We start from the raw sequence: 70,742 nt of genomic DNA on the forward strand, positions 1-70,742 counted from the left end.
TAATGGTTATTTTCGACACAAAACAGATCGATCGCAAGGCGTAACAAAACTAAATCGCATCACTGTGAGACTTTTTGTAAGTCTGCGTACGCAACGCAATTGCCACATCGATGGACTTAGGTGAGTTCACCTCGAAGAGCAATTGGAGCAACGCAAGACTGGTCATAAGTCTACGTCGTAACTCAATCGCAGTTTTGCTAGATCTATCTCGCAATCAAAATCACTCGATATATGGCTCGAAATCGCAATCGCATCTTGTGTTATCTCGCAATCTCTAACGCTGGTTATTGACTATTGTGTGAACCTCTATCATTTGGTGTGGATCACTTAGTGTGGATCGCTAGACGAGTATCGAAAATCACTCGCCGCTTTTCGCTTTAACGCATTTCGCGCCTATTTCATCAACTCGATACTCTCATCGCGTGTCACTATCACTCATCGATACTCGTGTTATCTGTGTTATGTTAGCACGCACGACCTTGTTTCACGAGACAAAACTAATAGGGTCGAAATATGGTGGTGTTTCAACCATATTAGCAGACTTTCGTGGAAAAAGGCCATGTGGGCTACCATTAGTTATTGTTTGTGGTGTATTCAACTCAATCGAATCGCATATCGCTCGCAACGCAACAATTGTTACGTATCTTTTACTTGGGGTCGAATTGCTTATCGCTATTCACATCATTGTTCATCGCTTGGAAGTCATCGCAGTTGTGTAAAATTAGGGTACCTGACATCGCTTCACGGGACAAAACTAATATGGGAAACGTGGTGTTTTCTGTATTAGCAACTCTCGTGGAAACATGCCATGTGGGTTTTTATGTGGGATCGAATCGAAGTCGCATCTAGTCGAATCAAAATCGCATCATTAGCAATCGAAATCGCATTAATCGAATCAAAAATCGTGTCATTCGCTATCGCTTATCAATCGTCATCTAACCCAGTGTACCATATCAATGTTTCGTATGATCGAACTACTCGCACTCGCTATCTATGCTTGATTTGCATCCAACTCACTTCTATTCAAGACTCGGTCTAGCACCCTATCGCTTGGACCGAGGGATCGAAATTCTATCCGTGTCTTATCGGCACGCGTGACACCGCCTCACGAAACAGAGGTAATATGGGTAATACATGGTGGATACGCCGCTGGTACTTCCTATATATAAGTGTTTTAATCATATTAACAAACTCTCGTGGGAAAGTGCCACGTGGGGCCCTATGTAAATTATTTTTCCATATTATTAAAGAAAACCAATTTTTATAAAATTTTATTAAAACCGTTGGACAAGTGAAATTTACTTACAACATGGAGAAAACATCGAATCAGTTTAGCCCCGTGCCCAATGGAAGTTTCATGAGCCCAGTTTTCCTTAAAAACTTTTGCAATGACAAAAAGAAATCTTCCCGAAAACGATGGTTCGACAATCGGGTTTCAGCTCGAACCCACGTTGTAGGAACATTTTCTTAAAGCTTATTTTGCCACCGAATTCTTTTAAAAGGTATAACTCAGAATCTGTTATCAAACTAGCAAAAACCCTTCCCATAGCGCGGGTGCGAACATCGATGCAGATAGCGCCGCGCCATGAGGGTATTTTCCTAAATATCTTCGAAGATTAATCGATTATCGGTAAGTTTAAAATGCTATGGAATCGCTTTTGTGTGTGTTATCGCTTTTGGTCATTCGAATCGTATCTTCTCACCGCTCTCGCTCGTCAAATCTTAATCGATCGCTCGCTTATCTAGACGCTTTTAACCGCTACTCTCATTCGCACCAACTCTTACGACCCTACTAATGGATTAATTTCGGGACGAAATTTCCTAAAGCAGGGGAGACTGTAACAGCCCGCACTTTCGTGCGTTGTTACTACTCGCTAAACTCGTTACGCCTAACACCAGAGATTCGGATCATAATGTAACAATATCAGGTACATCGCTATATCGAATAATTACGCATATTTGATCACTATTACAAAGCTATTTTCGCAAATAATAACGCTCACGATGACGTTGAGTGAGGACCTATTCTACCCTCCTCGATAGTCGTGAGGTGTCAAAACGTAAACAACCAACGCTAACAAGGACTATCGAGTGAGTACCATGCCTCCAGCCGTCATGACGATGATGGCAATGCGAGCAAGTAGTACCCCGATAATCACTGTGGCACATCACATCGAAGAACGCACTCGAAGGCACGCGTAACTCGAGCATCGCACTGAATATTAAATATATAGATACGTATATACGACCTTCTTTTGTGATTAATTATAATAAATAAATAAATAATAATATAAATATATGGAAATGTGGCCCAAACTATCGCAACGCACCAAAAACGAGGATCGAAAGGCCTCCGTACGGATGGGCCAGCCGAACGGCTGGGCCAACCGATCGGACGGGCCAGCCGAACGGCTGGGCCAACCGATCGGACAGGCCAGCCGAACGACAGGACAGGCCAGCCTATCGGACAGGACATGCCAGCCTATCGGACAGGACAGGCCAGTCTATCGGACAGGACAGGCCAGCCTATCGAACAGGCCAGCCTATCGGACAGGACAGGCCAGCCTACCCTCCTTTCCTTCCTCCTTGCCTATAAATACCCTTCATTCACCTCCAACACACTTGTTGTCACTGTTGCTGCTCGACCAGAAGTTCCAACCCCTTTATCTCTCGATTTCTCGCGATTCTTGTAAGTTTTCAACTCAAATCTTGTACTTCCTTGATCTTTATGCATTCCTCCACCTTTCTATCTTTCAAATTCCAACTTTTAACCGTGAAATCAACGGATTTGAGGTGTTCTAGGGTGATGTCATCATGGAGTTCTTATGAACTTCAAGTGTTGGTCTCATTCCACCAAGAACAACTCAGATCTAAAGGATTTCCACAAGAATAAACAAGATTTTCACATCAGATCTACACCTAAACGCGAATAAAAGGATTGAAGGATGGTTTTCCAACTTCCTTTCAACTCTTTTACTCTCAAAGTATTCAAAAACGATGGAATTGGAGCTTAAACCGACCTTCTACTCATTCTTAGTGTCGTGTTGGTCAAAGATCCGATCCCTAGCGATGAAACAACCAATTTCGGGTTAAACAAGGGAAAACCGCCAAGAACGGCGAGTTCTGATGGAACGGGGTGATTCCCGGCCGATAGAACAAGACGGTTTTGGTGGAATTTCAGTTGTTTAACGCATCCCAGCAAACGTCTCGACCAAAACCACCGAAAAACTTGCAAAATTGTCGAATACAGCAGGACAGGCCAGCCTATCGAACAGGCCAGCCTATCGAACAGGCCAGCCTATCGGACAGGACAGGCCAGCCTATCGGACAGGCCAGCCTATCGACCAGGCCAGCCTATCAGACAGGACAGGCCAGCCTATCGAACAGGTCAGCCCATCGGACAGGACAGGCCAGCCTATCGAACAGGCCAGCCTATCGGACAGGACAGGCCAACCTATCGGACAGGACAGGCCAACCTATCGGACAGGACAGGCCAACCTATCGGACAGGCTAGCCGATCGGACAGGACAGGCCAACCTATCGGACAGGCTAGCCGATCGGACAGTCTCTTCGAACGGGCCAGCCTTGATCTAATTACCATCTGTTTTCGTGTATTCCGTTATCATTTGACGCGTTATCCAATACTCATGAAATTAGTCTGAAATCAGGGCATTCTCAGGCATTATCCCGTCAATCCAACCAAATACGCACTGTGAGTATACTTGACCCCTTTTTATCGAATTTTGGGTGTAACATACGTTCCTTATAAACCGAACTCATCAAACGAATAATTCAATCAGTCAATTTATCACTTGCGAATAACTGTTTGCATAGATAAACGTAAATGCTAGTTACATATGTGCTAGGACTTATACTCGTGACGTCCCACCACGACTAGTATAGTACTATTGCGCCCGACAGGGTCTAGTTATGCCATCGAAGAATCGAGCATCGAGGACTTAGCTGGTAGTATCAGTTTTGTGAGTATACATGTCGTGTATTACGCTTATGCATGTGGAAATTCGCAGCACTTTTAATCTACTATACTATTACATATCAAACCTGTATACTCGCCAATACTTTCGTATTGACAATATTTTAACGTATGTTGCAGGTTTAGTTGAAGTCTTCATCAAACCAAGCTAGGAAGTCTAGAAACTCACCTAAAATCTAGGTTGTCGGATTTGAATTGTTCGAGAGGACAAGAAATCTGTGATGACTTATGTGATTGTATTATTTGTTAGTATGGGATAACGAATGTAATAAATATTATCGCAATATAGTTGTTATGGATTCTCTTGAGCAATCTGATTCGCCTAGTGCCGCGCCCCGATGATTCTGGCATCGGTTGGGGTGTGACACCGTGTATGTTGACCTCGCCATGCGGTTGGACAATTATACCAACGCCATTGACGACAATCCAAGCTACCAATCATGCCGGGTATTCCATGCTTTTCTAGATGCACCTCATATATTTGTTGAAGGTCGTTCCAAGTGGGATGTCTCAAATAACGTTTTCCATATAACTGACATATACCTAAAATATAATTTAATATATAAAAGTTTTAATATTAAGCTACTAAAAAATAAATATATAAAAGTAAATAAATAAAAGACAATAAAAATTGCCATAGCAAAAATGTTCCAAGCAATCTCGGGTTGTTTTCTCCGCCATCTTCAAGTACTCGTCGTTGATGTCGTACGTGTTTCCGTATGATAATATGCGTAAGGCGGATGTGACCTTTTGAATTGAGGTGAAGCCTAGATATCCTCGCGCGTCCATTCTTTGCTTAAAGAAATCATACCTATTTTCCAAATCATTATTAATGCGCAAAAATAACCTTTGGCTCATCCGAAAACGCCGTCTAAAAACATTCGGTCCGTGAACCGGTGTCGCATCAAAATAGTCTTTCATCAAACGCTCGTTCGCGGCTTCACGATCTCGCAAGATATAGGTGCGCCGCAAGATGGGTCGTGGAGGGGGAGTAGGCCGAACGTGCTCAAATGCTTGTATCACAAAAGTACATGCACTCGTAACCGCTTCTTCCTCTGCCGCGTCTTCTTCGGGCGAAAAAAATTTTCGGTAAATATCGGTGAAAGAGTCTTCCGACAGGGAACCCATTTTTTTGAATAGGGTGGGAGTAGCTTCAACACTTTTTAAAAAATATATAGAGAATGAGAGAATATTTGAGTATGATTTGTAAAAAATGGAAGAGTTGGAAGTTATTTATAGTGTGAAAATAAAAAAAAATTGAATTTTTTTTTTAAATATGACCGTTTTACAACGGTCGAATATTAAATAATATCAAAAATAACGCCGCTAAAAACATCGCCCCACCTCCGATTTTTTGAAGCATAGCGCCCCTCGTTCGGTGTTTCGACGCTATGCCGGCGCTATGGGGGGCCATACCGCCCCACTACGTATGCTCTAAAGATTCGTGTTAGCTAGGATCCGAACACAATTCGTTAATAATTATTTAAAATCCTTGATAACTCAATAGTTCAATTACCTTATCACTATAAATTTGTTAGGATTTACATACGTTGCATGATTGTATATTTTTTTTAAACCCTTTATAGCTCTATGCATAACATTCAATTAAATGGTAAGTATTTTAATAACAAAGATCACTTACCTTAAAGCAACGCATTGATCACGATTGCTGTTTTGTATATAATCTTAAGCCACTACTTTAGAACCTAAAAACCAACACCGGGAGATACACGATGAAATTCTTACTGCAAAACGTATATCTAATTAATTTATTTCCAACTGTTTTTATGCTAACGCATATCGGAATGATTTATTGGTAAAATCAAGCAAAGAAATATTAAAAGTGTTATTATAGTCAAACAAATTTCTAACCGGCTACGTATAACATTATTATTATTATTTTATTAATAATTAAAAAAAAAAAAAAAACAAGTTAAGCCTTGTGGAACACACATAATTGACCAAGCAAACCATCTTCTTCCCCAAGTAAACCACCTTGTTTAACAATCCTACCTCTTTAATTCTTCTATAAAATAGTGACCATAATTCTGCACCTAAAACCATCAGCCCTCACTATCATAGTAGCAATGAAGCGAGAGGGTCGTCAACACGGTGTTGTTAGGAGCTACCCAATCCTCCCCACTCCCTTGTCTCGCCAAAGGCGATACATTAAAACGGTAGATTCAGCCTCCGTCACTGGTTTATTCACCAAAGTTTCAAGCAAGCCCACAAATCAGTCCAAATTCACCGGAAAATGCGCTACAGCCAGATGCCTAGGTTGTCATATCCATCCGGTTTGCAAGTCCAAAGACAAGGCCAAAGGAACCATGAAGCTGAGATCTAGCGTATCTAATCGTGAACTAATCAGTTGTTCGGATGGCACTTCGGCTATCGACGCTTTAGCTTACTTAGTTAGCCGTGAAAGTTATGATGACGACACAGCTGATGATTATGATTACAATGATGATGACGTTGGATATAGAGATGATGGATGGTATTTTGTTGGACATTTTCAGTGATTTCCTCAAACTAATTCATATCATGTTCTTCCTATTTTTATATTAACAGTATTATTTCCTTACTGGTTTTTAACTTGGGGGAAGGGAATACGGTACTGTTGCGCGTCTAAGCTTACGCAAACATCCCTAAAAGTGGAAACCTTGTTCATTCATTTCAACATTCCAAAATCACCTCTTTGCTCCTGTTTTTCCAATTTCTCCGGCGTCATTTTATGATTAATTTCGATTCTAGCATCTAAAGAATAGAGCAAACCTTAGGGTCATTGGTAATTGTGATTTGCATAACTATATAAGATATTATGGAGTCCCTATTGCGATTATGACTAGTTGAGAGAATTCTGAAATTTGGTATCCATGTAGCGTAGCAGGAAGAAAGATATAATAAAAATGGAATTGGTTTTGCAATAAAAAGATTTAAATGGTTTATGGTTAATGATACCATATACACCTAACAGGTGATGACATCAGGTCATCATCTTGGGGAGTTCTTGATGGGAGGGATGAATGAGCAAGATGGATCTAACAAACGCAACTCAGAGCAGAGATGTGTTAATCTAGTTTCCACTTTTTTGGGATGTTTTAATCAAAACTACGTACTTTTAGTCATAGTCACATAATTCGCTTAAAAAGATGCGAATTTCGTTTTGGTACGTTTCGTACCATACGGAATTTGTATGCGTATAAGACGGTGCCAATTCACGTATCTTGTTCTTCAATTCAGCGCATCATGTTCATCAATTCAGCGAATTTCCTTTATCAATTCAGCGGATTTCCTTCATCAATTCAACGAATTTCTTTTATGTACAAAGATGTGAAATTAAAGTTTTATGCTCAAGAAAGGTGATGAAGATGAAAAAATTAAACCTTACCTGTGATGTTGAACCCTAGTGAAAATGGAGGAGACGATGGTGAAAATGGAGGAGACGATGGAGATGGAGGCTGTACATAATATGACAGTTGCGTTTCTTTAATCTATTTTAACCTAAACCTCTTTTATTTTACATATTTCATCTTTTATGTTTGTGTTAGAGAGAGAAAAAATGTCCGGATAGTCCCTGTGGCTTGCCATTTCTTTACCTTTAGTCTCTAACTTTCTAAAATTACAGCTATAGTCCCCAACTTTTGCAATTTCGTTCCCGGATAGTCCTTGGCGCGGATAGGGGTTAGTTTTTGGTAGTAAGTGGATGTGAAATTACCTAAATGCCCTTATCATTAAAAAACTAATAAATTAAACATTAAAAAATTATAATAAATACATATGGGACCCACCCCCACCCTTACAATTTTCTCTCTTTCTCTGTAAACAATGTAAACAAGGATCAACCACCACCCAAATCACAAACAACCACCATCATCATTGTCACCGGCAACCTGTATTCAATCACAACCATTATCATAAATCACAAACAATCACCGCCATCATTGTCGCCGGCAACCTGCGAATATCTCCGGCTACAGTTTACAAATCGTCGGAAACCTGCAAATATCTCCGGCAACCTGCGGCAGGTGTTTGAGATCAGAGGCTGAAATCTGTCAAGCTGATTGAGAAGCTCGAGCATAGTTCGTTGTACTTCACTGTCACCATTCCCACTTCCAGATTCCATCCGGGCAGATCTAATATTATCGATTTCATCCATAAAAATAATAGATGGAGCATGTCGACTGAAAATCGTGTCAGTTTTAGGCAATTTGCAGGTTTGGTCTTGCATAAGCTTTGTTCGATGTAGGGTTTTTGGGGCTGCTGGTTAAAATAACAAAAAAGAAGATAACATCTCTTTATAAAATTGATCATCCTTGTTAGTCTCTGTTCTTGCTTTTTGTTCAACAGCCTTTCAGGCTTTTGTTCTTGTTTTGGTTCACAGCCTAAAAGGCTTCATCTTCTGTGTAATTCTTTATATATCAATAAAGCCATTTCAATTTTTTGAACAGTGATAAGGTAGAGGCGGTGGTAGAAGGGGTGTAGGGGTTGATTTAGGCGGAGGTTAGAGGCGGTGGAGGGTGGTTTTAGGTTTTAAGTAAAAAGTGTGGGCCCACCTGATATCTCATATGTAATATATTTTGATTTAATGTTTTAATTGTTATATTTTAATATGAAGGGCATTTAGGTAATTTCACAGTCACTTAACTAGGAAAACTAACCCCTATCCACGCCAGGGACTATCCGATAACGAAGTTGCAAAAGTTGGGGACTATAGCTGTAATTTTAGAAAGTTAGGGACTAAAGGTGAAAAATAGGCAAACCACAGGGACTATCCGGGCGTTTTTCTCTTTGTGTTATTATAATTTTTAACTTAAAGCTTTTTGTATTAAGTTACATATTTATCCTTAGACCTAATACTTTTACTTTTTTCAACTTTAACCTAAAACATTTTTTAATTGTTTACTTTTTTTTCTTATTTCATTAAGAAATGCGTATATCGAATCGGACGGAATGGTATACCGAACCGAATCGTACCGGATCGCACCAAAATGAACCTACCCCCTCTGAATCGAATTCATCCCAACTAGCGAATCGCGAACCCGAACCAAAGCGAACCGCGCATTAGGTGACTATGATTTTAATGGATTTTGCGTGTAAACTTAAACGCGTAACAACACCTTATTCACTTTCCCATTTAGGCCACCCGGGGCAGTCACCTTTTAGCCCGTGATGATGATATATAACGAGTTATACAAAACAAAACACTACCGCCACCCATGTATATAACGCGTCAAATTTAAAACACGTGGAAATTATCACGCGTGAAGAAGTGTTGGGTGGTGAGGGAAATTGTTGGTTGTGAGGGAAATTGTTGGATGTGGTGGTGAGTAATGGTATTTTCACTAAAATCCATCACTGGTAATGAAATAATAGTTGATGACATGACGAAATTTGATTGAAAGTTGTGAACGAAAGTGTTCGTTGGTAGAGAGGAAACGGTTTATAGAAGATTCTACTTCCATCTAGATGAATGAATATCCCTGCTAAAATATCAGACCGGATCCAGAATGTTGTAGAACATACCTTCCTTCCTTCCTTAACATCAAACCCATCCATATATAAATATACCTAAAATCATCCATTCAAAATATCAAAATTCTGTAAATCAAATTCTCAGATATTTTCATCGTAAGCAGAGGTAATACATGATGAACGATCCGTTTTTCAGAAAACAACAGCCATGGAGCTTTTCCCGATCCGTTCCGGTTCAACAAGCACAACAAAAATCGTCACCAAAAGTCGTTTCTGTGCCGGTCCACTTTGTCTCATCCAATCAACCACCAACCACAATATCGAAGTTAAAGGATTCAGCAGTTCTTAACATCCAGAAACTCTTCAGAGGCTTTCTGGTGAGGAAGAGCGTGAAGAAGATCGCTTCTATCAGAAACGAGGTTTACGATATTGAACGAAGAATTGACGATACGGAAGTTGTTAGTTTAATTCGTAGGGATGCGAAGGAGAGGCTGAGGGTGAATGAAACCCTAATGTCTTTGCTTTTCAAATTGGATTCCATTCGCGGTGTTGATTGTGGCATTAGGGATTTGAGGAAAGCTGTAACTAAGAAAGCAATTGGATTACAGGAGAAGGTGGATTCAATTGATCACCAAACCCTAGATTCAAATTCACCTGGTGAAATTGATTCTCCTGATAATGTTCGTACAAGTACATTAGATCAAGCCACAGAAGCCGCCTCTAATTCTGTTGATGACAGAGTTGAAAATCATGAAGCGATTGGGGACGATAAAGATGTAAAGGAAGTTGTTGAGAATTGTAATCCTGGTGAAGATGTAATTGGTGAAGTGGAAGCTATGGAAACTAGTCCTGTTGTAAATATGACTCATTTTGGGGGAAAAGATGATGATGCTGCAGAGAAACACAATTGTGCGGATTATTCCGAAGGAAACAGAGTAATATTAGAGGATCTGAGGGGTGATAATGAGAAGATTATGAAGATGATGAGTCAGATATCTGAGAGGAATGAGATGCAGATGCGGATGATTAACTCGTTAAGTCGAAGAGTGGAGCAGCTGGAGAAGGCTGAGAAGCAAAGAATGAAGAAGAAAACACATGCTTCTCTAAGGAGAAAGAGAGATGTAGATAGTTTGTGTATTTGAGTTGTGTATTTGTGGTATCTTGGAAGTTTGAGATTGTTTTTGAGTTAGAATCTGATCCTGTTGAGTTGTTGGTATCTGCATTTGGTTTGTTGTCTGATTGGATCATTTTTGTTTTCTTGATGATCCTAAGAAACACTAGTTGTGATTGAATCTATTAGTAGTACAAAAATGACCTATAGCTTGGGATGTAAAGAAATATATAAATGTTGAACATGATTGAAATATTATCTTAACTCAGGTTCTCTAGTACATAAGAGCAACAACACCAAATAATATTATTATATAAGTTTTATTGCTTGGATTTGCATATTCAAGAGTGTAGTTAGGTTAACATATGGTGGCTTTGAGTCTGTGTGACTCATGTTTTAACTTTGATGCATCGAAATTAGTGGTTGCAAGGTTGAGCGCGTACCTTGCTAGGGTGACGGTGACAATAAAGAAACGTCTATCTTATCCTTTGGTTTACGCTTATTAATACTAGCATGAGTTTTGCACGTTGCAACCACAATGGTTGATAGATGTTTTTTTACGAACAACTTATAAAGCAAATGTTTACGTAATAGTATAACTGACATTTTTAACATTTATGCAACTCTAGTTGTATAAAAATCATCATTGAACATTTTTAAAAGATGAAAGTACATAGAGGACAAGCATCATGTTTAGTAAACTATTCCTTTCAAGTTATATTAATTTGTTTTATGTAAATATATCATCATCATATGTTTATTTTTTTACCCAACTCATTTTTGACCTGACCTATTTTTTGCCCCCATAATTAAAAGTTCTGCATTATGCGACTTAATAACGTAATAATTAGATAATCATTCAACAGAATGCTTAACACACACTATAAAAGATAAAATGCAGATCACAATAGAAACATTCATCCCTGGTATTATGCGTTTTAACTCTTACAATCTCAACTTTCAACCAAAATCTACATTCTCCAGACTTAAAACTGGATGTAAACTAACATTACAACAAATTACACATTTCTCGTCAAGATTTCAGTACTTTGAACCATCCCCCAATATATGCTAAATTAATGTTCAATCATTCACCATTTCACCAAATTATCCTAAACGTTTTCAAGCCACGTCAGCACCATGAACGGTCCTATCTTGCTCAGTATTGTCCCAGAACCCTGGATGTGATGATCTTCTCCTGTTCTTTAAACCTTTGCCTCTTTTCTTCCCTTTACGCCCTCTAAGTATCACCATCATCACCAACCCAACACCCAAAACCGACGACCCCCATAAAAATATCATCCAAAATCTAAAATCAAGAAACGTTTGGTTGGATTCCGCAGAAAAATCCACTACCGATGCAGACGTATTACTTGTTACATGATTAATTTCATCAACTTGGTCAAACTTGCTAGCCATGATGTCTTCATTGACCGTTTCTGGGTCTGGCGGGCCCAGGGAATTCGGGTCACCACACCCCCTCCTTTCATGGTGCAACAGAAGAGCTTCATTCAACGTTTTTCCGCATTCTATGCTTAGTAAGTCACGTTGGAGCGTGTCGACATTTGTTTGGTCAGCTTCTGACGGGTCAGGCGGGTCGGGAAACTTGGCCCAGCATCTGTTGACCATGTCAGTGGTTCTCCAGTTCGCTTTGTCAAAGCTCCAGTTCCCGACACTGAACTCTAACCCGTAGTGGAAAACCCGATAGTTAACACCAGGTTCAGGAACATACCCTGGGTATATTAATATCTTGTCGCTTATAACATGGTGCAACTTCAGCTGAACAAAGAAAAAATAATTAAAAAAATTATTTGCATGTTATAATTCATGATTAGTAAAGAAGATTACCTCTGCTGCACCAAAAGAATAACCATACATTTCACTAATCCAACCAGATTCATAGATATCTCCGGTTATATTTTTCCCGTAATGAGCAGTGTCGGCTCTGACTTCCTCTGTTTTATGCAACCATAAGATTGCAAACTTTCTGAGATCGTCAATGTGCATCACTATCACGCCACCAACTTTGTCACATGCTTCAGGATGGCTTGTATGGAGTTTTGCCAGCTCATTATCACATCCAATAAGATAGCTGCGAGAATTTTCCAAAAAAAAAAAATTTATAACTAACTAAAAATTATGACGGACAGATCATCCTATACGTATTCCATCATGATCTTCCTATCTTATTGTCAATTTTGAAAAAATGTGCACAAACATAACGGTATGAGAGGCTGGATTATAAATTTATAATTTTTAAAAAATAGCTAAAAGGGAAACAGGTCAAGTAGGTTCAAAGTCCAAAGTCTAATTTTAATAATATTCAACTGCTAAATCTTTTTATAAATTAAATGTGAAAAAAAAAATCATTTAGGTAATTATAAAAAATGCATCATTTATCTTTAAAAAGTTCTGAAAATGAACAAAATAGTGTTTTCCTGTCAGGCCAGCCAGACCCATGTTAACCCAAACCTGTTTTGACCCGGTACCCAACACGTCCAATCGCACCAATGTACCATTTTGCCAACTGTAATATAAGGTGTCTTACTCATAGGGAGTTGAAACCGGTCTGCCACGTGCTGCTTTGAACTCCCATGGTGTAATCGGTCCTCTCAAGATCATATCCGCATCAAGAATTACAATATATTCTGCATCAGTTTTTACGTGATTAAGCCAATGAAGCACTGCAGCAGGTTTATTTATAGCTGGATACCTGAAAATGGCATGCACACATAAACAACATATCACAGTCTACTTAATTCACACATGATTAAACAAGGAAAAAGTTCAACGAACATTTACCAATCGCCTGTTAATGGATGACGGCTCATAGATGGGACGTAATGTGTGGGAGCCAAATCATGGCCTTTATATTGTTTCAGATCTTCTTCTGTACAACTTAAGAGCCTCGTAATATTTCCCGGTTGTCCACTTAGGTTGAAACTGTGCATCAGACCAACGGTTTGCCAATCAAAATACGGAGTACATTCTGTGGAGAAAAGCGTGTGGATTTTCGTATCTGGTTTTGCAGGTTCATATTCGTCGTGTTGTTCTTCATGGTGTATTTCCATTATTTGCAGGCTCTGAGGTGTCAAACCTTTTGGTCCAGTCATCTCATTGAAGTTTTTGCTTCTCAAGAAACTCAGATATTTTGACCATTTTGGCTTCGGGCAGCCGGAAGCTGCGTGTTGTAACATGAGACCTTGATTTAGTGTATTTATACATTCTATATTCAGCAACATTCCCCTTAGTTTGTATTGATCAGTTTCCATTGCTCGCAACTGCACAGAAGAAAAAAAAAAAGATAAAAGAAGATAAATACAGTAGTAACAAAAGAAAAAAAAAGTACACGAACACACATGGAATCAGGTTAAGATAAGTAATCAAGAGCCTCAAACAATTCATATGGGCATTGTACCTAATCTTAGGGGTGAGCAGAAAACCGAAATAACCGAACCGTAACCGAAACAAAACCGACGGTTCGGTTCTCAGATTTTTAATAACCAAAAATTTTGGTTCGGTTTTCGGATAACCATTTTCAAAAACCGAAAAAAAAAAAAAGAACCGAACTGATAAGTTACAACAGAAGGCCCAGTCCATATAATTTTATGTTTATTTATAACTGAAATGATTTATCTATTGTGTACAAGAAATAACAAAATTTAATATAAAAATTAAATGATTTTCAAAGTATTATAAAAGAAAACGTCTTATTAAAACTTCAGAGAAAGATAAAAATAGATTAGAAGGTTAGGTTTACAGTATTAATTAAAAAGGCTAAATATAATAATTTAAATGTAAACATCTAAGAAAGATTCTTAAATTTTGGATTATAATATTAATTTTTGAATCTTACGTAATACTGTTCCAAAAACCGAACCGACCTGCACACCCCTAACTAATCTAGACAAACTTTTACTAAGCTATTTTGTTACCAATTAAGCTCATAATTTATTACCTCTCGAGGATAAGGCGGTTCGGGAAAAAGCCGCCCACAGTCATAAACAATACCATCTTCATGGTGTTCCAGTTTACTAAAAGACCAGTTTCCAACAGAAAACGGTAACCCGTAATGCATAAGAATAGGTTCAACACCCTCTCGTGGAATATATCCTGGGTAGATCATTAGGTTATCGTTAATTTTGTGTCGAAGTCCCACCTGATAATTAACATAACATTAGCTAACAGTTTATAATAAATTTATAACAAATAGAGAAGATGGAGATATTTATTATTAGTTATGTAAATTTACCTCTGCTGCACCGAATGAGTATCCATACATCTCACTGATCCATCCCTTGCCATAAATATCACCGGTTATATTTGTGGCCCAATGGGCTTTGTCTTCTCTTACTTCCTCTGTTTTAGAAAGCCACATTGGTGCTAAGGCCCGAAGATCGTCTATATGCATGGCTAAAAGCCCACCGACTTTATCGCATAGTTCAGGATTTTTAGTGTGCAATTTGGCAAGTATGTTATCGCATCCCACCAGGTACCTAATCGACAAGAAATTATTGTCAACACAGGGCTTTTTAGTAAATTCCTAACTGGTAAAAGGCTATTGAGTATTGACGTAACATAACAACTTCCACAACAGTTAAAAATCAAGATTATGAAAATAATTATTTTTAAACCCGTAATATGCAGCAACGGGTCTGCCTTTCTCTGCACCAATCTCCCATGGTAAAATTGGGCCTCTGATAATCATATCAGCATCCAGTATAACAACCCAATCAACGTTTTGTGCGTCTTTACTATGTTTGAGCCAATGGACAACTCCTGCTGGTTTGTTAATTGCAGGGTACCTGTGTTGAATAAATAGATATATTATTGTACAATTATACTGCAAGAACGCTGAGTCCTATAACATTTGAGTAAATTCATGAGCTATTCAGAACAACACTAACAAACATTCTAATTAATAAATCTTCCATGCTTTTCTTTAGGAACTGTTTGGCATTGCGTTTTGAAAGTGATTAACCGATTAATGTGCTTCCAAGTTGCATTTAATCACTTGCTAGTATTTGGGTGTAGTGAAGCTGATCTCGATTATTTGAATAACTTAACTAAAACTTATATTAAGTTTCTGATCATTTAGGGGTCATTTTTACATGTAAATCCTTAAAAAAATAACTTTTTTTTTTCAAACACTCAAAACAAATAATTATCTGATTGTCAAACTTCAAACATATCTAACTACTATCCCCTGCAGCTAATTATCTGATTCTGATTAACAAAATGTTATATAATCACTTTCAAAACACAAAATCACTTTCAGAAGGGGATGGCGGTACAGTTTGTTGCCCGTATACCTGCTTGTAATTTGCCAAATTTATTGAAATGAAATACTGGAAAATTTAAATAAAAAAAAACCCTAAACCACAATCATGTAATACACTCTAGCATCATGCATGCACAATTAGGTACAAAAGCACACATGCCCATTTACTAAAACACCTAAATCCAAATAAACTAACAAACCTAATTTCATCACATATAAATAATATATTCATAAACAAAATTTACTAAAATTACCAGTCACCAGTTCTAGGGTGTCTACTCATAGAAGGAACTTCAAAAGTGGGAGCCAAGTTCATTCCTTTATACTTCTTCTTCTCTTCATCAGTGCAGCTAAGAAGACGGGTAATCGGGCCGGGTTGACGGGCCTTCCGGAAGCTGTGAACCAGGCCCACCGTCTGCCAGTCGAAGTAATTCTGGCATTCAACTGAAAACAATGTGTGGATCCTGTACGGGGCTTCTTGACCCGACCCGACGTTGATCAAACAGAATACCAACAATACGGGTAAAAAGCTTGCCATCATAATATCATTCATATGGCAGTTTGAGATGATGAATGGGGTATTGGAGATCTGGATCGCATGACTTTTAGAAAGTCAAAGGATGAGTTTGTTTTATTTTCTGGTATTTTATAGATGAAGGGGTAGTGACGGAGAAGAAGCGGGTATGAATTGAAAATTGGGGTGAATGATTTGATTTTCAACTGCTCCAGCACCATTGATGTGATTATTTATACAGATTTGTGAAAATACGTGGATGACGAGTTCGAAAGTCAAAGACAAAGAAATGAAGGATCCGTTGCATCTCATGTGTTACTATTTCATTTTTCTAGCCTATAATGAAATGTGATTATAAAAATTGTGTCACTTTCGTGGATTAGGAAGTGATGGATAGAGTCTAGCTTATTTGCAAATATGTCACGTTCTATTATGAGCTCATCCGGGTTTCGTCCCACTGTGTGTTACGGCAAAGAGTGTTCAGCTTTTGTGGTGGCACAACGTCTGTCAAGTGGCAATCGGCGCTATGGTTTCCTGGAGGAACGCCCAAGCCAAACTCTGAAGCCAACGTGAGTCCGGTTAAGATAACATAGTCTGGCCGGAGTGGGGCAACAGAGCTCTTCAATTTAGGGAGTGTGGTGGCCTAACACAAGAAAGTCGTTGTTCCAAAAAAAAATACCCCCTCCTTTTACTAGTTATACCCATTTATGAGAGAAAAAGTTACGAGCCCCACACATAAGTATGTGAGAGAAGGGATGTGTAACTGGTAAAAGAAATAGTGTATTTAGTAGCTTCCAAAAAATACAAGTTATTTAGCGATCACCTAGGCAATATGAAAATATGACAAGGCTTAATGACATTATTCATTATATCATGTATGGATTCTTTTCATTCTGCACCATCTCGCAACTTTCTCTCTTTCACTTCAGCGTTACATCATCATATTTGAATTTTGTTTTTTCATCCTAAAAGATGGGCATGAATCTTTTCTTTACTACTCATCCTACATCCAATTGAATAAAGATTAAAAGAAAATACTTAGGTGGCATGAGATGATCCGCCCTTGCATGAACGGAATGTTCGGTGATTTCAACACCTCCTTTCCCGAAGATTTTTAGTACCACAAGACAAGAAATGATGTTATATTCGGTACCCAAGTGCAGGGCCGGCCCTGAGAATTCATGTACCCTGTTCGAGCTCGAAAAAACGTGCCCTTAGGGCCGCCCAAAATTCTTTTTTTTATTAGTTTTTAGAAAATATTTGGGTATTGGGCTCATTAACCTAATGGGCTAAATAGTTTAAACAATATGATTTTTTTAAGTGGGCCTATGTTAATATTTTTTTGGTTATACCCTATTAAATTTTTTTTTACATATATAATATCGGATTTTTTTTTTAAAATTGCGTGCCCTACGAAATCCCGGGCTCTGTTCGGTTGTCCTCCCCGCCCTCCTTCAGGGCCGGCTCTGCCCAAGTGCCGCAACATAATATTTAGGTGGCCTCCCCTCGCACCCCATACTTCTCATTAGAAACATACTCAACATAATATTTAGGTATCAACTAGCAATGGTTAAAAATTTGTTTTGTAATATAACCTAATCTCAACATAAATGAAACATCATATTTGGTTAATAAATTTGAAAAATCTAATTATACTCAATGACAACAACAGAAACCATCTATAAGATAAAAGAGGCATTTGCTATAACATGACAACAGTAGAAACCATCTATAAGATAGAGGTATTTGCCATAACATGACAACAGTAGAAACCATGTATAAGATAAAAGAGTCATTTGCTATAACACTCCATTTTATAGTTCCTAACCTTTCACTAACAAGAACTATCCTCACATTCCCATCCTTAGATCGCATTTTCATATGAGAACAAACTTAACCATTTGAAGAGTATAAGAAAGAAATAAAAACATAACACATAAAGAAACAAATACATATATATATGAGAGACTTATTATCTAAATAGTTATTACAGATGCCAATGATCCGCAGACCAATTGGTTTGAGGGGAGGTGAGAAGGTTTACCCATTTATGTGAGGTTCCTATCCGGAAGGTCTTAGGGTTGAATCTTGCGGGGGGCGAACTATGGCACCGGTTCAAACTGACAATAATATGCCAACCGCAAGTTCCTACTCGTGACCTGGGTGATCAAAGGCCAAAGGCCTAACCGGGTGATCTAGCCTCCAAAAAAAAGTTATTACAGATATATAATTAATTTAAGATGAGTATAGATATAAAGAATTTATTAATTATTAATACTCTTTAAATGGTCATTTAATAGACACAACATTAAGAGCGTGGACTTTGCAAATTCATTTGACGGCCCGGGTTAAGAGCATAGTGACTTTATTTTCGTAATCGTGATCGTGATAGTAGCGACTTTAAATTATAGGGAATATTTAAAATTTAAACTACTTAACTTTTTCCAACAGCAGATAAATAGTGTATATTAAGTAATAACTAGCAAGAAGCTAGGAAGAACAAATACAAATACAAAGAATAATCAAACGTAACAATTACACCACTCATTCCAGTCTAACTATTTAACTTTCGCTATGTTGAAGATCCAAATAAAAGAACACGCTACCGTTTCCTGCAATACTATATCCACTAGCATTCTGCTGTTGTTAGAAATCTGATTAACTACATCAAGATTAAATACAAGTAAAATCCAATTATACTACATCAACATCTCTATTGATAGACTATCAAGATTAAATACAAGGAAAATCCAATTATACTACATCAATATCTCTTTCAACCTCTTGATCATCTTCTTGGTTACTCGTTTTAGTTTTAAAAGATCTCTGGTTGCTAAACCTTCGGCCAAATGTACTCTCCGACCCCGATCCTGATACTGACCCACGTCTATTAGTATCCCTCCGGTCAAGTTCTTCTGATATCGCCTTTATGCTATTCTCAAAACGCCTTCTGTATGTCGGGTACCTTGATATTGACTTTGTGATCCCTTGAAGTCTTTTCCAAGATATATACATTGATCAGAACAACATCAACTTGATGAAAACATATTAAAAAACAAGGTGTTACGCAGACCGAACACGGGTAGAGATGGCAATTCCGACCCAAAAGGGCCGAACGGGTCAAAAGGATGCGAAGTTGCCCAGCCACTTAAAAAGGTAACAAATATTGATTTTGCAATCATATTTAATGTATTAGAAAGTTAACGATAATGTTTTTTGGTCAACCTGGCCCGTTTTGGTCTCAACTAGTTTTGACCAGCTACCCAACCCGGTCTTGCCACCATGACACACCACATTTGTTATTACCTTCGGGCCAATGCATCAAGCTCAGCCCGTCTAAGCTCTGATTCCGGCGGTGGGCCAATATTCGAGTTTTTCAGCTTCTCAGCATCACCACTCAACATCACTAGTTTCCCCAAGTATTCCGCTTCTGAATCAGTAAGATTCTGAGCTTTAATCTGGTCTTTCATGACTAAAAGTGGATTCAAGAACCAGTCATAGAACCCATCTTTTGGCCTGTTTGCAGTATTTATCTCCGTCACATTATCCTCTAGAGTACAAAATGAGAGCAAACAATTTTCATTATAACAAAATGTTAATAAGAACTGTTTTCAATATTGGAACTCATAACGTTTTCGTTTACCTAGTAAAATGCCGGTACTGTTGGCTTTTGCAGACCGTAAAAGCGTCTGAAAAAGACAATAAGCTGGGAGACCGATACTAATCACTCTTCCGCTAGCTTTCCCGGATTTTGCATCATCAATCTCTTTAACGGTTATTACTCCATCTAAAACCATAAATTCACCTTGTCGACGACATTCTTGAAATAAGCTATCGAGCAACTACACCATTTATTGGATCAAGTTTAGCAAATTATATTAATATTATATGTTAGAGGTGGAAATGTTGGCGGGTTGGGTAACGGATCAAAACAAGTAATTATTAAATATAGTTAAAAATTACTCTTGTTGGGCAGCCGGCCCCACACTTTCTTGTGCAATTGTTAGAATTTTAAAGGGATATTGGATTTAAATAACCTCAACTTTCAAGGTTTCACCATTTGGCCGATAACACTCCAACTTACGAATTGTACCACGTCACTCCCAACTTTCAACTTATTTTCCTTTGGCACTCCCAAACTAACTGAACCCTTTCCCAGTTAGCTGACGTCAGATGCCACGTCAGTAAACAAGTGCCACGTCATCAAAAAGGCCACATCAGCAAAAAAAACTAACTAGGTTATGGTTCAGTTAGTTTGGAAGTGCTAGAGGAAAATAAGTTGAAAGTTAGGAGTGGCGTGGTACAATTCGTAAGTTGGAAGTGTTATCGGTCAAATGGTGAAAGCTGAGGTTATTTAAATCCAATATCTCAATTTTAAATATAGTCAATGTATTACAAAGATTATAAAAATCATAATGTTGTAGCATTACTAGGGTCTTTTGACTTGTTTGACCTGGTCACAACACATTTGACTACTTTCCATTTTAGCTAAGTTTAAAATTTTACTAACATTAAGTCATTAACACATTACTCAGATCGTAACTGCCACCTTTTAATAGTATGTTTGTAAAGTAAATGGTTCGAGTAACTAACCACCAAGGGTTTCAACTCGATCATGGGGTTGGTGAAAGAACTAGACCGAGATGGTGGGTTTTTGAAGGAAACTGGTCTTGAGACTGAAGGTGTTGTTGAACCGGATTGCAAGCCCGCATTCTTTCGGTACCTAGGTCTGTTCATGTGGAAGATTAGCCAAGAAGACAGAGGTTAAGTAACAAACTGTCAAGAGAACGGTAATTATACCTTGGAAAGCAAGATCCTTCAGGCATGTCGAGAATATCGTTGCTGTATTCATCATAGATCGACAATGTAGCTACAATATAGCAAATCCCCAGATAGAAAGATGACTCCTGTTACAGTTTGACTTTTATGGTCAAATCTATTACCTTTCATACTCAAAATTGAGATCGAATTGGCTACATTTTCAACATCCACCTTTTCAAAATGTATACTTGCATGGTCAATTTAGATTCAATATAAAGCTGTTATAATAGCTGTTGACTTTGTAGTATAAACGATGTTTGTTTGACATTGAAAGTCAAACAATAAGAGATGATGATTGACCTGATATGCAACAACAGCTGCATAAAAACCAAGAAAGATTCCAGCCAACATGGACGCCAACACAGCTCCAGCAACAGCAAAAGGCCACAATAAGATTGCAAGACCTGCAAATGGCACACAGATACTTTCCAAAAACGGGCCTTCTCGGCCTATACAATCATGAAACAAGCGGTGCCACCCTTTTAGCAACATATACGGGCCTTTAAGGACTGCAATAACTGTGATCACTGGAAAGTCAACCGCAAACCCTAGCAACCCAACAACGAGCGCTATAGGAACACAAACCACCCTGCAACACCAACAACAAAACGAGCTTTTTAACATGTAGTTGAGCCTAAATGACTCATTTTTTAAACATTAAAAGTTAAAACATGTCGAACCTAATTTCGATTCTACCCCCTGGAGGGTCTTGTTTCCGTAGATCATCCGTCATTGAGAAGTACGAATATAAACATACGTCCATTAAGTCTCTAACAAAGGTTAAACTCCACTTGATTGTATCCCAAACCCCGTCCTGTCAGCCACATTTTATAAGAACATGTACACATCTAAAGTCATTACGTGATATAAATTAATAAACACTAGTCAGATAATTAATTTTATAAGAACGGTTCTGTTCCAAAAAGCTCATGATCAAGGGCTTTTAAAAAAACCACTGATTGGATATATTTATAACAAGCTGATATAGTGTTTAGGTTATCAGTTTATTGTGTTGTATTAACTTAACTAAGTTAGAAACCCGTGTAATAAAAGAAAGAGTTAAATGTCAATTTGGTCCCTGTGGTTTGGGTCATTTTACCAGGTTAGTCCAAAGGTTTCATTTTTTACCTGTGGGTCCAAAAAGGTTTCACCGTTGCCATTTCAGTCCACTGGGTTAATTTAATCCATTTTTTCTGTTAACGAGAAGGCCAATTCGGTCATTTTATATGGCCGAATTGCCCTTCTAGTTAACAGAATTACAACAGAAAACGGTAACCCGTAATGCATAAGAATAGGTTCAACACCCTCTCGTGGAATATATCCTGGGTAGATCATTAGGTTATCGTTAATTTTGTGTCGAAGTCCCACCTGATAATTAACATAACATTAGCTAACAGTTTATAATAAATTTATAACAAATAGAGAAGATGGAGATATTTATTATTAGTTATGTAAATTTACCTCTGCTGCACCGAATGAGTATCCATACATCTCACTGATCCATCCCTTGCCATAAATATCACCGGTTATATTTGTGGCCCAATGGGCTTTGTCTTCTCTTACTTCCTCTGTTTTAGAAAGCCACATTGGTGCTAAGGCCCGAAGATCGTCTATATGCATGGCTAAAAGCCCACCGACTTTATCGCATAGTTCAGGATTTTTAGTGTGCAATTTGGCAAGTATGTTATCGCATCCCACCAGGTACCTAATCGACAAGAAATTATTGTCAACACAGGGCTTTTTAGTAAATTCCTAACTGGTAAAAGGCTATTGAGTATTGACGTAACATAACAACTTCCACAACAGTTAAAAATCAAGATTATGAAAATAATTATTTTTAAACCCGTAATATGCAGCAACGGGTCTGCCTTTCTCTGCACCAATCTCCCATGGTAAAATTGGGCCTCTGATAATCATATCAGCATCCAGTATAACAACCCAATCAACGTTTTGTGCGTCTTTACTATGTTTGAGCCAATGGACAACTCCTGCTGGTTTGTTAATTGCAGGGTACCTGTGTTGAATAAATAGATATATTATTGTACAATTATACTGCAAGAACGCTGAGTCCTATAACATTTGAGTAAATTCATGAGCTATTCAGAACAACACTAACAAACATTCTAATTAATAAATCTTCCATGCTTTTCTTTAGGAACTGTTTGGCATTGCGTTTTGAAAGTGATTAACCGATTAATGTGCTTCCAAGTTGCATTTAATCACTTGCTAGTATTTGGGTGTAGTGAAGCTGATCTCGATTATTTGAATAACTTAACTAAAACTTATATTAAGTTTCTGATCATTTAGGGGTCATTTTTACATGTAAATCCTTAAAAAAATAACTTTTTTTTTTCAAACACTCAAAACAAATAATTATCTGATTGTCAAACTTCAAACATATCTAACTACTATCCCCTGCAGCTAATTATCTGATTCTGATTAACAAAATGTTATATAATCACTTTCAAAACACAAAATCACTTTCAGAAGGGGATGGCGGTACAGTTTGTTGCCCGTATACCTGCTTGTAATTTGCCAAATTTATTGAAATGAAATACTGGAAAATTTAAATAAAAAAAAACCCTAAACCACAATCATGTAATACACTCTAGCATCATGCATGCACAATTAGGTACAAAAGCACACATGCCCATTTACTAAAACACCTAAATCCAAATAAACTAACAAACCTAATTTCATCACATATAAATAATATATTCATAAACAAAATTTACTAAAATTACCAGTCACCAGTTCTAGGGTGTCTACTCATAGAAGGAACTTCAAAAGTGGGAGCCAAGTTCATTCCTTTATACTTCTTCTTCTCTTCATCAGTGCAGCTAAGAAGACGGGTAATCGGGCCGGGTTGACGGGCCTTCCGGAAGCTGTGAACCAGGCCCACCGTCTGCCAGTCGAAGTAATTCTGGCATTCAACTGAAAACAATGTGTGGATCCTGTACGGGGCTTCTTGACCCGACCCGACGTTGATCAAACAGAATACCAACAATACGGGTAAAAAGCTTGCCATCATAATATCATTCATATGGCAGTTTGAGATGATGAATGGGGTATTGGAGATCTGGATCGCATGACTTTTAGAAAGTCAAAGGATGAGTTTGTTTTATTTTCTGGTATTTTATAGATGAAGGGGTAGTGACGGAGAAGAAGCGGGTATGAATTGAAAATTGGGGTGAATGATTTGATTTTCAACTGCTCCAGCACCATTGATGTGATTATTTATACAGATTTGTGAAAATACGTGGATGACGAGTTCGAAAGTCAAAGACAAAGAAATGAAGGATCCGTTGCATCTCATGTGTTACTATTTCATTTTTCTAGCCTATAATGAAATGTGATTATAAAAATTGTGTCACTTTCGTGGATTAGGAAGTGATGGATAGAGTCTAGCTTATTTGCAAATATGTCACGTTCTATTATGAGCTCATCCGGGTTTCGTCCCACTGTGTGTTACGGCAAAGAGTGTTCAGCTTTTGTGGTGGCACAACGTCTGTCAAGTGGCAATCGGCGCTATGGTTTCCTGGAGGAACGCCCAAGCCAAACTCTGAAGCCAACGTGAGTCCGGTTAAGATAACATAGTCTGGCCGGAGTGGGGCAACAGAGCTCTTCAATTTAGGGAGTGTGGTGGCCTAACACAAGAAAGTCGTTGTTCCAAAAAAAAATACCCCCTCCTTTTACTAGTTATACCCATTTATGAGAGAAAAAGTTACGAGCCCCACACATAAGTATGTGAGAGAAGGGATGTGTAACTGGTAAAAGAAATAGTGTATTTAGTAGCTTCCAAAAAATACAAGTTATTTAGCGATCACCTAGGCAATATGAAAATATGACAAGGCTTAATGACATTATTCATTATATCATGTATGGATTCTTTTCATTCTGCACCATCTCGCAACTTTCTCTCTTTCACTTCAGCGTTACATCATCATATTTGAATTTTGTTTTTTCATCCTAAAAGATGGGCATGAATCTTTTCTTTACTACTCATCCTACATCCAATTGAATAAAGATTAAAAGAAAATACTTAGGTGGCATGAGATGATCCGCCCTTGCATGAACGGAATGTTCGGTGATTTCAACACCTCCTTTCCCGAAGATTTTTAGTACCACAAGACAAGAAATGATGTTATATTCGGTACCCAAGTGCAGGGCCGGCCCTGAGAATTCATGTACCCTGTTCGAGCTCGAAAAAACGTGCCCTTAGGGCCGCCCAAAATTCTTTTTTTTATTAGTTTTTAGAAAATATTTGGGTATTGGGCTCATTAACCTAATGGGCTAAATAGTTTAAACAATATGATTTTTTTAAGTGGGCCTATGTTAATATTTTTTTGGTTATACCCTATTAAATTTTTTTTTTACATATATAATATCGGATTTTTTTTTTAAAATTGCGTGCCCTACGAAATCCCGGGCTCTGTTCGGTTGTCCTCCCCGCCCTCCTTCAGGGCCGGCTCTGCCCAAGTGCCGCAACATAATATTTAGGTGGCCTCCCCTCGCACCCCATACTTCTCATTAGAAACATACTCAACATAATATTTAGGTATCAACTAGCAATGGTTAAAAATTTGTTTTGTAATATAACCTAATCTCAACATAAATGAAACATCATATTTGGTTAATAAATTTGAAAAATCTAATTATACTCAATGACAACAACAGAAACCATCTATAAGATAAAAGAGGCATTTGCTATAACATGACAACAGTAGAAACCATCTATAAGATAGAGGTATTTGCCATAACATGACAACAGTAGAAACCATGTATAAGATAAAAGAGTCATTTGCTATAACACTCCATTTTATAGTTCCTAACCTTTCACTAACAAGAACTATCCTCACATTCCCATCCTTAGATCGCATTTTCATATGAGAACAAACTTAACCATTTGAAGAGTATAAGAAAGAAATAAAAACATAACACATAAAGAAACAAATACATATATATATGAGAGACTTATTATCTAAATAGTTATTACAGATGCCAATGATCCGCAGACCAATTGGTTTGAGGGGAGGTGAGAAGGTTTACCCATTTATGTGAGGTTCCTATCCGGAAGGTCTTAGGGTTGAATCTTGCGGGGGGCGAACTATGGCACCGGTTCAAACTGACAATAATATGCCAACCGCAAGTTCCTACTCGTGACCTGGGTGATCAAAGGCCAAAGGCCTAACCGGGTGATCTAGCCTCCAAAAAAAAGTTATTACAGATATATAATTAATTTAAGATGAGTATAGATATAAAGAATTTATTAATTATTAATACTCTTTAAATGGTCATTTAATAGACACAACATTAAGAGCGTGGACTTTGCAAATTCATTTGACGGCCCGGGTTAAGAGCATAGTGACTTTATTTTCGTAATCGTGATCGTGATAGTAGCGACTTTAAATTATAGGGAATATTTAAAATTTAAACTACTTAACTTTTTCCAACAGCAGATAAATAGTGTATATTAAGTAATAACTAGCAAGAAGCTAGGAAGAACAAATACAAATACAAAGAATAATCAAACGTAACAATTACACCACTCATTCCAGTCTAACTATTTAACTTTCGCTATGTTGAAGATCCAAATAAAAGAACACGCTACCGTTTCCTGCAATACTATATCCACTAGCATTCTGCTGTTGTTAGAAATCTGATTAACTACATCAAGATTAAATACAAGTAAAATCCAATTATACTACATCAACATCTCTATTGATAGACTATCAAGATTAAATACAAGGAAAATCCAATTATACTACATCAATATCTCTTTCAACCTCTTGATCATCTTCTTGGTTACTCGTTTTAGTTTTAAAAGATCTCTGGTTGCTAAACCTTCGGCCAAATGTACTCTCCGACCCCGATCCTGATACTGACCCACGTCTATTAGTATCCCTCCGGTCAAGTTCTTCTGATATCGCCTTTATGCTATTCTCAAAACGCCTTCTGTATGTCGGGTACCTTGATATTGACTTTGTGATCCCTTGAAGTCTTTTCCAAGATATATACATTGATCAGAACAACATCAACTTGATGAAAACATATTAAAAAACAAGGTGTTACGCAGACCGAACACGGGTAGAGATGGCAATTCCGACCCAAAAGGGCCGAACGGGTCAAAAGGATGCGAAGTTGCCCAGCCACTTAAAAAGGTAACAAATATTGATTTTGCAATCATATTTAATGTATTAGAAAGTTAACGATAATGTTTTTTGGTCAACCTGGCCCGTTTTGGTCTCAACTAGTTTTGACCAGCTACCCAACCCGGTCTTGCCACCATGACACACCACATTTGTTATTACCTTCGGGCCAATGCATCAAGCTCAGCCCGTCTAAGCTCTGATTCCGGCGGTGGGCCAATATTCGAGTTTTTCAGCTTCTCAGCATCACCACTCAACATCACTAGTTTCCCCAAGTATTCCGCTTCTGAATCAGTAAGATTCTGAGCTTTAATCTGGTCTTTCATGACTAAAAGTGGATTCAAGAACCAGTCATAGAACCCATCTTTTGGCCTGTTTGCAGTATTTATCTCCGTCACATTATCCTCTAGAGTACAAAATGAGAGCAAACAATTTTCATTATAACAAAATGTTAATAAGAACTGTTTTCAATATTGGAACTCATAACGTTTTCGTTTACCTAGTAAAATGCCGGTACTGTTGGCTTTTGCAGACCGTAAAAGCGTCTGAAAAAGACAATAAGCTGGGAGACCGATACTAATCACTCTTCCGCTAGCTTTCCCGGATTTTGCATCATCAATCTCTTTAACGGTTATTACTCCATCTAAAACCATAAATTCACCTTGTCGACGACATTCTTGAAATAAGCTATCGAGCAACTACACCATTTATTGGATCAAGTTTAGCAAATTATATTAATATTATATGTTAGAGGTGGAAATGTTGGCGGGTTGGGTAACGGATCAAAACAAGTAATTATTAAATATAGTTAAAAATTACTCTTGTTGGGCAGCCGGCCCCACACTTTCTTGTGCAATTGTTAGAATTTTAAAGGGATATTGGATTTAAATAACCTCAACTTTCAAGGTTTCACCATTTGGCCGATAACACTCCAACTTACGAATTGTACCACGTCACTCCCAACTTTCAACTTATTTTCCTTTGGCACTCCCAAACTAACTGAACCCTTTCCCAGTTAGCTGACGTCAGATGCCACGTCAGTAAACAAGTGCCACGTCATCAAAAAGGCCACATCAGCAAAAAAAACTAACTAGGTTATGGTTCAGTTAGTTTGGAAGTGCTAGAGGAAAATAAGTTGAAAGTTAGGAGTGGCGTGGTACAATTCGTAAGTTGGAAGTGTTATCGGTCAAATGGTGAAAGCTGAGGTTATTTAAATCCAATATCTCAATTTTAAATATAGTCAATGTATTACAAAGATTATAAAAATCATAATGTTGTAGCATTACTAGGGTCTTTTGACTTGTTTGACCTGGTCACAACACATTTGACTACTTTCCATTTTAGCTAAGTTTAAAATTTTACTAACATTAAGTCATTAACACATTACTCAGATCGTAACTGCCACCTTTTAATAGTATGTTTGTAAAGTAAATGGTTCGAGTAACTAACCACCAAGGGTTTCAACTCGATCATGGGGTTGGTGAAAGAACTAGACCGAGATGGTGGGTTTTTGAAGGAAACTGGTCTTGAGACTGAAGGTGTTGTTGAACCGGATTGCAAGCCCGCATTCTTTCGGTACCTAGGTCTGTTCATGTGGAAGATTAGCCAAGAAGACAGAGGTTAAGTAACAAACTGTCAAGAGAACGGTAATTATACCTTGGAAAGCAAGATCCTTCAGGCATGTCGAGAATATCGTTGCTGTATTCATCATAGATCGACAATGTAGCTACAATATAGCAAATCCCCAGATAGAAAGATGACTCCTGTTACAGTTTGACTTTTATGGTCAAATCTATTACCTTTCATACTCAAAATTGAGATCGAATTGGCTACATTTTCAACATCCACCTTTTCAAAATGTATACTTGCATGGTCAATTTAGATTCAATATAAAGCTGTTATAATAGCTGTTGACTTTGTAGTATAAACGATGTTTGTTTGACATTGAAAGTCAAACAATAAGAGATGATGATTGACCTGATATGCAACAACAGCTGCATAAAAACCAAGAAAGATTCCAGCCAACATGGACGCCAACACAGCTCCAGCAACAGCAAAAGGCCACAATAAGATTGCAAGACCTGCAAATGGCACACAGATACTTTCCAAAAACGGGCCTTCTCGGCCTATACAATCATGAAACAAGCGGTGCCACCCTTTTAGCAACATATACGGGCCTTTAAGGACTGCAATAACTGTGATCACTGGAAAGTCAACCGCAAACCCTAGCAACCCAACAACGAGCGCTATAGGAACACAAACCACCCTGCAACACCAACAACAAAACGAGCTTTTTAACATGTAGTTGAGCCTAAATGACTCATTTTTTAAACATTAAAAGTTAAAACATGTCGAACCTAATTTCGATTCTACCCCCTGGAGGGTCTTGTTTCCGTAGATCATCCGTCATTGAGAAGTACGAATATAAACATACGTCCATTAAGTCTCTAACAAAGGTTAAACTCCACTTGATTGTATCCCAAACCCCGTCCTGTCAGCCACATTTTATAAGAACATGTACACATCTAAAGTCATTACGTGATATAAATTAATAAACACTAGTCAGATAATTAATTTTATAAGAACGGTTCTGTTCCAAAAAGCTCATGATCAAGGGCTTTTAAAAAAACCACTGATTGGATATATTTATAACAAGCTGATATAGTGTTTAGGTTATCAGTTTATTGTGTTGTATTAACTTAACTAAGTTAGAAACCCGTGTAATAAAAGAAAGAGTTAAATGTCAATTTGGTCCCTGTGGTTTGGGTCATTTTACCAGGTTAGTCCAAAGGTTTCATTTTTTACCTGTGGGTCCAAAAAGGTTTCACCGTTGCCATTTCAGTCCACTGGGTTAATTTAATCCATTTTTTCTGTTAACGAGAAGGCCAATTCGGTCATTTTATATGGCCGAATTGCCCTTCTAGTTAACAGAATTACAACAGAAAACGGTAACCCGTAATGCATAAGAATAGGTTCAACACCCTCTCGTGGAATATATCCTGGGTAGATCATTAGGTTATCGTTAATTTTGTGTCGAAGTCCCACCTGATAATTAACATAACATTAGCTAACAGTTTATAATAAATTTATAACAAATAGAGAAGATGGAGATATTTATTATTAGTTATGTAAATTTACCTCTGCTGCACCGAATGAGTATCCATACATCTCACTGATCCATCCCTTGCCATAAATATCACCGGTTATATTTGTGGCCCAATGGGCTTTGTCTTCTCTTACTTCCTCTGTTTTAGAAAGCCACATTGGTGCTAAGGCCCGAAGATCGTCTATATGCATGGCTAAAAGCCCACCGACTTTATCGCATAGTTCAGGATTTTTAGTGTGCAATTTGGCAAGTATGTTATCGCATCCCACCAGGTACCTAATCGACAAGAAATTATTGTCAACACAGGGCTTTTTAGTAAATTCCTAACTGGTAAAAGGCTATTGAGTATTGACGTAACATAACAACTTCCACAACAGTTAAAAATCAAGATTATGAAAATAATTATTTTTAAACCCGTAATATGCAGCAACGGGTCTGCCTTTCTCTGCACCAATCTCCCATGGTAAAATTGGGCCTCTGATAATCATATCAGCATCCAGTATAACAACCCAATCAACGTTTTGTGCATCTTTACTATGTTTGAGCCAATGAACAACTCCTGCTGGTTTGTTAATTGCAGGGTACCTGTGTTGAATAAATAGATATATTATTGTACAATTATACTGCAAGAACGCTGAGTCCTATAACATTTGAGTAACTTCATGAGCTATTCAGAACGACACTAACAAACATTCTAATAAATCTTCCATGCTTTTCTTTAGAAACTGTTTGGCATTGCGTTTTGAAAGTGATTAACTGCTTCCAAGTTGCACATAATCACTTGCTAGTATTTGGGTGTAGTGAAGTGATCTCGATTATTTGAATAACTTAACCAAAACTTATATTAAATTTATGATCATTTTACATGTAAATCCTTAAAAAAATAACTTTTTTCAAACACTCGAAACAAATAATTATCTGATTGTCAAACTTAAAACATATCTAACTACTATCCCCTGCAGCTAATTATCTGATTCTGATTAATTAAATGTTATATAATTACTTTCAAAACACAAAATCAAAAAAAAAAAAAAAACCCTAAGCAACAATCATGCATGCACAATTAGGTACAAAAACACACATGCCCATTTACTAAAACACCCAAACCCAAATAAACTAACAAACCTAATTTCATCACATATAAATAATATATTCATAAACAAAATTGACTAAAATTACCAGTCACCAGTTCTAGGGTGTCTACTCATAGAAGGAACTTCAAAAGTGGGAGCCAAGTTCATTCCTTTATACTTCTTCTTCTCTTCATCAGTGCAGCTAAGAAGACGGGTAATCGGGCCGGGTTGACGGGCCTTCCGGAAGCTGTGAACCAGGCCCACCGTCTGCCAGTCGAAGTAATTCTGGCATTCAACTGAAAACAATGTGTGGATCCTGTACGGGGCTTCTTGACCCGACCCGACGTTGATCAAACAGAATACCAACAATACGGGTAAAAACCTTGCCATCATAATATCATTCATATGGCAGTTTGAGATGATGAATGAGATCTGGATCGCATGACTTGTAGAAAGTCAAAGGATGTTTTTTTCTGGTATTTTATAGATGAAGGGGTAGTGACAGAGAAGAAGCGGGTATGAATTGAAAATTGGGGTGAATGATTTGATTTTCAACTGCTCCAACACCATTGATGTGATTATTATACAGATTTGTGAAAAACTACGTGGACGACGAGTTCGAAAGTCAAAGACAAAGAAATGAAGATGCATTGCACATTTGCACCTCATGTGTTACTATTTCATTTTTCTAGCCTACAATGAAATGTGATTTTAAGAAAAAAAACAAGTTATTTAGGAGTAACATGACATAGCTTAATGTCATTATGTCATGTATGGATCCTTTTCTCCCCGCTTATTTCGTAACTCCCTCTTCTTCACATCAGTGTCATGTCAGCATATTTCAATTTCGGTTTTTCATCCCAAAAGGGGCTAGGGGATGAGTTTTTTCCTTCTCACTCGTCCTACAACCAATTGAATAAAAATGAAAAGAAATGCTTAGGTGGCATGAGATGATTGACCATGTGAAAAATGAGGGAATAGCCATGAACGGAATGTTCGGTGGTTTCAACACCTCCTTTCGTGAAATTTTTTAGTACCACGAGATAAAGAATGATGTTATACTCGGTACCCAAGCGCCATGGGCGTAGCATAGTTGGGGCTGGGGGGACCCCTGAACTTTTCGCTCAGTAGTGTCCGGTATGTAGTTTCCGTATAGAATTTTTTAGGTATATACGTTTTCGATACCCCGGTTTTATAATTTTTTAGGTATAATTTTAGGTCCGGTGACTTCCGACCCCCCGGACAAAAATCTAAAGCTTTACCATTGGCAAGCGCCAAAACAAAATGTTTAGGTAGCCTCCCCTCGCGCCCCACACTTATCAATAGAAGCACACTCTAACAATATATTTTGGTATCAACTAGCAAAGGTTAAAAATCTGTTGAGAAACAAAACATCATATTGGTTTAATAAATTAGTACAAAGTAGTTTATAATTAATGGCAAAAATAGAAACCGTCTATAAGATAAAATTTGAAGAGTATAAGAAAGAAATAAAAACATGACACATGATACTCGTTTTCTGTAGTTTTTTTATTCATATAATATTTATTGTAGTATCATTGTGATTATTGTGATAGATATATATCAAAAGCGAAGTAATCGGGTAATCCATTTCATTGGGTTGTGAATGGTTCGGTTGGTTCGGTTATTATCCTCGACCGAAGCTGAAACCAAAGTCATCGGTTAGTCTATTTCATTAACCAATCGGTTTTCAGTTAATCAATTAGGTTTACTCGGATAGATTAGTGGTTTTTGGTTTGTTTCATTTAATTTTAGTTAATAGTAAAAATCAAACTTAGGCTAAAACTTTTGCTTAGAAATATATGAAATTGAGGTATAAATACATGAAATGAAAGTATAAATATATGAAATGGAGATATAAAATATGAAACATATGAACAGGAAGTATAAAAGCTAGAAATGTATGAAAATATAAATGATTCGGTTCGATTCAGCTAATTTTGGTTAAACGAGAGTACAAATAATTGATAACCGGTTTTTGGTTTTCAGTTAATTCAGTTTTTGGTTGATTTAAGTTGTTTTTGGTTTGGTTTAGTTTAGTTTAACGATTTAGTTATTGCTCATCGATAACCGGTTTTGGTTATTAACCAATAATAGCACGCGATTCGGCGGGAAACATAGACATTGTCACGGTGTGCATTGTTTGGTTGGTTAGACATTGTCATCGATTAGTCTATTTTATTAACCAATTCATTTTCAGTTAATCGGTTGGTTTATTCATTTGGATTGGCGGTTTTTTTTGTTTAATTCTTTTAATTTCGGTTAATAGCCAAAACCAAACTTTGGTTAATATTTTTTATTAGAAGTACATGAAATTTAGGTATAAATACATGAAATGGATATATAAATACATAAAATGGGGGTATATATATGAAATACATGAATGAAGGTATAAAAGCTAGAAATATATGAAAATATGAATGGTTCCATTTAGTTAATTTTGGTTAAATGAGGGTAAAAAAATCGATGACCATTTTTGGTTAATTCGTGTTTTGGTAAATCAGTTTTTGGTTGATTTCTGTTCGGAATTGGTTAACGATTCAGTTATTACTCACCTTAGACAATGTTAATCACGTAACATATCAATTTTATAATTAAAAAACTACAGTAATACTATACTCAAATTAAAGAGAATAAATACCGTTTATATGGTGTAATTTAAAAAAAATATATATATTAACGTACAAAAAAAGTTATGGCCTTTTAAAAATCGTGTGGGAGGGGGAGTAAGTTTTTTTATAAGGGGACAAATGGTAACTACTAACTAATTATCTATAATTTTGTTAAAGATGAGGGATTAAAGTGTAATTTTGATGAGAGGATTAAATTGACGGTATTTAATCACTTGACATTCTGTAGCTATTAAACATTCTAGGATAATAACTAAGCATGTTGGGCTGTAATCACTTGTACACTAAGACATCAACTACTTGTATCTTTTAATCCACACGTCAATATTAATCAAGACAACTATCGAAAAGTCTACAAAAATGAGTAGGTCGTCACATTACTTTTAGATTTTTTTTAAATATTTTATAAGATATGACAAGAATACGTAAAAGAATTATAAGGTTGTTGTGGAGGGGGAAAAGTGTAACTAATTATCTATAATTATGTTAAAACGTAGGGATTTAAGTGTAATAAGATGGAAGGACTAAAATATAATTATTATTTAAAAGACCAATTTACCCTCATTTTAGGGATGTATTTATAAATTAAGATGGAAAAAGTCCTTATTTGTTGAGTATCTTAAATTGCCACTTTCTCATGCATTATAAGGCCACCCGGGGCACCCCATTATGACCAAAAGACCATGCGTGGAATACCGTTAAACACCACCGCCGGTGCCGTTTATCACGCGTGGAAAAGTTTAAGCGTGGCCATGAACACGCGTTGTTATATGACCGTTGAAGAGGAGGATGACCGCCGATATGAAGGAGTTTATAAAAAAAGTGATGGATGGGTATTTCCACTAAAATCCATCATCACTAGTGATGGAATGAAGCTCGATGACATGGCGGAACTTGATTGGATGTTGTGAGTGATGGAATCCCATCACTAGTGGAGCGCCCCTACCCCTAATATAGTATAGATAAAGAAGCTAGGAATAACAAATACAAATTCAAAGAATAATGAAACGTCAAAATTACACCACTCATTCCAGTCTAACTATTTAATTTTCGCTATGTTGAAGATCCAGAGAAAAGAACACGCTATCGTTTCCTGCAATACTATATCCACTAACATTCTGCTGTTGTTAGAAATCTGATTAACTACATCAAGATTAAATACAAGTAAAATCCAATTATAGTACATCAACATCTCTATTGATAGACTATCAAGATTAAATACAAGGAAAATCCAATTATACTACATCAATATCTCTTTCAACCTCTTGATCATCTTCTTGGTTACTCGTTTTAGTTTTAAAAGATCTCTGGTTGCTAAACCTTCGGCCAAATGTACTCTCCGATCCCGATCCTGACCCACGTCTATTAGTGTCCCTCCGGTCAAGTTCTTCCGATATCGCCTTTATGCTATTCTCAAAACGCCTTCTGTATGTTGGGTACCTTGATATTGACTTTGTGATCCCTTGAAGTCTTTCACAAGATATATACATTGATCAGCACAACATCAACTTGATGAAAACATATAAAAAACAAGGTGTTACGCAGACCGAACACGGGTAGAGATGGCAATTCCGACCCAAAAGGGCCAAACGGGTCAAAAGGATGCGAAGTTGCCCAGTCACTTAAAAAGGTAACAAATATTGATTTTGCAATCATATTTAATGTATTGAGCCGGGGGTCTCACTGGAAGCAGCCTCTCTATCCCCTGGGATAGAGGTAAGGCGTGCCTACATTCTACCCTCCCCAGACCCTATCAATAGCTTCGCTATATGTGGGATTATACTGGGTACGGTTGTTGTTGTAATCATATTTAATGTATTAGAAAGTTAACGATAATGTTTTTTGGTCAACCTGGCCCGTTTTGGTCTCAACTAGTTTTGACCAGCTACCCAACCCGGTCTTGCCAGTTGCCACCATGACACACCACATTCGTTATTACCTTCGGGCCAATGCATCAAGCTCAGCCCGTCTAAGCTCTGATTCCGGCGGTGGGCCAATATTCGAGTTTTTCAGCTTCTCAGCATCACCACTCAACATCACTAGTTTCCCCAAGTATTCGGCTTCTGAATCAGTAAGATTCTGAGCTTTAATCTGGTCTTTCATGACTAAAAGTGGATTCAAGAACCAGTCATAGAACCCATCTTTTGGCCTGTTTGCAGTATTTATCTCCGTCACATTATCCTCTAGAGTGCAAAATGAGAGCAAACAATTTTCATTATAACGAAATGTTAATAAGAACTGTTTTCAATATTGGAATTCATAACGTTTTCGTTTACCTAGTAAAATGCCGGTACTGTTGGCTTTTGCAGACCGTAAAAGCGTCTGGAAAAGACAATAAGCTGGGAGACCGATACTAATCACTCTTCCGCTAGCTTTCCCGGATTTTGCATCATCAATCTCTTTAACGGTTATTACTCCATCTAAAACCATAAATTCACCTTGTCGACGACATTCTTGAAATAAGCTATCGAGCAACTACACCATTTATTGGATCAAGTTTAGCAAATTATATTAATATTATATGTTAGAGGTGGAAATGTTGGCGGGTTGGGTAACGGAAATAAAACAAGTAATTTTTAAATATAGTTAAAAATTACTCTTGTTGGGCAGCCGGCCCCACACTTTCTTGTGCAATTGTTAGAATTTTAAAGGGATATTGGATTTAAATAACCTCAACTTTCAAGGTTTCACCATTTGGCCGATAACACTCCAACTTACGAATTGTACCACGTCACTCCCAACTTTCAACTTATTTTCCTTTGGCACTCCCAAACTAACTGAACCCTTTCCCAGTTAGCTGACGTCAGATGCCACGTCAGTAAACAAGTGCCACATCATCAAAAAAGCCACGTCAGCAAAAAAAACTAACTAGGTTAGGGTTCAATTAGTTTGGGAGTGCCAGAGGAAAATAAGTTGAAAGTTGGGAGTGGCGTGGTACAATTCGTAAGTTGGAAGTGTTATCGGTCAAATGGTGAAAGCTGAGGTTATTTAAATCCAATATCTCAATTTTAAATATAGTTAACAAAGATTATAAAAATCATAATGTTGTAGCATTACTAGGGTTTTTTGACTTGTTTGACCTGGTCACAACACATTTGACTACTTTCCATTTTAGCTAAGTTTAAAATTTTACTAACATTAACACATTACTCAGATCGTAACGGCCACCTTTTATAGTATGTTTGTAAAGTAAATGGTCCGAGTAACTAACCACCAAGGGTTTCAACTCGATCATGGGGTTGGTGAAAGAACTAGACCGAGATGGTGGGTTTTTGAAGGAAACTGGTCTTGAGACTGAAGGTGTTGTTGAACCAGATTGCAAGCCCGCATTCTTTCGGTACCTAGGTCTGTTCATGTGGAAAATTAGCCAAGAAGACAGAGGTTAAGTAACAAACCGTTAAGTTATTATAGAGAGAACGGTAATTATACCTTGGAAAGCAAGATCCTTCAGGCATGTCAAGAATATCGTTGCTGTATTCATCATAGATCGACAATGCAGCTACAATATAGCAAATCCCCAGATAGAAAGATGACTCCTGTTACAGTTTGACTTTTATGGTCAAATCTATTACCTTTCATACTCAAAATTGAGATCGAATTGTCTACATTTTCAACATCCACCTTTTCAAAATGTATACTTGCATGGTCAATTTAGATTCAATATAAAGCTGTTATAATAGTTGTTGACTTTGTAGTATAAAAGAATTTTGTTTGACTTTGAAAGTCAAACAATAAGAGATGAGGATTGACCTGATATGCAACAACAGCTGCATAAAAACCAAGAAAGATTCCAGCCAACATGGACGCCAACACAGCTCCAGCAACAGCAAAAGGCCACAATAAGATTGCAAGACCTGCAAATGGCACACAGATACTTTCCAAAAACGGGCCTTCTCGGCCTATACAATCATGAAACAAGCGGTGCCACCCTTTTAGCAACATATACGGGCCTTTAAGGACTGCAATAACTGTGATCACTGGAAAGTCAACCGCAAACCCTAGCAACCCAACAACGAGCGCTATAGGAACACAAACCACCCTGCAACACCAACAACAAAACGAGCTTTTTAACATGTAATTGAGCCTAAATGACTCATTTTCTAAACATTAAAAGTTAAAACATGTCGAACCTAATTTCAATTCTACCCCCTGGAGGGTCTTGTTTCCGTAGATCATCCGTCATTGAGAAGTACGAATATAAACATACGTCCATTAAGTCTCTAACAAAGGTTAAACTCCACTTGATTGTATCCCAAACCCCGTCCTGTCAGCCACATTTTATAAGAACATGTACACATCTAAAGTCATTACGTGATATAAATTAAACACTAGTCAGATAATTAATTTTATAAGGATGGTTCTGTTCCAAAAAGCTCACGATCAAGGGCTTTTAAGAAACCACTTATTCAATATATTTATAACAAGCGGATATAGTGTTTAGGTTATCAGTTTATTGTGTTGTATTAACTTAACTAAGTTAGAAAGCCGTGTAATAAAAGAAATGATAAATAGTTAGAAATGAAGATTCAGACATTATAAAACGATATTATTGAAATAAGATATGATTGAAATTAACTTTTTTTCCAATTTAAGAAATAAAATACGAATTGGTGAAGCAAGAAAAGAAATGTTGGGCTCCCAGCACGTGACATAACCAGTTACTTATTTATTAGGTATAGATAAAGCTGATAGCCTCCATAGGTTAGCTTAAATAAGCAATCCTAAACACCCGTGACACAACCTGTGCCAATTTTTCTTGTTTACTTACCGTAACACAATGACGAAACTTATCGGTTTTCCCTTCACCAACAGCCTTTACAGTACCGAAAACCGGTCCAAGAAACCCATAAGCTAAGCCACCAACAATGCTACCCACAACAACACAAACAAGCCATAAAGCCAAAGGTGGTGCAACCAATATACACACCACCACTTTCATCACCGGCCCTAGTCGTTTCGCACTGCCATACAATCCAAACCAACAATATATAATCACACATACATATACACAAACAGCAAAAAAGCAAGACAGCCCAACAAGAAAACTAATCAAACAAAGCACCTTAAAATGCAAAAATAAGCCCAGACAGCATGTGCAGGCCAAAGCCCCAAAACAATAGCAGAATTCCCAACAGTCATAATAACACAAACTATTGGGGCAACAATAACACCTGAAAATTAAACACAGGTTAGAAGGGTTCAAATAATAATAAGTTTGAAGCAGAAAACAAAATAAAAAGCTGACCTTTAAGAACACCCACAAGAAGAAGACCGATGAAATAAGGTAAAAAACAGATGAAGTTCCATAGATGCAGCAAAAACCCTCTGGGAGGATCCATTAAATATTTCTGTAAGTGTTAACAACTTGTGATCATTAGAAGAACATATAGCAGAAATGGACCAGAATGTTGAGGATTATTAGGGTTGTGATATGAAATTTCAATTGTGTGATGATGATTAGATGCGTAAAGTAGTAATGGAATCAAAAATTGGTAAAGTGTGAGGACTTTAACAATTGAAAAAAGCATAATTTCATTGAAAGAGGGCATTGCACAATAGGCAGTTGAGTAACCGTTGGGTGTCTAGACTCTAGATTTATCAACTGACAATGTTTAACTTTTTATGCTTACTTTTTCTTTTTCTTTATTTGGTATCATACAATTATAAAACAAACTCGGTTTTTAGGCTGGTGGGTATGGTAACGGAGGGAAGGCCGGCGACGGAGGGAAGACGGAGGGGGCGGTGTGGGAGGACTGGCGTCGCGGGGGGGGGGGGGGGGTGGCTCACCTGTTTGGTCCGTTGCATCCAGCACAACTCCGACGGGGAGGACGGGACGGAGGGGGGCGGCGTGGGAGGACCGTGGTGATGTGGCGGCGCCGGAGGGAGGACGGGGACCATACCGAGTGGCCTTATATAATCTCTTTTTTTTCTTGACAAATGTGCCTTATCATTTTTTTTCTTGACAAGTGTGCCTTATAAAAGTTAGTTTAACTTTAGTTTTAGGGCATGTTTGGCTAAGACCAGAAGGTATGGGGGCCGGCTTGGCCCGGCTTGGCCCGGCGCCGGACCCCCACACCGCCCCCCTGGCCCGGCAATCATCACAACCGGCGTGCCCAAGACGGGTGTGCCGCCCCAAAATTCAAACCATATAGCCGTTTAACGGCTAGTTTTTTAATAAAAAAAAAAAAAATTCATTTTTTCCTATAAATTCAACCACTTTCAATATTATTTCCCCACTTTCAACCCAAAACACTCTCAATTTTATACCAATTTCTCCCTACTTTTATAAAAAAAAATATCCTTTTACCCACAATGGCTTCTAATCCTTGGTGGCCCTCGTCTTCGGATGACGAAGAGGAGATGTTTTTCGCAAACGCTGTTCTACGGGCGGGACAGATTTTAATCGAAGAGGAAGAGGAAGACGAAGAGGAAGAGGAAGAAATTGGTGAAAATGTTATTACCAGACGAATACGCATTAACAGAGACCGCCAAGGTTTTCATTACAAAATTTCATTGTCCTTAATTTTTTTATCTCGTACTTATATATTTTATACGACAGGAGCGCACGAGAAATTGGTGAACGATTACTTTTCGGATGAGCCACTTTACAACGCCGACATTTTTAGACGCAGGTTCCGAATGAGTCGCCGCTTATTCACAAGGATTGCCAATGATTTGGCGGGCCTAGACCCGTTTTTCACGCAACGTCCTGATGCTCGAAATTATGAAGGGTTTACAACGTTACAAAAGTGTACTGCGGCCATTCGACAACTGGCGTACGGGACAGTGGCCGACGCTTTGGACGAGTACTTACAGATGTCGGCAAGAACTACGCGGGAATGTTTGTATCGGTTTTGCCATAATGTGGTGAAACTGTATAGCAAAAAATATTTGCGGAAACCAAACGCGTATGATGTTCAACAGTTGTACCAAGCGCATGAAGCAAGGCACGGGTTTCCGGGAATGCTTGGTAGCATTGACTGTATGCATTGGGGGTGGCATAATTGCCCGACTGCGTGGCGCGGCCAATATACGCGAGGTGATCACGGCTATCCAACTGTGATACTTGAAGCTGTGGCATCACAAGATTTGTGGATATGGCATTCTTTCTTTGGTCTCCCTGGTTCACTCAACGACCTCAACGTGTTATACCAATCGGCCATCTTTACCGATGTCGTTAATGGAACGGGACCGGACACAAGTTTTACAGTTTCTGGGGTTGAGTATAGACGTGGGTATTATCTTGCTGACGGGATATATCCGTCTTGGTCTACAATTGTGAAGACTATTCCGTATCCCGAGGACGAAAAACGAAAAAAATTTGCCAAGCGTCAAGAAGCTGCAAGAAAAGACATCGAACGCGCTTTTGGTGTCTTACGAAAAAAATGGGCCATCGTTGCACAACGGGCACGTGCGTTCACCCCAAAAAGGCTGCGTCTTTGTATGTACGCTTGCATTTTGCTCCATAACATGATTATTGAAGACGAAGGTCGGGCGATTTGTGAGTATGATGAGAATGCATCTTGGGGGAACACTGTCCCGGTTGATCCCCCACAACAGGATTTAAACTCGTTCTCGCTAACAAACGACTTCACGCATGCAAACCTTCAACAAGATTTGGTAGAACATATTTGGAACAACGTTAACATTGTGGAGGGTGACGGAGCCGAAGACGAAGACGAAGACGAGTAGTGTGTTTGTTTTAAATTTTTAAATCTAGTCTTTTTTTTTCCAAATTTTAGGTAGCGTAATTTTTTTTTTTTAGGTTATGTAATTTTTATTTTTTTTATGTAATGGATTTTATTATCTTCCTTTATGTAGTATTTTTATTTAAATGTTAAATACTTTTTATAAAAAATAAAAGTTAAAGGATGTGGTGGGGCCCCATCCTCCATCCCCCTCCATCTTCATTTTGGCTCATCCCATGCTAGCCGCCTACGTGGCGCCTACGTGGAGGCTCATCCCCGTGGGGATGAGCCAAACCATACCTTCCAGCCTAAGCTTTTCAAAACAACTTATTGGCTTATTGACTTATCAAAAAGCCAATAAGTTGTTTTTGTGTTTGACTAAGCCAAAAGTCCTTTTAGAAATGACTTTTTGCAAAGAAGAAAAAGAAGGTTTCAAGAAGTCACAATATTGTGACTTTTTGGCCAGCTTTTAACTTTTCAAACTAAAAATTACCAATATACCCCTTCTTTACCCCCTTATATCTAAAAAAATGCCTATTTTAGTCATTTTACATCAATAAGCTAATCCAAACACTTTTTTTTTTTTAAAACTCCTTTTCAAAAAGTCTTTTTCCAAAAGTTCTTTTCCAAAAATCCTTTTTAACTATAATAAACTTAACCAAACATGCCCAACTAAACAGCTACAAGAATTGCAAACATTTTGTTAATCTAACGAGAGAGAGTGTATATGACATGTGAAGTCATAAACTTTAATTTAACATATTTATTATTATATTTTTAAAAGTAAAATATTAAACTGGTCCCTGACTTCAGGCTCTTCTTACCACTTTAGTTTAAAAAAGTTTTTTTTTTTGTATTTGAGTCCCTTATTAGGTTTTATATTTGTTTCTATTTTCATTCAATTGAATAACTGAGTTAGAATTTTATGTTAACTTCTTCTTTTTTGTGTCGTTTTCTTCATTTAGTTAAAATATATTATGGCACATAAATATATAATGATGATTATACCCTTCATTTAACTGAGGAAACGACAAAAAAGATGAGAAGTTAACAGAAAATTGTAACCCAGTTTGCCAATTGGATAAAATGGCAACAAAAATAAAACCACTCAGATACAAAAAGTTTCATTTTTATACTGAAGTGACAAAATGACCTAAATTCAGGGACCATTTTAGCATTTTACTCATGTTCTAAAATATCAAGATGTATTTTTTTTATTAATTCATAAACATAAGTTATCGTTTTGAGTAAAATTAAGCTTATTTAACAAAAAAAAGGCATTACCATTGGGTTGGTAACCCAGCCAGAGGATTGGGGGTCATGGGTTTAAGCATCACAAGAGTAAATAAATTCGTTAAAAAAACAAAAAAAACATTAAAAATAAAGGGTGCTACTTTCTACACCCCCCCTATTTACTTTTTTCACCCCCCTTCTCTCACATACTTATAGGTGGGGCCTGCGTGGGACCGACAGTTTCCCTCTCACAAGGGGGGTGTAATCAGGAAGGGTGGGGGGTGCGTATAGAATGAGCCAAAATAAATTATCCACCTTCTTTTTGTACTTTTTCTCTCCCTCTTTTACTTTTTATGCAATGAAAATGGTGTCGTTGTATCAATTAAAAAGTACTAAATGTTACCACATTTAGCTCGACACAAGAAACCGACGTTGTCCGATGCTAAACTTTCCTTGACCCGCATAAACCAAAGCCATGATTATTGTGTAAGCTTATGAATTTGGTTTGACCTTGTCTTAATCATATGTTTCCAAACCCGAAGTGCTTCATCTTATAGTTTTCCCTTCTCAAGCACACTTAAAAGTGCCATGTAAGATGTAAATGTCGTCTTTCACTAGCTTTCAGATTCGGTTAGCAGCCGAACGAGCTTTTGAACAAGTAACTGAAACTTTTATTATGTGTTGGTGTCAACTTACAACTTCTCTTCAAATAAGTTTTACCAACTTGAATGTTATTATCGAGTTTGCTAGAGTGAAAGGGGAAAACAAGGAAACATGTATATTATTCTTTAGCCTGTCAGATTAACACAAGTACCATTGATTTTTACCCATTGCAGCCACAATGGATTAAATATGTTTATTTGATTATGAAGCTTGTAAATTCATGTTTAGGGAATCGAATTGTTGATAATTTTTTGACTATTTGTGTAATTTGTATTATAGAAAAAGGAATTGTGATTGTACCTAATAAATAAGTATCTGATTGCGCCAGCCTCTTGCTGGGCTTTATTGTCTAATAAAGCTGTTGCAATTCAAAAAAAAATCTGATTGCGCCATGTGTCATAATTTATGAACACAAGATTCTTTTTTCCGCTTCCCTTAGGCCATGGGGTATGGGCCGTGGGTTGGGGTAAAACGCCCAAGCCACCACCCCGGGTGGGCTTGGGTTGGGGCGTGGGCCTTGTGGCTTGGCTTTCAAGCCGGGCGTGGGGCGGTATGGCCAAGCGAGCTGGCTGAATCTCATTCGCTCACCCCGCCACGTCAGGCGGCCATTTCAAATTTCGAATTTTAAAATTCAAACGGTCCCCCCATACCACCAAACCGCCACCCCGGTCTCCCAACAACCTCTATATATTTGTAACCCCCAACCCACTGGTCCCCCCATCCCACGAACCGAAACCCCACCGGCTACCCACTTCTCTTGAACCCGCTACCCCACTGGTCCCCCCATCCCACGAACCCAACACCGCTATGGCATCTTGGACCCGTGAAGAAGAAATTGCTCTCGTCACAAGCGTCGTTGACGCTATGAAGGGGCGGCCACCCGGCCAAACAAAATATTGGGTGGAAGCATTCGGAGCCTACCGACATAACGCCGGTAACGACCGCCACAACCTCAACGCGTGCCAACATAAATGGCGCGAGCTACGGCCCAAGCTCGAGCGTTTCAAGGCTTACTACGAAGCCGTTCCCGGTGGCGAGTTAAGCCACGAGGACCGGGTGGCGATGGCAAACATAGAGTTTCGAGGCAAGGAAAACAAGGCGTTCGACAAGATCGACCTTTTTGAAATTTTTTTAATGCTCTAGGTTTGTTTATTTTGGAATTTTTAGAAATTATGTAATTTTTAGGATTATGTAATTTTTAAAATTTTAATGAAGTTGTAGGGTTTTTTTTATAAATGTTGTATGATTTTTTATAATTTTTTTGTATTTTTTTTAAATATTCTGCCACGCGGTGCACCCAACCCAAGTCCAACCCACGCCCCGCCATACCCCGCGGACATGTAATCAGGCAGGGGGGGGCTCCCTTTACACGTGTCAGCAAATGCCCCAACCCAAGCCCAACCCCCGCCCCACCATACCCCACGGTCTTATTTCACCTCTTTATATTTTATCTATTATTTCGTAAATATATGGCCCATGACTTTATAGCCTAGTGGCATCTTGGGGATGGGATAAGGCTTTGGACCAATAGGTCCTGCTTCGATTCCCACAAGGGGATTTTCCCATATTTATTGGGTTTCCTCCTGAATTGATGTATAGGCATTATGCCTAGTGGAGATGGATATGATCGGGTGGTTCCGCTGGTGGCACGATGATACTCCAACGGTTCGTCAGTGATCCAAATTTATCGTTCAAAAAAAAGTTGTAAATATATCTTATCTCAAAATATCGTTTTCAATTTTGTAACTTCATTACTAACCATTTAAAATTTCTTTTATTCAACCGTTGTATTGTAATATACAGGTTTCTAACCCAATGTTACTAGTAAAGACGGAATGAGCATTTCTAAAAGATAAATACAAGTAAATGATGAGTTTAAGATGTAATTTGTGCTGTCATATTTAGTAGAGTATCACGAAACTTTTCTCATACGAAACAAATATCATGGTTGCAAAAATCGCGACTAGTCGGCGATTAATCGCTGACTAGTCGCTAGTCGCCCATCAACTGAGTAATTTTCAGCTAATCAGTAAAAAAATCGCTAGCCGGCCCTAGTCGGCCCTAATCGCGACTAGTCGGTCGGGAAAAATCGGAAAAAATCGGGAAAAAACAAAAAAAAATCGGAAAAAATCAGAAAAATCGGAAAAAATAAGAAAAATTCGGAAAAAACACATATTCCAGCCAAAACCTCCCAGATTCCGGTCAAAACTTGTCAACTTAAAAAAATTACGTATAAAAATATATGTATATATGTATAAAAACTTAAAATTATATGTAAAAAATCCGATCCGATTAATCCCGATTAATCCCGAGTAGTCGCTAGTTCCTACCTCACCGACCCGCTAGCGACTAGCGAGTTCTCCAACCTTGACAAATATTGATTTCTAAACATTTAGAGGTCATTTTACATATCATAATACCATCTCGTGCACCTAGTTTCATTACAAATGAATATCTGATTATGATTATTCAATATTCAATATTATATAATCACTTTCAAAAAAAAAAAAAAAAAACCCCTAAAACACCCAAATGCAAATGAACAATGATAATTATAGTTATAAGGGTTTACTAATATATAACACGTTAGATACGAAGACGTTACATACATGTGAAACTTAATATCGTACTCGATATTCATTTCAGGGGCGGATCTAGAGTGATAATAGAAGGGGTAACCTTCATGGCCCCTTGATGCTCCGACGGTAGTGTAAATTTTGAAAAAAATTGACGTTTTTTCGATTTTGTTACCCTTTTTATTGAAACGTTACCCCTATCATAGGGGCCCTATGTGGATCTTCTAGATCCGCCACTCATTCATTTGTGTATGTATTTAATAAAAAATAATGTTCAATACAATAAGACTGACTAATAAGATAAAATGCAATCATACAACATTCAACATCTCCTTTCAGAAAGCCAATAAGTCAATAAATTTGGAGCTTATGACTTTTCAAAAAGCGAATAAGTCAATAAATTGTTTCAAAAAGCTTAGCCAAATATGCCCTTAAAAGATCTCTGGTTGCTAAACATTCGAAAAAACCGTGCTCTCGGGTCCTGATAACGACCGATGCCCGTTGGTGTTCCTGCGGTCAAGTTCTTCTGATATAGCCTTCATTTTTTTTTGAACAGCATTTCGGTCAGGGCTATACATGACCAAAGCTCGGTCGAAGTGGGATTCAAACCTGAGCACTCTCAGACAGGAACCCACAAGGTGATAAACCTTCCCACCTCCATTGCAACCGCTGTGCTACAACATCATTGGCGATATAGCCTTCATGCTATTCTCAAAACGCCTTCTGTATGTTGGATTAAGTGAATTTTTTTAATGGGTCTTCCAAGAAGGATTTTGGTACACCACTTAATGTCATGGGCGATATGTTATAGAAAACTAATCAAAAGAACAAATTAAGTGAATTTTTTTTTTCTTTCTAAAATAAACTAATAAGAAAAAGGTTTTCTAACAATTAATTGAGATAAACGTTTTTCAGAAGTGAAAATACAAAGCAATTAATTGAGATAAACGTTTTCCAGAAGTCAAAATACACAAGAAGTATTTTATATGACGTGTCAGTCGGTCGACACAGTTTTTGGTGGTATGAATATGGACTCTTCCTTGATAAATCTAGACCACGTAACAATAAACAATTAATCTAGCAGAACCCTAAAAACAATTAAAAATCTTCAAGATCCGGGTCAATTTCTGATGGGTTTCCTAATAATCTTAAGTTTATGAAAATAAAAAAAGATACAGAAATCTTTAATGAATCTTCCAAGAAGGATTTTGGTGCTTCTATGGAACTTCATCTGTTTCTTACCTCTGTTCATTGGTCTTCTTATCTTTGGTGTGCTTAAAGGTCAGCTTGCTTTTTATTTTGTTTTCTGCTTGTTTGAATCTTTTTAACTAGTGATTATTATTATTTCAGGTTTGATTATTGGCCCAATAGTTTTTGTTATTCTGACTGTTGGGAATTCTGCTATTGTTTTGGGGCTCTGGCCTGCACATGCTGTCTGGGCTTATTTCTGCTTATTCAGGTACTCGATTTGATTCATTTTCTTGCCATTTGTGTACATGTGATGATTGTATTAATGATTATATGCTTGTTGTTTTGGATTGTACGGCAGTACTAAACAACTCTGGGTAGTGACGAAACTGTTGTTGTTTATATTGGTTACACCACCGCTCGCTGTTTGGCCTGTTTTTGCTGTTTTGGTTAGCATTGCTGGTAGCATTCTTTATGGCCTTATTGGACCGCTTTTCGGTACTCTTAAAGCTGTTGGTGAAGGAAGAACCAATAAGTTTCTCCATTGTTTCACTGTAAGTAAATTAGAAATTGGTCCCAGGGGCATATTTGATGAAGTTATCAGCTTATTGTGACAACATGGACAGTTTCTCAACTTATTAGTTTATTAGCTTTCTTTATGGAAGACTTAAATAGTTAAATGTCTGATTATTGTTTATTTAATATGATATGTGGCTGTCAGGATGGGACTTGGGATACAATCAAGGGGAGTTTAATATTTGTTAGGGACTTGAAGGATGTATGTTTATATTCATACTTCTCGGTGACGAATGATCTCCGGAAACAAGAACCTCCCCCAGAGGGTAAAATTGAAATTAGGGCGCTTTATGTTCTTATGGCGCTCTTTGTTGGGTTGATAGGGTTTGCGTTTGACTTTCCAATGATGACAGTTATTGCAGCCCTTAAAATCCCGTATATGTTGCTACGAGGGTGGCAGCGTTTGTTTCAAGATTGTATAGGCCGAGAAGGCCCGTTTTTGGAAAGTATTTGTGTGCCATTTGCAGGCCTTGCGATCTTATTGTGGCCTTTTGTTGTTGTTGGAGCTATGTTGGCGTCCATGTTGGCTGGCATTATTCTTGGTTTTTATGCCGGTGTTGTTGCCTATCAGGTCAATCATCTTATCCAAGTGTTTTTAACCTTCAAAATCAACTAGAATTCTTCCAGTTTACATGATAGCTTTATTGTATATCGACTTCAAATTGATCATGCAAAAAATATATATTAAAAATGTAGTAAATTTGATCACAAATTTGAACATGAGAAGTAGTAGATTTGACCTTAAACGTCAAACTGTAACAGGAGTCATCTGTCTATCTGGGTCTTTGCTATATGGTAGCTATATTGTCGATCTTTGATGAATACGGCAATGATGTTTTGGACATGCCTGAAGGATCTTGCATTCCCAGGTATAGTTATATTATAACTTAAAATTTAATTAACCTGTCTTCATGGCTACTATTTTCTACATGAACAGACCTAGGTACCGTAGAAATGCGGGCTTGCAATCCAGTTCATCAACACCTTCAGTCTCAAGACCACCTTCCTTCAAAAACCCACTCTCTCGGTCTAGTTCTTTCACCACTCCCATGATCGAGTTGAAACCACTGGTGGTTAGTCACTCGAACCATTTGCATTACACATATAGAGGTGGCAGTTACGGCCTATTTACCCAAATGGCTCGTATTTATATTCTATGGTTCAAACGGCTAAAGCTATACACTTAGCTAAAATAGAAACCAGTCAAATATGTTGACCGGGTCAAACAGATATGACCCAAGTAATAGTACACTATCTTTTTTTAAGTTAGTAATACACTATTTATTTATGAAGATCTATTAAGTGTACATAAAGGGCCGAAGGTTGTTTTGACCTGTTACCCAACCTGCCTATTTTCCACCTCTTTATAAAATTAATATAATACGCTAAACTTGTTCTCATAAATGGTGTAGTTTCTTAATAGCTTATTTGAAGAATGTCGTCGACAAGGTGAATATATGGTTTTAGAAGGATTTATAAGTGTTAAAGAGATCGATGATGCAAAATCCGGGAAGGCTGCTGGAAGAGTGATTAGTATCGGCCTCCCAGCTTATTGTCTTTTCCAAACACTTTTACGGTCTGCAAAAGCAGATAGTGCCGGTATTTTACTAGGTAAAGGAAAACGTCACAAGTTCCAATATTGAAAACATGTTTTTCTTTAATATTTTGTGTAACGAAATTTGTTTGCTCTCATTTTGTACTATAGAGGATAACGTGACGGAGCTAAATACTGCAAACAGGCCAAAAGATATGTTCTATGACTGGTTCTTGAATCCTCTTTTGGTCATGAAAGACCAGATTAAAGTTCAAAATCTTACTGATTTAGAAGCAGAATACTTGGGCAAACTAGTGCTATTGGGTGGTGATGTTGAAAAGCTGAGAAATTCGAATATTGGCCCGCCACCAGAATCTGAGCGTAGAAGGGCTGAGTTTGACGCATTGGCCCGGAGGTAATAATAACACATGTGGTGTTTCTTGGTGGCAATGATGGCGCATGTCGGGTAGGATAGCTGGACAAAACTTGTTGAGAGTTGAGACCGAAACAGTCCCTTTTTATACAGGCTGGGACTGGGTTGACCCAAAAAAACTTTTATCTTTTTAATAAAAAAAGATGCAAATATGACTACAAAATCAATATATGTTACTTTTTTAAGAAGCTGCCAACTTCCTACAGTTTTGACCCATTGGCCCTATAGACCCTTTTGGGTCGAAAGCGCCATTTCTACTCGACAAATTGAATTTGTGCTAATGAGGGTATATTTTCTTGTTGAAGACTGCAAGGGATCACAAAGTCAATATCCAGGTATCCGACATACAGAAGGCGTTTTGAGAATAGCATGAAGGCTATATCAGAAGAACTTGATCGGAGGAACACCAGCGGGCATCAGTTGTTATCAGGACCAGGACCAGAGAGCACGTTATTTTCGAATGTTTAGCAACCAGAGATCTTCTAAAAAAAAACTTATCGATTTTTTACTAAAAATAACATAAAACATCTCAAACACATGCGACAAGTGTCATTTGAAAATTTAATATATCAGAGTTGAGAAATTCATCACATATCACTTGAGGCGGAAGCGTAAAATAATATCTCTAACACACGTTTAGATAAAACTAACAAAGAAGATTTATGTTCTATTTTTTGAAGCCGATGATCATGCACTTCCGGTGACCCAGATTTGGGCCGCTCGGTTCTTATGCTTACTAGTTTTTTATTTGGGTCAAACAATATGTCGTTTATGTTTTATTTGTTTGTTTCGTATTTGTGCCGGAGGCTACATAGTTATTGGGTCAAATACTTTAGTTTAGAGTCCATTAGGTTGTTAATGTTTGGGCTTGTTTTGAAACGACGTGAGTGTGCGAAGGCATATAACCGTCACACGGTTATTATGGGGATCGACACATCCCTCTGCTGCAATCGACACATCCCTTCAAACACAACGTTTCATCAACTATTTATAGGGTTTCAAACCTAATTCAATGTATGCAAGTTTCGTTTGATAAACAAGTTGCAAGTTCAAGTTATTCAAGTTCCTGTTTTCAATATTCAGTTAGTTATATTTTCAATTCTTGTATTTCGGTTTGATCATGAAGTGGTGTGATGTTTGTTGCGACCTCAAGTATTTGTGTGATCATCTTTCTTCTCGGTCCAATTTGTCCCGGGAACTCGTTAACTCTGATACCAACATTGGTATCAGAGCCAAAGGTTCTGTGAAGATCGAGAACGAAGATGATGGTTCTGGAAATCGTCTGAGGGATAAAGGGAAGTCGGTTGGTGCCGATTTCGGTGACGCCAGGATGAACACTAGAAAGTGCGGCCAGGGCAGCGGAAAAGGTAACAGTACGCGCAAGGAAGCCATCCAGTCAGTCATGGAAATCACCCATCAAGAACTTTCCCAATAAGATGGTTCAAGGGGTTTCGCGAAAAAGTTCGGCCGGAAGGAAGTATACCGGTCGGGAGACTGAGGAAGGCTGAGGTTCGCTGTTTCACATGCAAGCAATATGGGCACATCGCTTCCATATGTTCAAGTACATTAACCTAAGCCCATTACCCGTTGAAACTTGAAAGTGATTATTTGGTTAGTGATACTTGCGGAGGATGTTGGGATTCGATTTGGGTAGTGCCGTAGTGGATCCAAGTTTTAAGACGCACATGACGGGCAATAGAAACTTGTTCAAATGTTTTAAAAGACACTTTGGTGTGACGACAAATGATAAGAAAAAAGAATTTTCATTCGTTCATGGGGTTGGCGAAGTTAAGATTCCGGTGGATGGAAAAAGCAAAACCATACCATGTGTAAGTTAGGTTCCGAGCCTCAAGAAAAATGTTCTAAGCCTAGAGCAATTATTGTTTCAAGGAATTGAAACAGTCACTACCGGTGACACTTGTGTTTTAAAGAAAATGTTCGGTAGTCATGTGAAAGGGTTTGATGTTTTTGAGAATAAGTCGGAGATAGAATTGGAAGAGGAATATCTAGACAAGTTCTATGAGGACCTAGATGTCGAAAATGGGCACCGCAAAGAAAAAGAAAAACTCAAGGAATATGTCGAGGGGTATCACGAGAAAGAAAGAGAGAAAAATAGAAGGATGAACGGTGAAGGCACTTTGGGTACTAAAAAGAAGGAGATCGTTTACTCGAAAAAAAAAAAAACAAAAGTCGGATTCATGCTAACTACGAGGGTATAAAGGATAATCCGTTGCAACCTCGAGAGGAGTTACGTCAAAGGGCGGTGGTTCTTTCCCAAGATGAGGAGGATGTAGGGGTGTTCATGAGCCGATCCGATCCGATCGAGAGTCTGCTCATGCTCGGATTGAATTACAACCGATCCGATCTGATCGGATCGAATTTGCAAACCGAGCACAAAAGTGATGCTCATGCTCGGATTGAATTAGAATCGATCGGATCGTTTTCGCTCGGTTTCGCTCGATTGAATTATAAGGCTTAGTTCAACAAAAACAAATCCTAACTTAATTAAAACATGTCCAACACTTTACTAATAAAAGCAATACATAACTAAAATCATGATTTTAAAAATGTTCTTAACAATATCAAGAAGCATAAAATAAAGTGTGAAATACAAATTGTCATTTAGTTCAAAAACCATAAACTTCTTCTTTAAGCTTGATCATCTTCATCTACCATTAAGTTCAAAAGGCATAAACTTCTTCATTAATCTTTAAAATCTATAATATATATATACATTAATTATTAATAAAAATAATTCGAGCGAAACCGAGTGATCGACGAGCGAGCGGACCTTTGCTCATGCTTGGATTGAATGTGAATCGAACCGGTCTGAGCAGGAATCGAACGAGCATTTTTCGAGCAATTTTCGAGCGATCGTCGAGCGATCCTCGATCGTCGAGCAGTTTGGACAACCCTAGGAGGATGTCATTGAAAATTACATGATTGTTTAAAGTTGTTTAGAAGCATTGGATTTGATGTTGCTATATGAAGAGTTGGTCAGGCATGGAAGGTTTTATATGCCACTTTCGAGGAAATTCTCTTATGGTTTATACCATGTTTCCTCGGGATTTCAAGGAGAACACTATGCCACCAACATTGATTGACGGTGGGGAAATATGTCACACCCCAACCGATGGCGGAATCATCGGGGCATGGCACTGAGCGAAACAGATTGTCCAGTGGTTTCCATAACAACTATCATCACTATTCAGTTTAAATAACACGTCCCATACCGTGTCCCAAATAATAAAATAAATTATTACAGATAACAACCAGTCAAGTATTCTGTTCCGACAACTCAGATTTAAGTGTAAATAGTAAAATATTGTTCAAATGCTTCTAGTGACCCGACCTGACAAGATCTACAGACAACTATGCTCTAGTTGCTTATTCCTGGCAGACAACTATTTGCTGGGGGGCTCTAGATCTTTATTCTAGCCTCGCTTTCCTAGCAAGCAAATATCTTAAACACCTGTCACATACGTTAAAATAAAGTCAATACATATAATGTAAAGGTGAGCATACAAGTTTGATAATAGCATAATAGAGTTCAAATAGTTTACGCATAACCAGCACGTACATAGAGGAAAACGAAGCATGTTAATTATCGACATGGATCTATCGATACCAATGACTGCGGGTTGACTGTCCGAGACAGTTCGCAATACATGATTACCACTGTAATCCATGCAAGTAATTGTCCTTAACAACCCCCGTGTGAACGGGTGCTGAGTCCAAACTATAGTACTACGTCGTTAAGGCAGGTAGACAGCATTCCACGTGTAAACATAACAACAAGCATTCATTTAGTCACGTAATACATGCGAATCGGTTAGCGTTCAAATAATTGAGTAGTGTGTTCGTTTGTGTTTTGAAATAAGTAACGTATGTAACACCCAAAAGTGCTAAAAGCAAAAAGGGATCGAGTATACTCACAGCGATTGATTGATGGATTGAAGGGAGCGCTTGAGAGTAGGGTTAGCCTGAATAGTTCGATAGCACAACGTTGAGTAACGCGTAAAATGGAAACAAGGGGTAGAGGGTCGAACAGCCTGGTCGATCGGACGGTAGGTCCGATCGGACGGGTTGTTCGTTCGGAGAACCTGTCCGTTCGGACAGTCTGTCCGGTTGGTTGGTTGGACCGATCGGGTGGACTGTTCGAGTGGATTATTTCTTCCTTTGGAAAGGATGTGTTTGTGTATGATGGTTTGACCTTTTGAGGTTTTTGTTGTAGTATTTGAGAACATTGAAGTGTTCTTACCTTTCAGGTCGATCAATCGAACGGGTCGTTCGATCGGTCGGCTTAACCGATCAGTTAGGCACTTCAGTGGTGAGTCCTCAGCAGGATGTCACCTGATCGGACAGCATGTTCGATCGGGTGGCATTCCAAGACGTCGAACGAGTTGAAAATTGGTTAAGTGTTGAAGCATAGTATCTCATGATCCGAAGAGTAATGTTTACCAATCAGTCGTTCGATCGGCCATTGCTTCATTCAATACCATACTTCCTGAAATTGTCAAATTGTGGGGCCATATGCTAGCCGATCGGCTGGCCTGGTCGATCGGCTGACATGTCCGATCGGCTGACATGTCCGATCGGTTGGGCTGTCCGTTCGGACAGCCTAACCGTTCGGTCAGCATCCCGACCTGGTCGGCCTGTTCGTCTAACACTTAGCTGTTCTGATTATTTGACGTTATATCGAGGTAGTTTGACGAGCTGAACCAGGGAACCTTCGTTCTTACTTGTTTCCCCTGCTCGGACAGGAATCACCCAAGTCCAACCGGTGAACTGTTCGGAACGGTAGTTCAACGTTTAACCCGGAATTGGTGAACCTCGTAGATAGAATCCGAATCTTGAACCACTCATCCATGAGATTGATTGGTGAGTCGACTCATGTAACACCCCGTGTTTTCGAATGTCAAAGTCAAAGTCAAAGTCCAAGTCAACTTTGACTTCTTTGACTATAAGTAGCCTATTTTATGTTTTATTTGTATTATGTGGAGTAAGTGTTGTTAATCAGAATAAATCAAACTAATCGAATGTTTTATCAACGCGAACCGATTTTACAACTGTGAATAGTAGAAAGTAACAATGCGATAAAGTTGACTAATCAGTAATCAAACCGATCGAACCATCATCGAACTCGAACCCCGAAATACGCGAACTTTGGTTGTTATACGTGTGTGTGTGCCTTATGTGTTACTTGTGCATGTTTACCTTATGTTATGTGTGGTAATCAATCGAATCAATCGAGACACAAATCGAAACTCGAAACTCAAACGAATGCAATCGAAATCGAATCATGGTAGTTAGTGGAGAAGAAACTATGTGAGATGTAGATGATTATATGTCAGATATAGTAGTTGGGACTGAAATTAATTTGAATAGGAAACTCTCTCGCACTCGTATCGTCTTCAATCGAAATCGAAAGATAAAAAATCGTCGCACCGAACACTCAAACCAGGCTGTTGATCGATCAGGCTGTCAGCTAATCGAACAGCCCAGCAGATCGGACAGACTGTCCGATCGAGCAGGCTGTCCGATCGGGAAGCCTGGCCGATCGGCCAACCCTTTCCTCTTTGGGAAGCCTATAAATAGGGCTGTCATTGTCATCTTTACCACTTTTGGAAAGCTCTGACCGACCAGCTCGTGCTTCCCTTCTTTTCTTAGATTTCTTCCGATTCCAGTAAGTTTTCATCCTAAATCTTGTACTTTCTTGATCATTACACACTCCTACACCTTTCTATCTTTCGAATCTTGAATTCTAACCGTGAAATCATCAAGATCTAAGCATTCTAGGATGATGTCATCATGGTGTTCTTCAAGAACATCATGCTTTGGCCTCAATCCACCATAGATAGCTCGGATCTAACCGATTTCCACATAAACAAGCTAAGATCTATCACGGATCTAAACATTTACATGATGTAGAGGATTGAAAGGAAGATTTCCAACTTTCTTTCAACTCTTTTACACTCAATGCCTTCAAACCAGTAGAAACGGAGCCTGAGCCAACTCACAAATCTTTCCAATGGTTGTGCGGTTCAAGATTCGGGTTCTATCAACGAGGTTCACCGACTTCGGGTTAACGTTAAACCGCCGTTCCGAACCGTTCATCGGCCGGACTTGGGTGATTCCTGTCCGAGCAGGGGAAACAAGTAAGGGCGAAGGTTCTCTGTTCAGCTCGTTGTCAAACTACCTCAATATAACGTCAAATAACCAGAACAGCCAAGTGTTAGACGAACAGGCCGACCAGGTCAGGATGCTGGCCGAACGGTTAGGCTGTTCGAATGAACAGCCCAACCGATCGGACATGCCAGCCGATCGACCAGACCAGCCGATCGGCTAGCAAGTGGCCCCACAAATTTGACAATGTCATGAAGTATGGTATTGAACGAGGTACTGTTCGATCAAACAGCTGTTTGTCAACATTACTCCTCGGATCATGAGATACTATGCTTCAAGCCTTAATCGATTTTCAAATCGTTCGACGTATTGGAATGCCACCCGATCGAGCATGCTGATCGATCGAGTGACATCCTGCTGAGGACTACTACTGAAGTTCCTAACCGATCGATTAAGCCGGCCTATCGAACAGACCGTTCGATCGATCGACCTGAAAGGTAAGAACACTTCACTGTTCTCAAATACCATAACGAAAACTTCAAAAGGTCAAACCATCATACACAAACACATCCTATTCAAAGGAAGAAACAATCCACTCGAACAGTCTAGCCGAACGAGCCTACCGGCCGATCGAACAGACTGTCCGAACGGACCTTCCAACCGAACGAACAACCCGTTCGATCAAACCTGCTGTTCGATCGACCAGGCTGTTCGACCTACCATCACTTGTTTCCACTTTACGTGTATTCATCGTTATGCTATCGAACTATTCAGGCTAACCCTACTCTCGAGCGCTCCCTTCAATCCATCAACCAAACGCTGTGAGTATACTCGATCCTTTTTTGCTTTTAGCACTTTTGGGTGTTACATACGTTACTTATCAAAATCACAAATCAATCACACTACTCAGTTATTTGAACGCTAACCGATATGCATGTATTACGTGACTAAATGAATGCTTGTTGATTGTGTTTACACGTGGAATGCTGTCTACCTGCCTTAACGACGTAGTACTATAGTCTGGACTCAGCACCCGTTCACACGGGGGTTGTTAAGGACAATTACTTGCATGGATTACGGTGGTAATCATGTATTGCGAACTGTCTCGGACAGTCAACCCGCAGTCACTGGTATCGATAGATCCATGTCGATAATTAACATGCTTCGTTTTCCTCTGTGTACGTGCTGGTTATGCGTAAACTATTCAAACTCTATATGCTATTATCAAACTTGTATGCTCACCTTTACATTTATGTATTGACTGTATTTTAACGCTTGTGACAGGTGTTTAAGATGTTTGCTTGCTAGGAAAGCGAGGCTAGAATAAAGCTCTAGAGGCCCCTAACAAATAGTTGTCTGTCAGGAAGAAGCAACTAGAGCATAGTTATCTGTAGATCTTGTCAGGCTGGGTCTTTAGGAGCATTTGAACAATATTTATTTGTCTCATTTAAATCTGAGTTGTCGGAACAGAATATTTGCCTAGTTGTTATCTGTAATAATATATTGTATTATTTGGGATACGGTATGGGACGTATCATTTAACTGAATAGTATTAATAGTTGTTGTGGAAACTTCTGGACAATCTGTTTCGCTCAGTGCCATGCCCGATGATTCCGCCATCGGTTGGGGTGTGACAACTCAAGCTCCGTTTCTACCGGTTTGAAGGCATTGAGTGTAAAAGAGTTTTAAGAAAGTTGGAAATCCTTCTTTCAATCTATCACACTATGTAAATGTTCAGATCTGTGATAGATCTTAGTTTGTTTATGTGGAAATCGGTTAGGTCCAAGCTATTCATGGTGGAATGAGGCCAAAACATGATGTTCTTGAGGAACACCATGATGACATCATCCTAGAATGCTTAGATCTTGATGATCTCACGGTTAGAAATCAAGATTTGAAAGATAGAAAGGTGCAGGAGTGTGTATTGATCAAGAAAGTACAAGATTTAGGATGAAAACTTACCGGAATCGGAAGGAATCTGAGAAAAGAAGGGGAGCACGAGCTGGTCGGTCAGAGAGTTTCCAAAAGTGGAAAGAATGACAATGACAGCCCTATTTATAGGCTTCCAAAAGAGGAAAGGGCTGGCCGATCGGCCAGGCATCCCGATCGGATAGCCTGTTCGATCGGACAATCCGTCCGATCGGCTGGGCTGTTTGATCGGCTGATAGCCTGATCGATCAACAGTCTAGTTTGAGTGTTTGGTGCGACGATTTTTGACGTTTCGATTTCGATTGAAGATGATACGAATACGATGGAGTTTCCTATTCAATTTACTTTCAGTCCCAATCACTATATCTAACATACAATCATCTACATCTAGCATAGTCTCTTCTCTGCCAATTATCTCAACTTGATTTCGATTGAGCTCGATTGAGTTTCGATTCGATTGATCACCACACATAACATAAAGTAAACACGCACAAGTAATACATAAGGCACACACACGTATAACAACAACCAAGGTTCGCGATATTCGAGGTTCGAGTTCGATGATGGTTCGATCGGTTTGATTACTGATTAGTTAACTTTATCGCATTGTTACTTTCTACTATTCAAAGTCGTAAATCGGTTCGCGTCAATAAACGTTCGATTACTTCGATTTCTTGATTAACACTTACTCCACATAATACAAATAAAACATAAAATAGACTAATTACAGTCAAAGAAGTCAACTTGACTTTGACTTTGACTTTGACTTTGACTTTCGGAAACACGGGGTGTTACAGCCTCCCCTTGTTTAGGGAATATCGTCCCGGAATTAGGCTCGAAGTTGCACGGCACCGTGAATCACATTAATTTGTACGTTCTTACCAATTTCTCGCTTCAGATCTTCATTCAAACAACTACGGGTACTTAGCCTTCATGTCGCTTTCAAGTTCTCAAGTGAACTCTGCGCCTCGTTTGCCTTCCCATCGGACTTTCACGATAGGGATGCGCGAGCGTCTGAGTTGCTTGGTTTGGCGATCCATGATTTCGACAGGATTTTCCACGAAGTGTAATGTTTCGTTTACTTGAAGGTCGTCGAGCGGTACAATCAGATCATGATCAGCTAGACACTTTCGGAGGTTTGACACATGGAAAGTTGGGTGGACGTTACTAAGTTCCTCCAGTAGTTCGAGTCTGTAGGCAACTTTTCCGATCCTTTCCAGAATCTTAAAAGGTCCAACATATCGAGGCGCTAGTTTCCCTTTCTTGCCGAATCTGACCACACCCTTCCAAGGTGATACCTTTATGAGTACGTAGTCGCCAACGTCAAATTCAAGGGGTTTGCGTCTTCTATCGGCGTAACTTTTCTGTCTATCCCTGGCTTTCGACAAGTTGTCTCGAATTTGGAGGATTTTGTCAGTCGTTTCTTGTAATAACTCGGGACCGGTTAATTGCGAGTGACCGATCTCGTGCCACACAATGGGCGAACGACATCTTCTCCCATATAAAGCCTCGAAAGGTGCCATTTGTATGCTGGCATGATAGCTGTTGTTGTACGAGAATTCAACTAGCGGTAGGTATTTGTTCCAACTACCACCGAAGTCTATGACACACGCACGGAGCATGTCCTAAAGAGTACGGATCGTTCTTTCAGTCTGTCCGTCAGTTTGAGGATGGAATGCAGTACTCAGGTTAAGCGACGTACCAAGAGCCGCTTGAAACGTTTCCCACAATCGTGAAGTAAACCGAGCGTCACGGTCTGAAATGATGTCACGAGGCATGCCATGATTACAAATGATCTCGTCGGTGTAGATTCGGGCTAGTCGTTCTACCTTGTAGTCTTCCCGTATTGGCAAAAAGTGGGCCGATTTGGTCAGACGATCAACTATAACCCAAATGCTGTCGTGACCTGATGGCGTGGGCGGAAGTTTGGTTATGAAATCCATAGCTATACTCTCCCACTTCCATATGGGGATTGGAGGTTGTTCGAGTAAGCCAGAAGGTCGCTGATGTTCGGCTTTAACTCTGGCGTAAGTTAGGCAACTTCCAACATAGAGAGCAATATCTAATTTCATACCCAGCCACCAGTACTTGTAACGAAGATCCTCGTACATTTTATCGACACCGGGATGAATAGAATAGCGGGATTTGTGGGCTTCGTTCATTATAATCTTTCGCAAATCGGTCCGCCTAGGGATCCAAATTCGGTCCAGATAGTAGAAAATCCCATCGGCTTTGCTTACCAGTTGAGCTCCATCGTGGTAGATCCTCTCTTTCTTCAAGGTGCGTTCATTGAAACAAACATGCTGGGCTTCGCGGATGAGAGTTTCGAGGTTGTGTTGGGCTTGGGTATTGCGAATACTGAGCAAGTAACTCCGTCGGCTGAGTGCGTCAGCAACAACATTTGCCTTGCCTTGGTGATAACGAATCTCACAGTCGTAATCGTTAAGAAGTTCTACCCATCGGCGTTGACGCATGTTAAGTTCTTTCTGATTAAAGATGTGTTGTAAACTCCTGTGATCGGTGAAGATCGTACACTTGGTACCATACAGGTAGTGTCGCCAAATATTCAATGCAAAAACAACTGCGCCTAGCTCAAGATCGTGGGTTGTATAGTTCTTCTCGTGGATTTTGAGCTGACGAGATGCGTAAGCTATAACCTTGTCCCGCTGCATGAGAACACAGCCAAGACCAAGGTTGGAAGCATCACAATAGACAATGAAATCGTTGTTTCCGTCCGGCAACGTGAGAACGGGAGCATTGCAGAGCTTCCGCTTAAGGGTTCGAAAAGCAGACTCTTGTTCAGTTCCCCAAACAAAAGACCTGTCTTTATGGGTAAGTGCGGTAAGCGGCACAGCGATCTTAGAGAATCCTTCGATAAATCGTCGATAATAACCCGCTAATCCGAGGAAAGAACGAACTTCGGACAGGTTCTTAGGCGTAATCCAGCTCTTAACTGCTTCAATCTTCGCAGGATCAACATGAATACCTTGACTATTCACGATGTGACCTAGAAACTGAACCTCCTCCAGCCAGAATTCACACTTGGAGAACTTGACATAGAGTTGGTTCCTCTGGAGTAACTCGAGAACCAAACGTAGATGTTGCGCGTGTTCGGCTTTCGACTTGGAATAAATCAAGACATCGTCGATGAATACGATGACGAACCGGTCAAGATAAGGCTTACACACGCGATTCATCAGATCCATAAAAACCGCGGGTGCGTTGGTTAGACCAAAGGGCATAACAACGAATTCATAATGGCCATAACGAGTTCGGAAAGCAGTTTTGAGAAACATGATGCACCTTGTAGCTGATCAAACAAATCGTCGATTCGAGGTAGAGGATAACGGTTCTTGATGGTCAACTTATTCAATTCTCGATAGTCGATACACATCCTGAACGACCCATCCTTCTTTTTGACGAAAAGGACTGGTGCGCCCTAAGGAGAGGTGCTCGGGCGAATAAAGCCTTTTTCAAGTAACTCCTGGAGTTGGTTTGAGAGTTCCCTCATTTCGGATGGCGCGAGTCGATAAGGGGCTTTGGCAACAGGGTTAGCTCCAGGAATAAGGTCGATACGAAAGTCGATATCACGACTGGGCGGTAGCCCGGGAAGATCATCAGGGAACACCTGAGGAAATTCACGAACCACTGGAACGTCTTTGACTTCGGCCTTCTTTTTCTTTTCCTTCTCCGCTACAACAATGTTGGCCAAGAAAGCGCTGTATTCCTTGCGGAGATACTTGCTAGCTTGGACGCATGACATGAGCTTGAGGCCTTTTGAAGCTGTTTCACCGTACACACATAATAGATCACCATTTTCGAGCGAGAATCGAATCATCTTATCAAAACACACAACTTCAGCATGGTTTTCGCGAAGAAAGTCCATGCCTACTATGATGTCAAAACTTCCAAGCTGCATCGGAATAAGATCGATTGGGAAAATGTGATTGTTGTGCTCGAGGGTACAATCACGAAGAACAGAGTTAACGGCGACGGTTCTTCCAGTAGCAACTTCGACTTCGAATGACGAGGGAAGATAAGAGCGCTTACGACTAAGGAGCTTCTCGAATTCAAACGACACAAAGCAGTTATTGGCTCCATATTAAACAAACATGATGCATAAATACCATTCACAAGGAACGTACCATTAACCACGTTTTTGTCAGCCTGGGCTTGACGGGCGTTGATGTTAAATGTTCTGGCACGGGCTGCTTGCTGTTGCTGCTGTTGTTGGGGCTCTTGTTTCACCACCTTGTTCGGGCACATGTTTGCAAAGTGATTTGGATCACCACATGCAAAGTAGACTCGAGCATTGAACACCGGTGCTTGAGCTGCAGGTTGGCCTTGAGGGGCTGGGAGTAGAGCTTGATGAGCGGCGACTTGAACTGGGGCTTGACGGGGACCATAGAGACAGTTCGCAGTGAAATGCCCGTAGAGGTTGCAGTGGGCGCAGAAACGACAGGCGATTCCCACCGGGTGATGGTAGGAGCATGTAGGGGAGAGTGGGTGGGGACCTGTGTAGGCGCGCTTGGCTGGCGGCGCATTGATCACTGGAGCTTGTCGGTGGTGAGACTGCTGCTGAGCCTGTATGGCTTGCAGAGGGGCAGCAGTTGCTGTCACAGCACAGTTCTTGTTGCTGGAACCGTTGTTGTTGTGCTTCTTCTTTCTTCTTGATGACTTGGAGGGTTGAGCAGTGGTGGTGTCGACGGTCGATGTGGTGGTGGCTTGGTGCAGAGATTTGGTATGCTTATCCCAAAAACCAGACTTTACCCGCTTGTCATTGATCTCAGCGGCAAGTAGGTAAGTCTGTTCGATCGATGATGTCTTGGCGGCGTGAACAAAGTCGGTAACACAATCAGGTAGAGCTCGAGTGTACTTCTTGATGGCCATATCTGGCGTCTTGACTTGGTCGGGACAGATGATGCTAAGCTGCTTGAGGCGAGCAGTTAAAGCAGCGTTGTCTCCTTCCTTCTGCTTGATGTTCCAAAACTCGTCCTCCAGCTTTTGGCGTTCATGGGGAGGGCAAAATTCGTCCATCATGATTGCCTTCAACTCCTCCCAAGTCAGCTCATAAGCTGCATCATTTCCGCGCTTGTTTCGTTCGGCCGTCCACCAGTCTAGAGCTCGGGACTGGAAGACGCCTGCAGCATTGAGGGTGCGGCGATTTTCAGGACAGCCGCTTTGGCGCAGAGTGACTTCGACTGAATCAAACCATTGAAACATGGCGGTAGGGCCATCTTCTCCGGTGAATTCTTTGGGTCCGCATGCTTTAAACTGTTTGAAGCTGAAACCAGTCTTATTGGCATCCTTAGGAGCTTCAGTTCGTGACTCCTCAGACGACTTGCTGACACTTTCATACACCTCGCTTACAGCCTTTGCCACACTCTGGGCGATGATAGCAGCGAGACGCTTGTCTCTCTTTTCTTGGCGAGTAAGATGGTGTCGGGATCCAGACGACATTGTCTGCAACAGACATCGTCATAGGACTCAACACAACATGATTGAATCTCACCTCACATGTCTAGTTCTAACTAAAGCTTAGGAACACGTCGAAACACGTATCACTCATAAACACATAAGCACAAAGTCACAGATTCACGTAATCACAGAAGCACATAAGCACGTAAACACGTAGAGCACAGAGACACATAAGCACAGAAGCACATACACATTTAATCACAGATGCAGTCAGAATAAAGAAACTATCAATCAAGGCTCGCGTGTCGTCCGTATATCGTGATCGCGTATAGTATATCGAGTAGTATCGTACAGTAGCATAGCATGTCTAGTATAGTGTAGCGTATATCATGGCATAGCATCGTCTGAGTTCGTAACGATTTGTTAGCGTATTGAGATAGAAGTGCAATGCGAATCGTGCGTATCGATCGAAGTGATAGCAAAAATCGAATAAATCCTCAAAATCTTAAACATATAAACAGTTAAACACATATAACACATAAAATCAACGAGTCATCAGAGTGGCGCCCGCCGACTCAGAATCGAAAACACATAAAAATCGAGAGATAGATTGTCTGCGGCTACTAGACATTGACTACCCAAAGAGATTCGACTATTCACAACAGACTTGTCGTCACATTTTGACTTTCGGGCTCGTGTTTCTGCCTCGATTCTTGCGCATTCAACACGCATTCCCTAGGTCGTACTTATGAGTTCAGGTCGTTGGAGTCCGTCGAGGCTTTGGTGAGATAAATAAAATCCGGAATAAGCTGTCAAGGTTAGGGTTTCACCCCTAGCTTAGCAACTTCTTCCTTGTTTTAGTAAAATTGAGGAGATTATTCATCAAAATATGGATCTCACTCCTGATTTGGTATAATTTTCCTCGTTTGTCATCGAAAATAATGAGGTAAGCATAGATAAATCGATAAAATCGGCATTAGTCAAGTAATCTAGTCGGGAGTTTGCGGTTTTCACACCTAATCCTGACTAGATCGTTTGATTCTATTTGGAAATCTGAGTGCAGTGATAGCGAGAAATATAGCTGGGGATAAACTATAAGCTTCGGTCTGTTGGTTCCTAACTATAGTCTAGGTCTCTAAGACAGCGACCCGGACTAGGTCGTGTCTAGCCTAATTCCCTATAGTTATGGCTCTGATACCAATCTATCACACCCCAACCGACGGCGGAATCATCGGGGCATGGCACTGAGCGAAACAGATTGTCCAGTGGTTTCCATAACAACTATCATCACTATTCAGTTTAAATAACACGTCCCATACCGTGTCCCAAATAATAAAACAAATTATTACAGATAACAACCAGTCAAGTATTCTGTTCCGACAACTCAGATTTAAGTGTAAATAATAAAATATTGTTCAAATGCTTCTAGTGACCCGGCTTGACAAGATCTACAGACAACTATGCTCTAGTTGCTTATTCCTGACAGACAACTATTTGTAGGGGGGCTCTAGAGCTTTATTCTAGCCTCGCTTTCGTAGCAAGCAAACATCTTAAACACCTATCACATACGTTAAAATAAAGTCAATACATATAATGTAAAGGTGAGCATACAAGTTTAATAATAGCATAATAGAGTTTGAATAGTTTACGCATAACCAGCACATACACAGAGGAAAACGAAGCATGTTAATTATCGACATGGATCTATCGATACCAATGACTGCGGGTTGACTGTCCGAGACAGTTCGCAATACATGATTACCACCGTAATCCATGCAAGTAATTGTCCTTAACAACCCCCGTGTGAATGGGTGCTGAGTCCAAACTATAGTACTACGTCGTTAAGGCAGGTAGACAGTGTCACACCCCGATTTCCACGTGTCTCACCAGTGGGCCCGGTGGGGGATTACCGTGACGATGTTGGCAACAATATAGTCAAACCACACAATTATATAATGCACAGCGGAAGCTTAAAGATAAATAAATATATTTCAACCTCTGATTGTAATATCAAATGTATTACAGAAGTTGTATATATATCCACAGCGGATCGTAAATAAACATAAAGTATTGTTCCATCAGATACTGCAATCAAGCTTGCGAGACTTATCACGACGCTAGGGAGCTAATACCAGCCAATTTACGTTTAGGTACCTGCACTTAATCTTTTTGGGGAAAATACGTCAGTTTACACTGGTAAATACATTCAACTGACACATTTAAAAATGTTTATTAAAATTGATTTGAATGCACAAGGCACAAACTCTTTTATAACTTGGGAAAATTATAATAAAATCTTGTGAACGTTTTACATGTTCTTTTATGCGTTCAGTAGCCCGGGTCGTGCCGGGTTAAAGATTTATAGACACACCACGTTTGCGTAAAACCGTAGTATAAAAACCAACAGCTACGTCTTTTAATTTAATGTCGACACTTTATACCGGGTGTACGCCTACACCGGGATGTCGATGGTCGTGGCCATTTCGTAAAATGATGCCAAGGATATCCGGGACAACGGTCATTAAACCCCCCAAAGGCTTATAAGCAACAAAACTGTTTAAATGAGCCGATCATATTTAATCAATTAACCACCTAAGCGATGGAATTATATAATGCTCAATCAAGCGGTATTAATATACCGTAACCCAAGCCCATATAGGGGAAATAAGTTAAAGTATTTACCTTTGCAAGTATATTTCCTTAATTGGATTAAATCACCGATAGCTTTTACTGGGGCTCCTAATCTGGAACGAAGGTTTTAATTAACCTCTTAGAATCCTAACGAGTCGTTATAATGGCCGTAGCCTAGACCGGTTGGTTCCGATATATATAGATATGGTTTAATCGCGCGAAAAGGCGAAAACCGAGAATGGAGTGTGATTCTGACCCAACAAGTTCAGAGACTTGTTTTATATGGGTTAATGGTTCACACTCTGGATTTTGGGGTTCAAATAATATAATTTGACCCGTATCGGCTAATTTATGAAAACTAGTTTCATAAGCCGAACCGTGCGCGCAATAGGCGAAACGGTTAACCATGAGAGTCGTACGCTGGTTTCCTAAGTCAATATGCCTTAAATGGGTTGTGGTATCAGTAGGATACCTCCCGTGACGCCCGTAACGAGTTTAAGTTAATATTATGCCCCGTAGGGGCTTTTCGGTCATTTTAAAGACTTTAAAAGGGCTTTTCGAGTTCTACAGGAAATCTGAGTTTCCCGAACAGCTTATAAAGCTTAAAATACTTTATTTATTATTTAAAACCAGTAGCAACTGGAATCGGGTCAAAAGACCTTGTAGAGCTCATGTTTTGGCCGAAAAGGGTATATTCGGTATTAACCGAACCGTAGCCATAACCGCAGGTTATGAGCGAGGTAAAAATTATTAAAAATCTTTAAAATTCCCAAAATATTATTTTAATACAGTGGGTAAAAGTTTTGGTGACGAAATCTTGGTTTAGATGGTCGTCATGCTAATTGCGCCGTTAATTACTAAAGTTTACTTTAAATGCGCCATTTAGCATAACTCTCATTCTAGACCTCGGATTGACGTGAAACTTTACGGACATGCTTATAATTTAATAAGCAAGGTTCTGGTCCGTTCACGTGTCCGAAATTCTCGTTTTAATTTCAAAAGGCCGTTACGGTCAACTTTTAGGCGAATGACGGAAATGCGCAAAAGACTCGGATAACTCATGAACCGATCACAGAGGTTTATACCAACATGTGACCTGGTCCTAAGAGAGTTCTAAGGCATATCTATACCTCACTAAAACGGGTCAGAACTGAAGTCAAAGCAAAAGTCAAACTTTTGCGACATTCGGCTCCGAACCGGGTCAATATAGCAAATGGTCGATTCAAACGAGCGCAAACAAGTTTATATACTTAATATCATATTTTATAAGTGTCAAAACAGGTTTCATAACATATACATTACAGATTATGCATAAATCGCTAAAATAGCTTTCTGTTGACTTTTTAACCGCACGTTTGACTCGATATTTGACATAGTTAGAGTGGTGATCAGGGGGAACCTTTTTAGAGGTTTATTACCCACATAAATACCAACTCATAACCACTTTTGATGCGTCATAAGACTGAACCATTTGCAAGTTATTGAAATGACAACCGTTAGTTACGACGGTTGTGTTTATACACTAGAACTATGGAAATGCAAGACCATTTTGATTGTGAACGACTTACAGAAGTTGTTTCTTGTTTATAGAGCAGAGAAAGATGCTTGGAGCTTCTTTAGAATGACCAGAGAAGTTGATTTGTGTTGTGTGAATTGTTATGAGCCAATGTGGCTATTTATAGTGAAACTTAGGCTCTAAGATCATTACAACTCATGCTACACTGAGTGTGGATGATGGGCAGATGTCCCCTAAGTGTTATGGGTCGAGCATAGAGTGCCCATGCCCCATTAATTGGTTGTTGGTCGTTCAAAGGGTCCAAAGGTCAAGTAGTTACAATGTTTCTGCATCTGGGCGTCTAATGCGGCCCGCATGGAAGTTCCATGCGTTTACAATGCGGGCCGCCTGGGATTTAAATACCAGGCGAGTAAAATAGGAGGCTCGCGGCCCGCCTCAACTTAACCACAAATGCAATGCGGGTCGCGTGAGGCCTGTTTTTCAGATTTTTAAAATCTTTTGAAATGATTACGAAATCCTGGTAATTAATAACGAAATCTTTCGTAATGATTTACCTGACCTTTCGAGTTTGAAGGGGTAACTTTGCGGTTTGGCCCTCGGTTATTTACCGATAGGGGCCTCGTGTTATTTACCCGCATTATAAAGTCCCCGGTTAGTTAATTTAATTATTCTGAAAGTCTTAACTTTCATTGCTGACGCTTTTAACCCTTCTCATACGAATTCGAGTATAACTCTTTCGTTTTAAAACGGAACTTCGCGGAATTTATACAGTATATTCTAGTGAGCGTTTAATACTGTTACGAAGCCTTGGGAACGTTAAAGGGTCACTCAGAGGTAATTTTAAACATGTTGACACAGTTAACCCCTGTAGCTCGTAATCTCTCACTTTCTTCCGCGTTTCGCTTCCGTACGATTTATGATTTATTCGTTTGAAGGTTCAAGCGTTATTTAGGGTTACTATACAGTATATTTACCCTTGTTGACATTCATAACCCTCGAATTTATATACTTTCAAGGTTTGTCAAAATTAGTCCTTTATTTATTATGGATGCCACGTGTAATCAAATGACACGTGTTAACACATCATTGGACACAAAAATTCGAGGTGTTACAGACAGCATTCCACGTGTAAACATAACAACAAGCATTCATTTAGTCACGTAATACATGCGAATCGGTTAGCGTTCAAATAATTGAGTAGTGTGTTCGTTTGTGTTTTGAAATAAGTAACGTATGTAACACCCAAAAGTGCTAAAAGCAAAAAGGGATCGAGTATACTCACAGTGATTGATTGATGGATTGAAGGGAGCGCTTGAGAGTAGGGTTAGCCTGAATAGTTCGATAGCACAACGTTGAGTAACGCGTAAAATGGAAACAAGGGGTAGAGGGTCGAACAGCCTGGTCGATCGGACGGTAGGTCCGATCGGACGGGTTGTTCGTTCGGATGTCACACCCCGATTTCCACGTGTCTCACCGGTGGGCCCGGTGGGGGATTACCGTGACGATGTTGGCAACAATATAGTCAAACCACACAATTATATAATGCACAGCGGAAGCATAATTTAAATATATAATTTCAACCTCTAATTGTAATATCCAAATGTATTACAGAAGTTGAATATCCACAGTGGATCGTAAATACAGATAAAGTATTGTTCCATTAGATACTGCAATCAAGCTTGCGAGGCTTATCCCGATGCTAGGGAGCTAATACCAGCCAATTACGTTTAGGTACCTGCACTTAATCTTTTTGGGGAAAATACGTCAGTTTACACTGGTAAATACATTCAACTGACACATTTGAAAATGTTTATTAAAATTGATTTGAATGCACAAGGCACAAACTCTTTTATAACTTGGGAAAATTCATAATGATCTTGTGAACGTTTTACATGTTCTTTTATGCGTTCAGTAGCCCGGGTCGTGCCGGGTTAAAGATTTATAGACACACCACGTTTGCGTAAAACCGTAGTACAGAAACCAACGGCTACGTCTTTTAGTTTTAATGTCGACACTTTATACCGGGTGTACGCCTACACCGGGATGTCGATGGTCGTGGCCATTTCGTAAAATGATGCCGAGGATATCCGGGACAACGGTCATTAAACCCCCCAAAGGCTTATAAGCAACAAAACTGTTTAAATGAGCCAATCATATTTAATCAATTAACCACCTAAGCGATGGAAGTATATAATGCTCAATCAAGCGGTATTAATATACCGTAACCCAAGCCCATATAGGGGAAATAAGTCAAAAGTATTTACCTTTGCAAGTATTAATCCTTAATTTAGATCAAGTCACCGATAGCTTTTACTGGGGATCCTAATTTGGAACGAAGGTTTTAATTAACCTCTTAGAATCCTAACGGTCCTTGTATTAGCCGTAGCTTAAACCGGTTGATTCCGATATATAGATATGGTTAATTCGCACGAAAAGGCGAAAACCGAGAATGGAGTATGATTTGGACCCAACAAGTTCAGAGACTTGTTTTATATGGGTTTATAGTTCATACTCTGGATCTTGGGGTTCAAATAATATAATTCGACCCATATCGGCTATTGCACGAAAACTAGTTCCGTGGGCCGTACCGTGTGCGCAAATAGGCGAAACGGTTAACCATAAGAGTCGTACGCTTATTTCCTAAGTCAATATGCCTTAAAGGTATTTTGGTATCAGTAGGATACCTTCCGTAATGCCCGTAACGAGTTTAAGTTTATATTATGCCCCGTAGGGGCTTTTCGGTCATTTTAAAGACTTTAAAAAGGATTTTCGAGTTCTACAGGAAATCTGAGTTTCCCGAACAGCTTATAGAGCTAAAAATACTTTATTTATTATTTAAAACCAGTGGCAACTGGAATCGGGTCAAAAGACCTTGTAGAACTCCCGTTTTGGCCAAAAAGGGCATATTCGGTATTTACCGAACCGTAGCCATAACCGTAGGTTATGAGCAAGGTAAAAATTATTAAAAATCTTTAAAATTCCCAAAATATTATTTTACCATAGTGGGTAAAAGTTTTGGTGACGAAAACTTGGGTTAGATGGGCGTTATGCTAATTGCG

The 70,742-nt window shown here is 39.0% G+C and overlaps 8 protein-coding genes across 8 annotated transcripts; 4 read left to right on the forward strand and 4 right to left on the reverse strand.

The window, feature by feature from the left end:
* Window positions 1-6,036: 6,036 nt before the first annotated feature.
* Window positions 6,037-6,665, forward strand: LOC110906029. Its single transcript, XM_022151376.2, has one exon. The coding sequence runs from the start codon at window positions 6,082-6,084 to the stop codon at window positions 6,511-6,513; it is 432 nt and encodes a 143-aa protein (XP_022007068.1). The 5' UTR covers window positions 6,037-6,081; the 3' UTR covers window positions 6,514-6,665.
* A 2,974-nt stretch (window positions 6,666-9,639) lies between these two features.
* LOC110907527 (BAG family molecular chaperone regulator 6) lies at window positions 9,640-10,608 on the forward strand. The gene has a single exon (XM_022152497.1). It carries the CDS (start codon window positions 9,640-9,642, stop codon window positions 10,606-10,608), a length of 969 nt encoding a protein of 322 aa, XP_022008189.1.
* Window positions 10,609-11,435: 827 nt separating this feature from the next.
* Window positions 11,436-16,679, reverse strand: LOC110904156 (peptidyl serine alpha-galactosyltransferase). The gene is made up of 8 exons (XM_022149985.2): window positions 16,113-16,679; window positions 15,212-15,382; window positions 14,830-15,073; window positions 14,536-14,736; window positions 13,380-13,858; window positions 13,126-13,290; window positions 12,426-12,669; window positions 11,436-12,356 (listed from the first exon to the last, which is right to left on the reverse strand). Exons 1-8 carry the CDS (start codon window positions 16,409-16,411, stop codon window positions 11,700-11,702), a joined length of 2,460 nt encoding a protein of 819 aa, XP_022005677.1. The 5' UTR covers window positions 16,412-16,679; the 3' UTR covers window positions 11,436-11,699.
* A 2,240-nt stretch (window positions 16,680-18,919) lies between these two features.
* LOC110904159 (uncharacterized membrane protein At3g27390-like) lies at window positions 18,920-24,498 on the reverse strand. The gene is made up of 11 exons (XM_022149987.2): window positions 23,938-24,498; window positions 23,037-23,207; window positions 22,655-22,898; window positions 22,322-22,561; window positions 21,874-22,007; window positions 21,494-21,782; window positions 21,173-21,279; window positions 20,966-21,101; window positions 20,016-20,214; window positions 19,679-19,922; window positions 18,920-19,367 (listed from the first exon to the last, which is right to left on the reverse strand). The coding sequence occupies exons 5-11, from the start codon at window positions 21,954-21,956 to the stop codon at window positions 19,127-19,129; spliced, it is 1,299 nt and encodes a 432-aa protein (XP_022005679.1). The 5' UTR covers window positions 21,957-22,007; window positions 22,322-22,561; window positions 22,655-22,898; window positions 23,037-23,207; window positions 23,938-24,498; the 3' UTR covers window positions 18,920-19,126.
* Window positions 24,499-26,745: 2,247 nt separating this feature from the next.
* LOC110904158 (uncharacterized membrane protein At3g27390-like) lies at window positions 26,746-31,034 on the reverse strand. Its single transcript, XM_022149986.2, has 10 exons — window positions 30,863-31,034; window positions 30,481-30,724; window positions 30,148-30,387; window positions 29,700-29,833; window positions 29,320-29,608; window positions 28,999-29,105; window positions 28,792-28,927; window positions 27,842-28,040; window positions 27,505-27,748; window positions 26,746-27,193 (listed from the first exon to the last, which is right to left on the reverse strand). The coding sequence occupies exons 4-10, from the start codon at window positions 29,780-29,782 to the stop codon at window positions 26,953-26,955; spliced, it is 1,299 nt and encodes a 432-aa protein (XP_022005678.1). The 5' UTR covers window positions 29,783-29,833; window positions 30,148-30,387; window positions 30,481-30,724; window positions 30,863-31,034; the 3' UTR covers window positions 26,746-26,952.
* A 4,227-nt stretch (window positions 31,035-35,261) lies between these two features.
* Window positions 35,262-39,743, reverse strand: LOC110904162 (uncharacterized membrane protein At3g27390-like). The gene is made up of 10 exons (XM_022149991.2): window positions 39,418-39,743; window positions 39,235-39,343; window positions 38,941-39,133; window positions 38,303-38,436; window positions 37,923-38,211; window positions 37,602-37,708; window positions 37,384-37,519; window positions 36,449-36,647; window positions 36,112-36,355; window positions 35,262-35,642 (listed from the first exon to the last, which is right to left on the reverse strand). Exons 1-10 carry the CDS (start codon window positions 39,509-39,511, stop codon window positions 35,408-35,410), a joined length of 1,740 nt encoding a protein of 579 aa, XP_022005683.1. The 5' UTR covers window positions 39,512-39,743; the 3' UTR covers window positions 35,262-35,407.
* A 741-nt stretch (window positions 39,744-40,484) lies between these two features.
* Window positions 40,485-41,891, forward strand: LOC110907530 (putative nuclease HARBI1). The gene is made up of 2 exons (XM_022152498.2): window positions 40,485-40,665; window positions 40,732-41,891. The coding sequence occupies exons 1-2, from the start codon at window positions 40,485-40,487 to the stop codon at window positions 41,862-41,864; spliced, it is 1,314 nt and encodes a 437-aa protein (XP_022008190.1). The 3' UTR covers window positions 41,865-41,891.
* A 5,455-nt stretch (window positions 41,892-47,346) lies between these two features.
* On the forward strand, window positions 47,347-51,139 carry LOC110904163 (uncharacterized membrane protein At3g27390). The gene is made up of 9 exons (XM_022149992.2): window positions 47,347-47,613; window positions 47,683-47,791; window positions 47,882-48,074; window positions 48,242-48,667; window positions 48,859-48,965; window positions 49,034-49,169; window positions 49,509-49,707; window positions 49,802-50,045; window positions 50,369-51,139. The coding sequence occupies exons 1-9, from the start codon at window positions 47,520-47,522 to the stop codon at window positions 50,529-50,531; spliced, it is 1,671 nt and encodes a 556-aa protein (XP_022005684.1). The 5' UTR covers window positions 47,347-47,519; the 3' UTR covers window positions 50,532-51,139.
* The last annotated feature ends 19,603 nt before the right edge of the window (window positions 51,140-70,742 follow it).

This window comes from Helianthus annuus, chromosome 14 (genome assembly GCF_002127325.2).
Source record: "Helianthus annuus cultivar XRQ/B chromosome 14, HanXRQr2.0-SUNRISE, whole genome shotgun sequence".
Classification (NCBI taxonomy): domain Eukaryota; kingdom Viridiplantae; phylum Streptophyta; class Magnoliopsida; order Asterales; family Asteraceae; genus Helianthus; species Helianthus annuus.

Coding starts and splice junctions, on each gene's coding strand:
- LOC110906029 (XM_022151376.2), top strand. CDS start 6,082: ATGAAGCGAGAGGGTCGTCAACACGGTGTTGTTAGGAGCTACCCAATC.
- LOC110907527 (XM_022152497.1), top strand. CDS start 9,640: ATGATGAACGATCCGTTTTTCAGAAAACAACAGCCATGGAGCTTTTCC.
- LOC110904156 (XM_022149985.2), bottom strand. CDS start 16,411: ATGAATGATATTATGATGGCAAGCTTTTTACCCGTATTGTTGGTATTC. Junction 13,291..13,379: donor CATCCATTAACAGGCGATTG/GTAAATGTTCGT, acceptor TGCCATTTTCAG/GTATCCAGCTATAAATAAAC. Junction 12,670..13,125: donor CCGGTTTCAACTCCCTATGA/GTAAGACACCTT, acceptor AAATTCTCGCAG/CTATCTTATTGGATGTGATA.
- LOC110904159 (XM_022149987.2), bottom strand. CDS start 21,956: ATGGACGTATGTTTATATTCGTACTTCTCAATGACGGATGATCTACGG. Junction 21,102..21,172: donor GAAGGATCTTGCTTTCCAAG/GTATAATTACCG, acceptor CCACATGAACAG/ACCTAGGTACCGAAAGAATG. Junction 19,923..20,015: donor CAGTACCGGCATTTTACTAG/GTAAACGAAAAC, acceptor TTTGTACTCTAG/AGGATAATGTGACGGAGATA.
- LOC110904158 (XM_022149986.2), bottom strand. CDS start 29,782: ATGGACGTATGTTTATATTCGTACTTCTCAATGACGGATGATCTACGG. Junction 29,106..29,319: donor CAGCTGTTGTTGCATATCAG/GTCAATCATCAT, acceptor AAACTGTAACAG/GAGTCATCTTTCTATCTGGG. Junction 27,749..27,841: donor CAGTACCGGCATTTTACTAG/GTAAACGAAAAC, acceptor TTTGTACTCTAG/AGGATAATGTGACGGAGATA.
- LOC110904162 (XM_022149991.2), bottom strand. CDS start 39,511: ATGGATCCTCCCAGAGGGTTTTTGCTGCATCTATGGAACTTCATCTGT. Junction 36,356..36,448: donor CAGTACCGGCATTTTACTAG/GTAAACGAAAAC, acceptor TTTGCACTCTAG/AGGATAATGTGACGGAGATA. Junction 35,643..36,111: donor CTTGATGCATTGGCCCGAAG/GTAATAACGAAT, acceptor ATCTTGTGAAAG/ACTTCAAGGGATCACAAAGT.
- LOC110907530 (XM_022152498.2), top strand. CDS start 40,485: ATGGCTTCTAATCCTTGGTGGCCCTCGTCTTCGGATGACGAAGAGGAG. Junction 40,666..40,731: donor CATTAACAGAGACCGCCAAG/GTTTTCATTACA, acceptor TTTATACGACAG/GAGCGCACGAGAAATTGGTG.
- LOC110904163 (XM_022149992.2), top strand. CDS start 47,520: ATGAATCTTCCAAGAAGGATTTTGGTGCTTCTATGGAACTTCATCTGT. Junction 47,792..47,881: donor GCTTATTTCTGCTTATTCAG/GTACTCGATTTG, acceptor ATTGTACGGCAG/TACTAAACAACTCTGGGTAG. Junction 50,046..50,368: donor TTTGACGCATTGGCCCGGAG/GTAATAATAACA, acceptor TTCTTGTTGAAG/ACTGCAAGGGATCACAAAGT.